Below are 72,089 nucleotides of genomic sequence, written 5' to 3' on the forward strand. Positions count from 1 at the left end.
ATAGTGCTCCATATGAAGTATGCATGGTAAAGATTTTCTCACACTCTATAGGTTCTCTCTTTACACTGCTGATAGTTTCCCTTGCTGAGAGAAAGCTATTCAGTTTGAATCTATCCCAGTTATTGATTCTTGCATTTATTTCTTATGCTATGGGAGTCCTGTTAAGGAAGCCTGATCCTAAACCAACATGCTGAAGAATTGAACCTACATTTTCTTCTATAGGATGCAGGGTCTCTGGTCTGATGTTAATGTCCTTGATCCATTTTGAGTTGATTTTTGTGCAGGGTGAGAGATAGGGGTTTAGTTTCATTCTGTTGCATATGGATTTCCAGTTTTCCCAGCACCATTTGTTGAAGAGGCTCTTTTCTCCATTGCATATTTTTGTCACCTTTGTCTAGAATGAGAAAATTGTATTTATTTGGGTTTGTGTCCATGTCCTCTATTCTGTACCATTGATCCACCTGTCTATTTTGGTATCAATACCATGCCATTTTTGTTATTATTGCTTTGTAGTATAGTTGAAGTTCTGGTATTGCAATACCCCCTGCTTCACTCTTCCTGCTAAGGATTGCTTTAGCTATTCTAGTTTTCTTATTCTTCCAAATGAAATTCATGATTCCTTGCTCTATTTCTTTGAGATACATCATTGGGATTTTAATTGGAATTGCTTTGAATCTGTATAGCACTATTGGTATTATGGTCATTTTGACAATATAAATTCTGCCTATCCAAGAACATGGAGATCTTTCCATCTTCTAAGATTTGCTTTATTTTCTTTCTTTAGTGTTCTGTAATTCTCATTGTAGAGGTCTTTCACCTCTTTTGTTAGATTGATTCCCATGCATTTTATTTTTTTCAAAGCTATTGTGAATGGGGTAGTTTTTCTAACTTTTCTTTCTGAAGATTCATCACTTATGTATGAAAATGCATTCTATTTGTGAGCATTGATCTTATATCCTGCTACTTTACTGAATTCACTTTTGAGTTCTAAAAGTTTTCTTGTGGAATTTCCTGATTCCTCTAAATATATAATCATGTCATCAGCCAATAGGGATAGTTTGAGTTCTTCTTTTCCTATACATATCCCTTTAATTTCTTTGGTCTATTTGCTCTGGCTAGAGTTTCGAGGACAATATTGAATACAATCGGTTAAAGAGGGCATCCCTGCCTTGTTCCAGGTTTTAGGGGGAATGCTTTCAGTTTTTCACCATTTAGAATGATATTGGCTATGGGCTTAGCATAGATGGCCTTTACAATGTTAAGGAATGTTCCCACTATCCCTATTTTTTCTAGTGGTTTGAGCATGAAGGGATGCTGTATTTTATCAAATACTTTTTCTGCATCTATTGAAGTAATCATGTGATTCTTGACTTTAAGTATGTTGATATGGTGAATTACATTTATTGATTTCAGAGTGTTGAACCAACCTTGCATCTCTGGGATAAAACCCACTTGATCATGGTACACTATCATTTTGATATATTTTTGTATGCAGTTTGCTAAGATTTTGTTGAGAATTTTTGCATCAATGTTCATTAAGGAAATTGGTCTTAAATTTTCTTTCTTTCAAGTGTCTCTGTCTGGTTTAGGTATCAGGGTGATATTATTTGGCTTCATACAATGAGTTTGGGAGGGTTCTCTCCTCTTCTATTTTATGAAGTACTTTGAGAAGTATTGGAATGAGCTCTTCTTTAAAGGTTTTGTAGAACTCGGCTGAGAACCCAACTGGTCCCAGACTTTTTTTTTTGTTGTTGTTGGTAGACTTTTGATGACTTCTTCTATTTCATTTCTTGAAATTATTCTTTTTAAATTGTGAATGTCCTCCTGATTCAGTATAGGTAATTCATATGTCTCTAAAAACCTGTTGATACCTTCGAGATTTTCTATTTTGTTGGAGTATAGATTTTCAAAATAGCTTCTAATTATGCTTTGTATTTCAATTGTGTCTGTTGTGATATTTCCTTGTTTATTCTGAATTTTAGTAATTTGGGTTCTCTCTCCTTCTCATTGTTAGTGTGATAAACCCTTAGGTTTATCAATTTTGTTCATTTTTTCAAAGAACCAACTATTTATTTTGTCATTTTTTTTATAGTTTCTTTTGTTTCAGTTTCATTGATTTCAGCTCTGATTTTAACTATTTCCTGTCTTTTACTACATTTAGTGTTGCTCTGTTCTTCTTTGTCTAGGCCTTTGTGCTGTAGTGTTTTAGGTCATTTATTTGTTCATTTTTTCTTTCTTTATTGAATGTACTCCATGAAATAAATTTTACTCTAAGTACTGCTTTCATACTGTCCCAGAGATTTTCATATGATGTTTCTTTGTTCTCCTTTACCTCTAAGAATTTTTAAATTTCCTTCCTGATGTCTTCTGTTATCCATTCATCATATAATAGCATATTATTTAATCTCCAGGTGTTGGAGTAGTTTCTGTTTTTTACTCTTTCATTTATTTCTAATTTCAATCCATTATGATCTGATAGAATACAAGGTAATATCTCTATCTTCTTGTACTTGCTAACATTAGTTTTGTGGAATAGAATATGGTCTATTTTATAGAAGGATCCATGTGCTGCTGAGAAGAAGGTGTATTCGCTCTTTGTTGGATGGTATATTCTATAAATGTCTGTTAAGTCTAAATTATTGATTGTGTTATTGAGATCTATGGTTTTTTTGTTCAAATTTGTTTGGAGGATCTGTCCAGTGGTGAGTTAGGTGTGTTAAAATCATGTAGTATTATTTTGTTGTGGTCTATTTCATTTCTGGCATTGGGAAGGATTTGTTTGATGTATATGGATGACCAACTATTTGGTGCATAGATATTTATGATTGTTATGTCTTGCTGATTTATGCTTCCCTTAAGCAGTATGAAATGTCCTTCTTTATCCCTTCTGACTAATTTTGATTTGAAGTCCACATTATCTGATATGAGTATGGATACCCTGGCTTTTTTGCTGTGTCCATGTGCATGGTATGTTTTTCCCCATCCTTTCACCTTTAGTCTGTGCGTATCTCTTTCTATGAGATGAGTCTCTTGCAGGCAGCAAATTGTTGGATCTTTCTTTTTAATCCAATCTTTCAGTCTATGTCTTTTTATTGATGAGTTCAGGTCATTAATATTCAGGGTAATTATTGAGATATGATATGTATTCCCAGTTATTTGGTTCATTTTTTTTTTACACGACTTGGTTTCTCCTTTATTTGGCTGTTCCCTTAGGGTAGTTCCTCCATTTGCTGATTTACATCATTGTTTTTCATCTGTTCCTCATGGAATATTTTGCTGAGAATGGTCTGTAATGCCAACTTTTTTTTTGTAAATTCTTTTAGTTTTTGTTTATCATGGAAGGATTTTATTTTGTCGTCAAATCTGAAGGTAAGTTTTGCTGGGTATAAGATTCTTGGTTGGCATCTGTTTTCTTTCAGGGCTTGAAAAATGTCATTCCAGGCCCTTCTAGCTTTTAGGGTCTGAATTGAAAAATCTGCTGATCTCCATATTTGTTTCCCCCGAATGTAATTTGATTCTTTTCTCTCGCAGCCCTTAAAATTCTGTCTTTATTTTGTATGTTAGGTATTTTCATTATAATGTGCCTTGTTGTGGGTCTGTTGTAATTTTGAGTATTTGGAGTCCTATAAACCTCTTGAACTTGATTTTCCATTTCATTCTTCAGATTTGGGAAATTTTCTGTTATTATTTCATTGAATAGATTGCTCATTCCTTTGGTTTGTTTCTCTAAGCCTTCCTCAATCCCAATAATTCTTAAATTTGGCCTTTTCAAGATATCCCATAATTCTTGTAGTTTCTGTTCATGATTTCTTACCATCTTCTCTGTTTGTTCAACTTTGTTTTCAAGAGCAAATATTTTATCTTCAGTATCTGAGGTTCTGTCTTCCAGGTGTTCCATCCTATGTGTTATGCTTTCTATGGAGTTTTTAATTTGGTTTATTGTTTCCTTTATTTCAAGGATTTCTGTCTGGTTTGTTTCAATATCTCTAACTCTTTATTGAAATGATCAAGTTCCTGTATTTCATATTTTAACTGTCAATTGGTGTGATCATTCAATGCCTGCATTTGCTCTTTCATCTCATCATTCAAAGCCTGCATTTGCTCTTTCAGCTCCTCTGTTGCTTCCCTGATCATTTTGATTATGTACATTCTGAATTCCCTTGACATTTCTTCTGCCATGCTGTCATTGGATTTTATTGCTATACTCTCTAGGTTTATTTGGGACATTTTCTTCCCTTGTTTTCTCACATTGCTCAGGTATCTACCCCTCTAGTAAAGAAACTCTTGGATATTGCAGGTTTCCTCTATTGACTAATATTGTCTCTGTAGATTTTCAATAACTCACCTCTTATCCTTCAGTAGCCTGAAGTCTTAGAGGAACTTAATAATGTGGTGCTCCACTAGGAAGTTGCCCCTCTAGGGCTGGTGGCCTTCACGTGGGGTATATTCCCTGTCAGTGGGCAGAGGCGCCTCCACTTGTTGACTGATGGTCAGTCAAAGGGGGACTAGACTGCAGACAGGGCATATCTGATCTGGGTCTGTGTCTCTGGTTCTACTTACCTGGTCAGAAATCCTCATTCAGTGGGGAAGACTCACCTGGTGGGGAAGTTTCACTGGGCAGCTCTCCTCTGAGAAGTTCCCTTTGGTCCAGAACTACCACCTGGACTGGGAAGCCCTCCTCTGCAATGTTCCCAGGGGTTCTGACCTACTGCCTGGGCTGGGGAGACTGGCCCTGCGAGAGATTCCCTCACTGAGCAGCCCTCCTCTGTTATGTTCCCTGGTGACTGGAGCTACCATCTGGGTCTTGGACCCTCACTTTGTGTCAAAGCCACTTGCTGTGTGGTCCTCCTCTGCAATGCTCTCGGTTGACTGGGATCTTGGCTGCAGCAGGAGAGTCTCACTGGGACACTCTACTCCATGAAGTTTCCTGTGTTTCAGGCCTACTGCCCCATCAGGGGAGCCTGACCAGTGGGAGAGATTCACCCAGTGGCTCTGAGTTGGTCCCAAGTCTCTTTTTTTTTTTTTTTTTTTTTTTTTTATTTTTTTTACGTTTACATAGGGTAATGATGTTTATTATATTTTTCCCCTCCCCCCCACCCCTCCCACCCCTCCCACCCCTCCCACCCCTCTTTTCCCTCTACACAGTCCTTCTTTCCTTCATTCTTACTGCTCTCCTTAGCCTAACTCTAAACCTAACCCTAAACCTAATGCTAGCCCCTCCCACCCCCCATTATATGTCCTCATCCGCTTATCAGCGAGATCATTTGTCCTTTAGTTTTTTGAGATTGGCTTATCTCACTTAGCATGATATTCTCCAATTTCGACCATTTGCCTACAAATGCCATAATTTTATCATTCTTCATTGCGGAGTAATATTCCATTGTATAAATATGCCACAGTTTCTTTATCCATTCATCAACTGAAGGGCATCTAGGTTGGTTCCACAATCTGGCTATGGTGAATTGAGCAGCAATGAACATTGATGTGGCTGTATCTCTGTAGTATGCTGATTTTAAGTCCTTTGGGTATAGGCCAAGGAGTGGGATAGCTGGGTCAAATGTGAAGAGAGAGCCTACAGAGTGGGAGAATATCTTTGCCAACCATACCTCAGATAGAGCGCTAATTTCCAGAATCTATAAAGAACTCAAAAAACTCTACACGAAGAATACAAATAATCCAATCAACAAATGGGCTAAGGAAATGAACAGACACTTCACAGAAGAAGATGTACAAGTAATCACCAGATATATGAAAAAATGTTCAACATCCCTAGTAATAAGGGAAATGCAAATCAAAACTACCCTAAGATTTCATCTCACCCCAATTAGAATGGCGATTATCAAGAATACAAACAACAATAGGTGTTGGCGAGGATGTGGTGAAAAAGGAACACTCATACATTGCTGGTGGGGTTGCAAATTAGTGCAACCACTCTGGAAAGCAGTGTGGTCCCAAGTCTCTTAATACCTCTTCTTCTTGACTCCTCTGTTGTCAAAGGTCCTCTAGTCTCCTGTAGGTGTCTCAGGAAGGGTGCTGCCCTTCCAATGATGATGGCTACACCCTCAGAAATAATTCAAAATGCCTGCACCAGCCTATAATAAAGCTTCTGGCTAGCTCTGCGATGCAGGCGGTCTGGCTGATCTGCCGGCTTGCTCTGCAATGGCAACAGACCTCAGCATGGTGGTCGGGTGGGGTTGCTCAGTGATGGTGTCTGTCTTTGGCCTGGTGGTTGGGCAGGTTGGCTACTCACTGCATAGCTCTGCAAGGCAGATGGGTTGGGTGCCCTCCTACCTCCATGATGCAGGTGGCCTGACTCACCCACCAGGTTACTCCACGACTCGACAGACCTGTGATGGCGCCATCCTCCGTGCAGGGGTCAGGCGGGGTCTGGCATTTATTCTTAAGAGAACTTCACAAAGAGGAAATCCATGGCTTGTCCAGCCCTCTTAGAGTACTGTGCTCTTCTCCTGCTTCCAGACCCTTTCTTCATGCTGAGGTTGCAACAGAGGTTATTCACACCAAATTGTGGTCATATTGTGCCAGTGCAATTCATAGACTTGGTCTCCTATTAATGGTTAATGATTTTTTAATAATAGATAAACATGACCCTATCCTTATAGAATCCATTTACTTCCTGGCATAAATTTTAGAGGGAGATATTTTTATTAAAGAAAATCATGGGTATGGTGATTTGGAGATTTTTCTTAAATGAATAACATCCTTACTCTTTTAAATTTGAAATATTAATTATAATGATGATACAACATTAAAGTTTTATGTTTGAGGCAAGTATTCATTATGAAGTATTTGGTGAAAGGCACCAAATGATTACAAAGATCTGAATATAGTTTTTATAAATTTCTAGTGATTGCAAGAAGAACTTAATAATGAGAACAATAACATCAAATAATTTTAAAATACCTTTTATCTTGGATATATTTACTGAAAAGAATTCATATAAAACAGGTGTCACTTTAGCTCTTATTTTTATTTACTATAATGAAACTGTGACATTATAATTTTTTTATAAACTGTTAAAGTTGTATCTGAATAACTTCAATACACCCATTTAAAATGTTCACTTAGTTTTGATCAATATAACCATAAAAGCATAAAATCACTGAACATTTTCACTACCCTGAAGTTACTTCCTACCTTTATGAAGCCATTCTCCTAATTCTGGCACTAGGAGACCACAGATCTTATTTCTGTTACTAGATTGCTTTTGCCTCTTCCAGGGATTTAACTTGAATGGGGCATTAGTATGCATATGTTGTGTCTGACTTATTTCGCTTGGAATAATCATTTTGAATTTCCTACCTTTGGCTTCTTTTTACTGTTCAGTAGGATTCTGTTATATGGAAATACTAAAATTTGATTTTCTTTTTACTTATTCATACATTTGAGTTGTTTCCAGTTTGGGACTGTTATGAAGAAATATGACAAACATTTTTGTTACAAGTATTTATGTAGACATATATATCCATTTCTCTTGGTAATTACTTATGAATAGAATATCAGGTCACTCACTAAATACACGTTTGTTTAATTACATGGGAAACTTCCACATGACTACCAATTTACATTCCCCACCAGAAATGTGTGATGGTTCCATTTAAATACTCATGCTTGCCAATATTTGGCATTTCCAGAGAATTTTTTCATGTGTGATTACAGGTATTTTAATAGGTGCATAGTGAGATCTCAGCAAGGTTTTAATTCACCTTTTCAGAGAAGTGTGTAATGATGTTGAAGTCTTTTCATGTGCTCTTTGGTCTTCTTTATGTTCTTTTGTGAAATATTTCTTCCAGTCTTCTGTCCTGTTTACTAAAATTGAAATTCTCTTGATAACTATAGATTGACATCCATTTGTGAGAGACACAGAGACATCCATTGAACATCGTGCCCAGTTTCCCTTCATGCTCCCATGGCATCATATTGCAAAACTGTAATGAAATATCACAACCAGGATATTGACACTGATACGATCAACAACAATCAGACTTCCTGTCTCAGTTGTACTGGTGTGTGTGTGTGTGTGTGTGTGTGTGTGTACTAAGCTTCATACAACTTTTATCACCTGTGTACCTTCCTGTAGCCACTATCATAGTAGAGATACTAAACAGTTCCATGAGCACAAGAATCCCTGGGTTGCCATTTTATAATTACATCCACATCTTATACTTCCCTGGACCCACATTTAATCTCTAATTGGAAACTAATAATCTATCCTCCTTTGCATTAAACTAATAGATCAATTTGTGGAGAAATGACATTTAATATATTGATCCTTCCCCATGCATAAACATGGTATATCTCTTATTTATTTAGATCACCTCTAATTTATTTTATAGTATTTTATAATTTTCAACATACTATTCCTGCACATATTTTTTAAAGTTTTTAAGTATTTCATTTTCTTTGGTGCAGTTGTAAATGGTAATGTTTTAAATTATGGTTTCTGCGTGGTCATTATAGTTAGTATATAGAAAAGTGATTGTTACTCTTGTTTGATTTATATTTTCATTATCTTTAAGGATAAAATATAACTTTGCATCTAATCAGAGGCCAGTTGCATATTTTTGTACCAGAGACTGAAACTATGCCCTTGTATATGCTAGACAATTGCCCTAACTATCCTTAGCTACATTCTCAAACATTTTAAAATTTTATTTTCAGACAGGGTCTCACCAAGTTGCCCAGGCTGCCTTTGAACTTGCGATTCTCCTGCCTATGGCTTTCTGGCAAAAAAGAAAGAAAGAAAAAAGTAAAAACTTTGTTGAAAGAGATAACATAAACCTTATACTATCAGTTGCTTTTAAGTGCACATTTCAGTAGTGTTAAATGTACTAATCTTGCAACGTAGTGATTTATATTTGTTTGCTGGCCTTGTATTCTGCATCCATGTTAAATTACTTGAGAGTTTAAGGAGGTTTTCTTTTTTTTTTTTTTTTTGTAGATTCTCTGGGGTTTTCTAGGTAGACAATTATGTGATGGGCAAAAGTTTTCATTTCCAATTTGTATAACTTTGTTTCTTTTTTCTTGCTTTTTGCAGTGGCTAGTCCTCCCAGCACTATGTTGCATGAAAGTGGTGAGAGTGTGCAGCTATTTCTATCTGTCTGGGGGAGGAGAAAACCTGATTGAGCTCTTTTTGATTGTCCAGATCTGGGGTCAGGAAACACAGGGTTTGGGTGATCTTTCTCTGCTGAGTGGAGAATGCAGGATGCTCTGCCTCATTTTTGTGCTGTTCTTGTAGACCAGGGATTTCAAACTAGCCTACCTCTTTCTTCCCACTCATTTCAGTTCTCTATTGCTGCCTTTTATGCCATCCATGTACAGAGTTTATAGTTCAGTTTAGTGAAATGGAGCAGGGAAAACTGCATCTATGATTCCTTGTTCAGGCCAGAGGTCTTTTAACTCAAGTTTTCAATTGGGTTACCCATGGAGTTTTTAGTTTGCCCTTTTACATACTATGGCAGCTTTGGGAGAAAAATTTTACATTTTAATGAAATTCAATTTATCATTTTAAAAATGGTTCTTCCTTTAGGCGCTTTATCTAAGAAATCATTGCTTACCATAAAGGATTACTTCCAGATATTTTACAACTTTAACACTTACATTTAGGTCTATGCTAAATTTTGATTTAAATTTTGTGTATGGTGAGAGGTGAGAGATGATATTCATTTTTTCTCAAAGATCTAGTGACTGAATTGTTTCCCTTCTGAATTATTTGAATCTATTACTTGATTCATTTATGGTTCCGCTTATTAATGTCTGTCCTCTGTATTAAGTCTTTAAGTAGCCTGTGTAACTCACCCTTTTTTTTTTCTTTTTTATTGTAAACAAATGGGATACATGTTGTTTCTCTGTTTGTACATTGAGTAAAGGCATACCATTTGTGTCATCATAAATTTACATAGGGTAATATTGTTTGCTACATTGTTATTTTCCCCTACTCCACCCCCCACCCCTCTTTTCCCTCTATACATTCCTTCCTTCCTCCATTTTAGCCACCCTCCCTAACCCTAACCTTAACACTAACCCTAACATTAACCCATCCCACCCCCCATTATGTGTCATCATCCGCTTATCAGCAAGATCATTCATTCTTTTGATTTTTGAGATTGGCTTATCTCACTTAGCATGATATTCTTCAATTTCAGCCATTTGCCTGCAAATGCCACTATTTTATCATTCTTTATGGCTGAGTAATATTCCATTGTATATATATACCACAGTTTCTTTATCCATTCATCAATTGAGTGGCATCTAGGTTGATTCCACATTCTGGCTATTGTGAATTGAGCAGCTAGGAACTTTGATGTGGCTGTATCTCTGTAGTTTACTGATTTTAAGTCCTTTAGGTATAGGCCAAGGTGTGGGATAGGTGGATCAAATGGTGGCTCCATTCCAAGCTTTCTGAGGAATCTCCATAATGCTTTCTAGAGTGGCTGCACTAATTTGCAACCCCACCAGCAAAGTATGAGTGAACTTTTTCCCCCAAATCTTCGCCAACACCTATTGTTGCTTGTGTTCTTGATAATTGCCATTCTAATTGGGGTGAGATGGAATCTTAGGGTAGTTTTGATTTGCATTTCTCTTATTGCTAGAGATGTTGAACATTTTTTCATATTTTTGTTGATTGCTTGTAGATATTCTTCTGTGAAGTGTCTGTTCATTCCAAGCTTTCTAAGGAATCTCCATACTGTTTTCCAGAGTGGTTGCACTAATTTGCAACCCCACCAGCAATGTATGAGTGTAACTTTTTCCCCAGATCCTCACCAACACCAATTATTGCTAATATTCTTGATAATCACCATTCTAATTGGGGTGAGATGGAATCTTAGGGTAGTTTTGATTTGCATTTCTCTTATTACTAGAGATGTTGAACATTTTTTCATATATCTGTTGATTGCTTGTAGATCTTCTTCTGGGAAGTGTCTGTTCATGTCCTTAGCCTATTTGTTGATTGGATTATTTGTATTCTTGGTGTAGAGCATTTTGAGTTCTTTATATATTCTGGACATTAGTGCTCTATCTGAATTATGAGTGGCAAAGATTTTTTCCCACTCTGTAGGCTCTCTCTTCACATTACTGATAGTTTCCATTGATGACAGAAAGCTTTTTAGTTTGAATGTATCCCAGTTGTTGATTCTTGCTTTTATTTCTTGTGCTATGGGAGTCCTATTAAGGAAGTGTGATCCTAAGCTGACGTGTTGAAGATTTGGACCTCCTTTTTCTTCTATAAGATGAAGGGTCTCTTGTATGATTCTGAGATCCTTGATCCATTGTGTATTGGTAACTCATCCTTTTTCAAAGTTGTTTGGCTCTTCAAGATCCTTTACGTTTCTCTATTAAATTTAGTAATTTTTACTCAATTTAAACATATAATTTTAGAAGTACTGACTGTTGTTGCCTTTAAATTATATATAGTAATCTATAAATTATTTTTAAATAATAGAAATAATATTAAATTTTATAATTTGAACATGGTGTATCTTACAGTTTATCTAGATCTTTTATTACTTCCATCAATATTTTATTGTTTTCTCTGTAAATATATTGCATGTATTTGGTTATTCCTAAATATTTCATATTTTTATGTTATTGTCCAGTGGTATTGTGGCTTTTACATTTTTATTTTTATATTATTTTGTTGCCAGTAAATAGAAATAAAAATTTATTTTTGTATATATAATGATGCATCTTGGTCTTTGTTAACTCTAACTTACCTGGTCTAGTATTTTTTTCTAGATTCCTAAGACTTTTCTATTTCTATAAGTATATTGTTTCAAATAAATACATATTTACTTCTTCCTTTCTAATCTGTATATTATTCAGTTTTTTCATCTTGCTTTATTGAACTGGCTTGAATATTCAGTAAAATATTGAATGGGAGAAGTGAGAACCTTGTCCTGGATTATAGAAGAAGGAATTAAGGCACAAGATTTAGTAGTACATTTCCAGTAGATTTTCATTGCCACCCATTTTCACATTGGGGACATTTCTTTCTACTTAAATTTACTGGGATGTTTTATCACTCATAGTTACTGTAGTTTTAAAATGTTTATTCTACATCTGCTATGATTTGAATAAGTGTCCCCTAAAGATTCACGTATTATTAAAGGTTTGGTCTCCAGGGTGACACTATTGGGAGATAGTGAAACCCTCAAGAAGTAGGAACTAGAAGGAGGTCTTTATATCAGTGGAGATGTGCCTTTAAAGGAGATAGTTGGTTGAACCAAACCCTCATCTTTCTCTTTTGCTCCCTGACCTTGCGGTGAGTGGTTTTACTCCACCAGGCACCCCCATCATGGTGGGGCCTCACACCAAGCAGGCCCACATCAATGAGGCCAACAGATCATGGACTGGAATTTTGAAGACTGTGATAAAAAAACAGACATTTTTTAATTGATGAATTGATAGTGATGGAGAGTTAAAACAGCATATTTTGAGATAATAATTTTTTGATCTTTATTCTAATATGGTGAATTACAATAATTCATCTTTCAACTAGCATTTCTGGGACCAAGTATTCTGCATCCTAATGTATTATCAATTTTATATATTGCTTGTTTTGAACTGCTACTATTATTCATAGCTTTTATTTCTATTTCCATGACACTTCAGTCATACTTTTTTAAAATATCTTTGTGAACTCATGATACATCCAGTCTCATAAAATAATTTGCAAAATCTTCCCTCCTGTTTAATTTTCTGAAAGCATTTATGTATGATTGGTAATTTTTTTAAAAAAATATTTGACAGAATTTATAAGTGAAGTCTTCTGGGTCTGGAGTTTTGTTCATGGGAAATTTTTTATTAAAAAGTCAATTTTTAAAATGCATATGTGATGGCCCAAGTAGTTTAATTCTTCTTGTGTTATTTACATATAATATCTTTAAGGAGATTTTCATTTGACCTAAGTTATTTAATTCATTAGCAAAATTTTTTATAATATTTAATTATTACCCTTTCAATATGTATTCAGTTACACTCAATATTTTTAGGATATATATTGATGTCTCTTCTCTCATTTTTGTTATTCCCTTGTTCCCTTTATGAGTACAAATAAAGGTTCATAGGTTTTATAAATATTTTTGAAGATTTAGGTTTTGATTGCACTGATCTTCTATAGTTCTCCTTTTTCCCCCATCAGATTGGCTTAACTCTTATAAGAACCTGCTATTTACTTTGAATTAATTTGCTTTTTTTCTAATTATTTTTCTTTTTTATTGTATTTACATCTGTAGATATCCTTTTGACTTGCTTTAGCTGCACCTCACAAATTTCTGTATGCTGTGTTTTCATAGTCATTTTCAAAAAAGTTTTAAGATTTACATTTTTATTTTTCTTTGACCAATTGTCATTTAGAGGAGCATTGTTTATTTTCCCCATATTCTGGAATTTCCCTAATATGTTTCTGTTTTAAATGTTTTCCTCTGTATAATTTTCTTGGGTTCAAAGAACATATTCTGCATCATTTCAGTTCTTTAAAGTTCATTGAGATTGGCTTTCTGACCCATAATATAGTTTATGTTGTCAAATGTTTCAGGAGCTTTTGAAAAGAATATGCATTTTAATTACATTGGCTGGAGTGTTCTGTGTCGGGTAATTAAACTAAGACATGTTGGTTGTCAACACTTTCAAATCATCCTGAAAGAGAAAGGTTAAAATCTTTTGCTATATTTGAGAATTCTCCTATTTTTTTTTCCTTTTATATCAAGCAATTTTTGATTCCTGTTTTTGGAAACTTTCTTATTGTACCAACAGACAGTATAGTTTTATTTTCTCAGTCAATTGATGTTGTCATTATGAAAATTACCCCTTTCTCCCTAGTAATACTTGGGTCTAGGAGTCTCATTGATCTGCTATTGGTATAGTATCCCAGCTCTTCTTCCTTAATATTTGCATCATATACCATTTTCATCCTTTTATTCTATACCCTTATTAGATTTGAAGTGCAATTCTTATATGTATGCTATAAGATTAGGTCTTGCTGTTAATTGGACCTAAAAATATCTGCCTTCTTATTGAATTATTTTGAGCATTTACATTTGATGTAAATATTGACATGTCTAGGTTCCAAGATATCATATATTTTGTTTGTCACATCCTGTTTTACTTTTTATCTCTCCTTTAAAAATTATTTGTGTAAATTTTTTGCATTTTTTCTATTATTAGATTTTGATATCTCTTTGCAAGTTTTTTTTTTGTGGTTACTCTCCAATTTATATCATTTGCCTTCAACTTAACACCATTCATCTTCAAATGTGATATCAATTAATGTATATTGTAAGAATCACATAAATAGGGGCTGGGGATGTAGCTCAGTGATAGAATGCTTGCCTATCTCATGTATGAGGTGCTGGATTGGACTCTCAGCACTGTATAATATAAATTAATTGAATAAAGTTTCATCAACAACTAAAATTTTTCAAAAAATCACATGGCAATATATTTGTTTCCTCCTTTCATTGTTTGTGTATTTTCATGCATTTAGACATCTCATTTATGTATATATTAGAAACACATCCAGCAGACTCTGCCGAGGTCTGATCGGTTGTTGGGTGAGAAGTGGGCAGGGCCTGGTGAAGGGGTTTCTTCTCCTGAAGGGGTGTGAAAACAGAAGGACTAGATATGTCATCCCTGGTCAGAAAAGTGATCAGCACCACAAAATCCCCAGGGGTCATTGGTCAAACAGTGTTTGTGGACAGGACCATTTACATCTCTGTACAGGTAGTCATGGACCCTTCTAGTGAACAGCTTGTGACAAGAGGGGTAGCAGCAGAAACTAAACAAGCTCTTACAAACATGGGTGAAATTCTGAAAGCTGCAGGCTGTGACTTCACTAATGTGGGCAAAGCAACTGTTTTGCAGGCTGACATGAATGACTTCAACACTGTCAATAAAATCTAAAAAGAGTGTTTCAAGAGTAAGTTTCTTGTTGGAGCTGCTTACCAGTTTGCTGCTTTATCCAAAGGAGCAGATATTGAGATTAAGCAGTAGCTATCTAAGCTTCTCTCACAACAGCAGGTCTATAACTGGGCTGCGTTATTCCTATCACATCTATAAACTAACATATTCATTTTTATAATTGATGTTGAATGTACGTGTGACTAAAATATCTGCAATTATCCTGGAAATACCATATCATAGATGGATTTGACATCAATTGAATATTAGATAATGAATCCAGTTACTGATGCAATAAATTACATGTATGTACACTCATTCATGAATTTGGGAGATGGGATGCTCATTACATAGTCATGCATGTAAACTGAAGTACAGGAAAAACAACAGGATAGATGAGTTATTGTTCCTGAAAAATAATAAAGAACAAGCCTAATCCAATTAAATCATATTAATTTAATTATGTGAAATATTTAGTTCTCGTGTTAGATATATGATTCTGCTTTTACTTGAGTAAAATATTCAATCTCAAATGGTACATGTCAAGAAAAAGAAAGTCGGCCAAAATTTTATGTAGACAATATTTACATGCAGATTTCCCTAAAAAAAAAAAAAAAAAAAAAGGAAAGAAATTCTTTGGCACTCTTGTTATTTTTAATTAAATAGTAAATTATTTTGTCAAGAATTTGTAAAACATAAGACAAGGTTATTTTATATTAACATATGTATTTACTATTCTTCTTGATGCTCTTTTATGTTTGTGTCCTTTTTTATATTTGGGTATGTGTTTTTATTCCTCTGTAGGGGAATTTACATTGATTTTTGAAGAGATAAGATTAGTTGTGTTGTGAAATATTCCTCTTCTAAATTTGTTTTAAAATTTTTATTTTTTCTCATTTCTCCATTGAATATTTTGGAACTGGGATGATCTAGCAGACATGGGGCCATAACCAAGTAGTGAATTGTGTAAAAATGCCATTTTTGCCCAAGTTACTCGTAATCTGTGTAAGTTCATTATAGGTCTTATTTTTTATTTATTTTAATTCTTAAAATTTAGTTTAATTTTTATGTTTTTATTAGTGAATTTTAGCTATCCATAAAAGTTAAGTTCATTTTGACATAATCATACTTGCATGGATATAACTTGCTCCATTCAGCCCCATTACGTTCTCCCCTCTTTCCTGTCTCCCTCTTCCCCATTTCCCCTCCCCTACTTCACTTGGTATTTCCCCCATCTATTTCTTTTATAAATTTGTGCTTTATAGGTGTATATAAAGGTGGGATTCACTGTGGTAGACTCACACATGCACAGAGCATAATCTGGTCAACCTAACTTTTCAGTTCCTCCCCTTTACCATCCCTCCCTGCTCCCCCTCAAACCACCTCTTCCACTGTACTGACCTCCCTTCCATTTTCATGGTGTATGTTTTTTTCTTTATTTTTCTCTAGCTTCTGCATATGAGAGAAAGCATTTAACACTTGACTTTCTGAGTCTGAATTATTTCACTTAGCATGATATTCTTTGGTTCCATGAATGTACCAGTAAATCCATCATTTCATTCTTCTTTATGGCTAAGTATATATAACACACTAATCGTTCATCTGTTGATAAGCACCTGGGTTGGTTTTATAACTTACCTATTGTGAATTGAGCTGCTATAAACACTGAAGTGCTTGTGTCACTACAGTATGCTGATTGTAGTTCTTTTGGATAAACCCCATGGAATGGATAGCTAGGTCATGGTTCCTATTCTTAGTCATTTGGGGGATATCCATATGGCTTTCCAAATTAGTCGTATTAATTTGTAGTCCCACCAGAAATAAAATGGTACCTCTTTTCCCAAATCCTCACCAGCATTTATTATTTATAATTTTGATAATTACATTCTAACTGGAATGTAATGAAATCTCAATGTAGTTTTGATTTGCATTTCCCTGATTTCCAGGGAATGTTGAACATTTTTTCAAATATGTGTTTGCCATTTGTATTTATTCTTTGAAAAAAAAGTGTCTGTTTAGTTCTTTTGCCCATTTATTAACTGGGTAATAAATTTGGGGGGGGATAAGTTTTTTGAGTTCTTTATATATATTCTGGATATTAATCCCCTGTCACAGTAGCCAGACAAGATTTTCTCCCATTTTGTAGGCTCTGTCTTCACACTCTTAATTGTTTTGTTTGCTGTGTAGAAACTTTTAAATGTAATGCCACTGCACTTATTGATTCTTGATTTTCTTCCTTCAGCTTTAGGGAAACTTGTTAAGTCTTGTTAAGGAACTGTATGCCTGCACCAATTTGTTGAAATACCAACACTATGTTTTCTTCTAGCAGTTGAAGAGTTTCTGTTCTAATTCTATTGTGGCTTAGGTATAAGGTGTCCCCAAAAATTTCAGGTATGAGATGGTGCAAGAATTTTCAGAGGTAAAATGATCAGCTTATAAGAAGTGTAACCCAATCAGAGAATTAGTCTGTTGATGGATTACCTGGGCAGTAACTGTAGGCAGAGAGGGTGCAGCTGGAGGAAGTATATCACTGGGGGTATGCCTTTGGGGCTTATATTTTAAACTTGGGAGCAGAGCTCTATCTCTACTTCCTGGTTGCCATTTTCTGAGCTTCTTTCTTCTGACACACACTTCTGACTTGATGTTCTGCTTCAAATAAGGCCCAAAGCTTTGGAGATGACAAGTCATGAATTGCATCTCTTAAACCAGGAGCTACCAATACTTTTCCTCCTTTGAGTTATTCTTGTTAGGTTGTTTTGGTCATAACAGTGCAAAGATTGACTGAAACAAATCCACATGTCTTTGATCACTTTGAGTTAACTTTTGTGTGGGGTGAGAGATAGGAGTCAAGTTTCATTCTTCTGCAAACCGATATCCAGTTTTAGTAGCACCATTTGTTTAGGTCACCTTTTCTCCAACATATACTTTTGGCAACTTAATGAACTATCAAATGACTGTGTCTATGTGAGTTTATCTCTGGGTATTTCATTCTATGCCATTGGTCTCCATGCATGTTTGTTTTGGGGTCAATATCATGCCATTTGTGTTCCTTCAGCTCAGTAGTATAATTTGAGATTAGGTGTTGGGATGCCTCCAGCATCATTCTTCTTGCTCAGAAATTCGTTTGCTTTTCTGGGTCTTTTATTCTCCCAAAGAAATTTTAGGACTGTTTTTTTTTTCTAATTCTGTGAAGAATATCATTGGTATATTAATGGGAATTTCATTGAATCTACATAATGCTTTAGCGATCATTAATTAACTGGTGATAATTGATTTTGACAACATTAATTCTGCTTATCCAAGAACATGGGAGGTCTTTTCCTCTTCTAAGAGCTTCAGTTTCTTTCTTAAGTGTTCTATAGTTCTAATTATAGAGGTCTTTCTCTTCCTTGGTTAGATTTATTCTTAAGTATTCAATTTTATTTTGTGATATCATTGTGAATGGGATAATGTTCCCAATTTATTTCTCAGAAGAGTCATTATTGGAGTACAGGAAAGCTATCATTTTTTTATATTGATATTGTATCTTGCTACCTTACTTCAATTTATCAGCTCTAGAAATATTCTGTTGTTATCTTTTGGTCTTCTTAGATGTAGGATGATGTCATCAATAATCAGAAATAATTTGAATTTTCTTTTCCTATTTATATCCCCTTAATTTTCTTCTATTGCTTGATTGCTCTGGATAAACTTTGAAGAACTATGTTGAATGAGAGTTGCAAGAGTGGACATCTTTGTCTTGTTTCTTATTTAGAGGAAATAGTTTCAGTTTTTCTCCATTTACTATGATGTAGGCTTTGAGTTTATCATACACAGGAATCTTGGTTAGAGCCTGTTATCTTTCAGACTTTTGTGTATATTATTCTAAGACCTGACTTTCAGGGTTTGGAGTGAGAAATCAATACAAATTCTAGCTGACTTACTTCTAAATGTGACTTCTTGTTTTTCACTTGCAGCTTTTATAACCTATCTTTGTTTTGTTTATGGGGCATTTTAATTATAATGTGTCTTATAGGGAATCTTTTTTGATATCTCTTTGGAGTTCTCAGTACATCTTTTATTTGGATTTCTGTCTCATTCTTAAGATTTGGAAATTTTCTGATATTATTTTACTTAAAAGTTTGTGCATTTCTTTAGTTTGTATTTCAGTGCCTTCATGTATATCAACGATTCTTATCTTTGGTCTCTTAACATTATCCAAGCTTTCTTGAATATTCTTATCATTATCTTTTAACATATTTTCTTTATATTGGACTTTGTTTTCAAGTTTATATACTTCATTTTTGAAGTCAGCAAGTATGTCTTCCCTGTGATTTAATCTAGTGTGATGCTTTCAATTGAATTCTTAATTTGGTTTAATAAGTCATATCCAGGATTTGTGTTTTTTTTTTCAGAATATCTGTCTCTTTCTTGAAATGTTCTTTTATTTCCTGTATACTTATTCTTTTGTTCATTCCTTAGATATTTAAGTTCGTTGAACATTTTTATTATCAGCTTTTCAAATTATTTTTCTGTCATTTTCTCTATTGTCAGTCCATGGGGTCAGTTGTGTTGTGAGCTATTTGGAATATCTTGTTTCCTAGATTTTCCATATTGTTACTATTTCTACCTGTTTTCTGGGATAATTTTTTCTTCTACTTTTTTTGTGAGGAATTAGTGAATTGTTTTCACTTTACTGTGTGTTCTGGGTTGGGCAAATACTGCAATGTCAATATTTCCACTCAATTTTTGAACTTGCTCCTATGCCCAGTGTCATACCAAATTGAGAAGAGACATTAATCCCCCATAATTACAATCACTTTATAACAATTCCTTATATTAATAATCTTTAAGGAGAACTTATTGAGAGTGCTCTTCAGTTACCTACTCATCGGTTTTTCTTGGCCAGATTTTTGCAGTAGGGTGTTTTCTTTCTAGTTATTATGCAATTTGTTTTGTCTCAGGTATGACAAAAGTGGTCAAGATTGTTTGGGGAATCTGGATGCAGAGTTTCACTGCAGAGTTTTCATTCCCTTCTTGGATGGATGACTTTGATACCCCTGCTCTTTCTGAAAGTTTCAAACTATGTGCAGGGGCAGGAGAATAAAATTCATCAGTCTATCCTGCAGCCCTACCTCAGCATGGAAGAGATGACTCAGGGTTTCAGCAGTGTTTGTCTGAATATAATTGGTCTACTTCCCTGCCCCCACCTATGACAGCAAGACTCCTAATCTCAGAGCTAAGATTGACTGTTTCAAGCGAAAGAGCATTTTTGCTTTCCTCAGTTTGTAGACTCAATTTTCTGGTGATGAATTGTGTTTTGATTCCTTCTTGGAAAACTGCTATGATAGAATGGCTTCCTCTGAACCACTTATTCCATTCTCCAAAAGGATAGACCTGTTGTGAAGCTGTATTCCTGTCATTAAATATCCAAACAGTAGAGCAAGTGGGAAGTGCATCAACCCCTGTAGACCCAGTGATTTAGGGGGTTGAAGTTACAAGTTTAAGAAAAACCTGTGAAACTCAGCCAGAACCTCTAATACCAGGTACTTGGGAGACTGAGGCAGGAGAATTATAGTATTACAGGCAACCCTGGGCAATTTAGTGAGACCCTTTCTCAAAATAAAATTTAACACAGGATGGTGATGTAGTTGAGTGATAGTTTACCACATTCCCTGCTTTCATTTCAGGATGCCTGGTATTCTCCCTACAGATCTACTAGTACTTATGCATCTGAGGAACCTGAACATCCTGAACATAAGAAAAGGAGGCTAGAGATGCATCCAAATCTGTAGGTCTTATTAAAATGTTCTATTAGAAAGATTTTTGAAGTCAAATAGTAATCTCATCACAAGTATAACTCTTACACAGTATGTGTATCAGATGCTAAATAAATGTGCTAGAGTTAAGCTTCTGGGGAAGAGATTATTGTTTGCTGTGTCCCCATAATGAGAAAACTTGATTTCTTCCTTGGTCATTGACTACTTTTAGAAACAGTCTTTGCCTTCAGCACCCATTTAATTTTGCCATTTTAAATTAGAACCTCAGAAGCAGAAGCAAAAGTATACTCTAGCTTTGAGAAACCACAATCAAGGCCCTTGCCCTGATTTCTTACTCCCTCTGCACCCTGACACACCCTGGTGCTCTCTCCCATGTGTCCCTGCATAGTGTGTGGGTCCCCTTCCTTCTAGAAACTCCTTTCAATGCGGTCATCTCCTGCACTCTCGGTCTCACCAAATCTGAATTATCATAAAACAGTATTTTATTTCATTTTTAAGTTTATTTTTTTAAACCAACAAGGGCCATGAGTTTGGCCTGGTGCTGGCTCCTCTTCCTTGCCTTTCTGCAGCCATATGGTCCTAGTGAGTAAGCAGGCCTTATGTATGACTGCCCATAGTGCATTTTTTGTTTTATACTTGCAGAGAATGTGGACCCTATTTAGAGTTTAATGTTATTTAGCAATCCATTCAGATGTCTAAGATGATTCTATTTTGGGGGGCCCCAGAAATACCATTGTCTCTCACTTCCCTGGTGACCACCTACTCTGTGCTGCCCCTGAAGTCCCATTATCCTTCACCCCAAGTGCAGGCAGCAGGCCTACGCCTCAGCTGTGGTAAAAGGCACCACATCAAATCAGAGACCATCTCAAGGTTGAAACAAGGAGAAGATCCCTGGTTATCACAGGAATAACCAAGTAGGGCCAGTGGGTGAGTTGTCAGCAATTACAGGATACTCCAGGGGAAAGGACAAGTTCCTTAGGAGCCCAAGGTTTACCAAAAAGCACTTGAATGGAGGGGGAAAACAGCACAGAATGATGATTTTCTTTTTAAAAAATCAACAAATACGATCTGGGCTTGTGACTCAGTGGAACAGTGCTTGCCTAGCATGTGTGACGCACTAGGTTCGATTCTCAGCATCACATAAAAATAAATAAATAAATGAAATAACGGTCCATTGATAACTAAAAACTTTTAAAACACCTACAAATACATAAATAGAAGCATATATATTTGCTTCTATTATATATATTATATATATATATATATATATATATATACACACACACACACATATACTACCAAAGACCATAAAATCTACTCAAATTGATAGTTTAAGTAGGGTAAAAAAAGGGAATCATAAAACTTCTATTGTTTGTAGTATGAAATTACTAGAAACATAGTTAAGGGAATGTCACAAATTATAAAGATAATTGGCAGAAAGGCAATCTACTTACTAGAAGGAGAATATGCTTATTGAATGCTTGTGTTTCCAATAGAGTCAAAAAATGGGTAATACAGTAGGATGAAGTTCAGACAAAATGTAATCTTCCCATCAGGAAGTATAAACTATTAAGTTGTAAATACACTGGATTAAAAAAAAAACAGCATTTCTATATATATTATTCCAAGCACACCAAATAACTAATGTTGAAATTTGCAACCAATGATGCAGTCAACAAAAACAATTCCAAAATCAATTAGAGTTCAATTTAAGGAATAAAACTGGTAAGAAAAAAAAATCACTTTAATAAGCTGAACAGCAAGGTTTAAAATAAAGGCATGAACATTTAAAAGTCTATGGTCTAATAAAATATCAGGATCCATAAAACAAAAACATAGGGCAGAAGAAGGGATTGCATACCAAAAGGGGAGGACTGCAATGTTCTTCTGTGATTTAATAATGAATCTAGAGGACAGAAAAGGTGAGGCAAAATGAGAAACAAATACAACACGAATAAAAACAAGGAAAAGTAAACCTCCTTTCATGTTCCATGTTCCTTTCATGTTTCACTTTTTTCAGTGAAAAAAGTGAAAGCATGTTAGGTCAGAAGAAAACCTCAATAAATTTTACAAGTCAGTGGTATTGCCTACAATAATCTGTAACTACAGTTTGATAAAACTAAAAATTAGTGAAAAAATGGGGAAACAGAAAATCCCTTTTCATCAAGATACTGAAAAAAATAACATCTCTTGAGCAATTTGTAAGAAAAAGGAAATAAGATTAAAATGCAGAAATCCAATAAATACAAAAGATGTATCATATGAATGTTAGAACTGTAGGATATATAAAATGATGATTAGAGGAAATTATAGATTGTCTTTATAAAAAGGATAAAAGTAAAATGACAATGACCTGAAGAGTAGAAGAAGTAATAAAGATAAAAATAGAAATTAATCAACTATATTATTGAGAAATGGGATAACTCCAAACGACCAAACGAACATACAAAACAAAATGAGAAATCACATGAAATGTTTCTTAAGATAGGAAAAAATGAAATGGACACATTTTTTAAATTTTTTTTTAACTGATCTATCCAAGTCAAAAGAAAGGTGCACTCAGATAAGAACTCACACTGGGTGCATTCTCCCCACAATACACTGAAACTCACAGTTACTCATAAATACAAGGGAAATGGGTAATAAGTATTCATAAAATTCTAAATGCATGCAGGTAACCTATAAAAACTTCATTGAGAGAGCTTAACTACAACAAAAGAAATGAAAAACTAAAAACTCAAGTGAAATACAATGCATGCATGCATATGAATCAGAAGTCTCATTATGATTTTTTTATCTCAATTTTACCCAAGTAATATAGATTTAATGGTTTTTCCAAACACAATGTCCCTCTTGGAGAACAAGGAGTTGGGAGGACTTGCTGTACCACAGAGGTTCTCCATCGTCATTCCTTGGGGCAACATGGGAACTGCTAGGTTCATCTAGTAGAGAAGTCAGGATGCTTCTCAACAACCTACCTGACACAGGACAACTCCCAACAGGGAACTACACAGTTCAGAATGTCAGCATTTCTGGTGCTGAGAAATGCTGTGCTAGCAGCTCTCAGGACATTTTATAAAAGTCTGGTAATAAGACATGGTATTCAACTGGGAAAATTAATGGTTAGGTCAATGAAACAGAATAAAGTCCAAGAACAAAGACGTGCTTTTCAGATGTTGAATTATAGGTGGTGCTTCAGAGTAGGACGGGTTCCAGGTCTCATGCCATATCCCAAATCACATTCTGTTTGGTTAAAGACCGGCTTGCCAAGGAGAAAAAAAAGAGAGAGAGAGAGAGAGAGAGAGAGAGAGAGAGAGAAAAGAAACTCACGTGGAAGATGACATTGATGTTAGGTGGGGGGAGGGGAAACTTTCTACTATAAAGAAAGAGATCATGAATTTGAAAGTGAAAAGACCAGCCAGAGACTGCCAGCACCACCACCACCACCACCACCACTACCACCATGGTCGGGTGTAGAATTCGGAATCCCAGTGTCTGGTTAACAAGGAAGCCAAGTTTGAATGTGCCACCTTTCCTCAGAAAACTGTGGATGCTTGTGGAGAAAACCCACACCAAGTTCATCACTTGGAGCCAGAATGACCAAAACATTCTGGTATTGGATGAACGAAGATTTGCAAAAGAAATTCTTCCCCAATACTTCAAGCACAGTAACATGGCAAGCTTTGTGAGGCAAATGAATATGTATGGTGTCTGTAAAGTAGTACATATTGACTCTGGAATAGTAAGGCAGGAAAGAGTTGGTCCTGTTGAATTTCAGCATCCTTACTTCAAATAAGGCCAGGATGAATTGTTGGACAAGATTAAAAGGAATGTTTCGTCTTCAAAACCAGAAGATAATAAAATTCGGCAGGAAGATTTAACAAAAAATATGAGTGCTCAGAAGGTTCAAATAAAACAGGAAATGTTTGAGTTCAGTCTTTCAGAATAAAAAGTGAGAATGAGTCCCTATGGATGGAGGTGTCTGAATTAAGAGCAAAGCAAGCACAGCAACAAATTATTCAATAGATTGTCCAATTTGTTGTTACGTTCATTCAGAATTACCAACTTGTGAGTTTAAAATGTAAAAGACCTCTACTTCTAAACAATAATGGAGCTCAAAAGAAGAATTTATTTAAGCACATAGTCAAAGAACCAACTGAAAATCATCATCACAAAGTTACACACATAGGACTGAAGTTTTAAAGCCAAGATAGTAGATTTCAGATGATATCATCATTTATGCCGTTACTGATGTTAATGCAGAAGAAGAAAATTTCCCAGTTATTCCAGAAGCTAATGAGGATGTTATGTCTGGTCCCTCCTACTGTAGCCAGTACCCCAATATTGTCATTGTTGAAGATGAGTATGCACCTGTCATTCAGAATGGAGTTCACAGTTAACCAGCCAGAGAATCCCTAAGTTCAGGCATTGATGGCATCAACCCTATCATGTCTAGTGCCGTCCACCTAAACAGTTCATCCAGTCTGCCCACAGAAGATCCTGTGACCATGATGGGTTCAATTTTGAATGATAATATTAATCTTTAGGGAAAGATTGAACTGTTGGATTATGTTGAGAGTATTGACTGCAGTTTAGAGGACTTCCAAGCTATGCTGTCAGGTAGAGAGTTTACCACTGACCTAGATCTCCTGGTTGATCTTTTCACTAATTAGTTCTGGGCAGATAAATCCCACAGATGACATCAATAATACAAAATCTGAGAATAAAGGATTAGAAACTACCAAGAACAATGTAGTTCAACCAGTTTCAGGAGAAGGAAGAAAATCTAAGTCTAAACCACATAAGCAACTTATCCAGTACACTGCCTTCCCACTTCTTGCATTCCTTGATGGAAATCCTGCTTCTGCTGTTGAAAGTGGGAGTACAACAGCATCATCAGAACTTATGTCCTCTGTAGATAAACCCATGAAGTTGATGAACTTCTGGATAGCAGCCTGGAGCAAGAACCAACCCAAAGTAAGCTTGTTCACCTGGAGTCATTGACTGAAGCTGAAGTTAGTGAAGTTACACTGTTTTATTTTTATGAACTTTCTCCTGCACCTCTTGATAGTGACGTGCCACTTTTAGATAGTTAAACTCCTAACAAGTGAACTCAACATGTATATATTCATCAAAATAATGAGCTAATTATTTTAAAGTATCATTTAGTACTTTTCTTTTGTAAACTGCTTTATTTTGTTTAATCAGATACTGTGGCATAACAGCACCTTTTGCTTTTCTCACTAACCATACATTCTTGTAAAGTTTTCGAATGTTACTCAGCTGCCTAGAGATACACAAAATTCTGTGCACATTATTGGCATATCTTTAAGTTGGACTCAAATGACCATTTTTCTCCAATTGTAGCAATTTGGATTCCATTTTTACAAATGACCATTTACTCCAGTTACTTTTGTTTTACTTGTTTGATGGTGTCTGTCTGCATTTGAGTGTAAGTCTCTAGAACTTATGATAGAACTTCTAAAGCTTTCTCTGTTCCAATTATTACTATTAAATGTTTTTCATTTGGCTTATTTTTAAAACAGGAAGCATAAAGTGACTGTATCTTGTAAAACTTCACTTGTCTCTCTTGGTTCAAAGAAGTTCATTTATGTTTGGAGCTCACATTCAACAGGAAGGGAAAAGTGTACACAAATGCTCACTGTCTGGTATGGTTCCAACTCCATATATGTAGCAAGAATCATATGATTATTTCAATAGTTGAAGAAAAAGCATTTGAAAAATACAGCACCCCTTCATGCTCAAAACACTAGAAAAAATAGGACTAGTAGGAACGTACCTCAACCCTCTAAAGGCTATCTATGCTAAGCCCATGGCCAACATCATTCTAAATGGAAAAAATCTGAAAGCATTCCCTCTAAAAACTGGAACAAGGCAGGGATGCCCTCTTTCACCATTTCTATTCAAGATCATACTGGAAACTCTAGCCAGAGCAATTAGACACACCAAAGAAATTAAAGGGATATGAATAGGAAAAGAAGAACTGAAACTATCAGTATTTGCCAATGACATAATTCTATATTTAGAAGATCCAAAAACATCACCAGGGAACTTCTAGAACTCATACATAAATTTATCAAAGTAGCAGGATAAAAATTCAACACACATAAATCTAATGCATTTCTATTCATAAGTGATGAATCCTCTGAAAGAGAAATTAGGAAAACTACTCCATTCATAACAGACTCAAAAAAAGATACTTGGGAATTGATCTAACAAAAGAGGTGAAAGAACTCTACAATGAAAACTATAGAAAACCAAAGAGAGAAATTAAAGAAAACCTTAGAAAAGTGAAAGATCTCCCAAGTTCTTGTATAGGCAAGATTAATATTATCAAAATGACCATAATACCAAAGGCACTATAATGATTCAATGCAATTCCAATTAAAACCCCAATGATGTAGCTCACAGAAATGGAGAAAACAATCATAAAATTCATCTGGAAGAATAAGAGGCCCAGAATAGTCAAAGCAATACTTAGCAGTAAAAGCAAAGCAAGAGAAACTTTAACTATACTACAGAGCAATATTTACAAAAACAGCATGGAATTGGCACCAAAATAGAGAGATAGACCAATGGTACAGAATAGAGGACACAGAGATAAACCCACATTAATACAGTTATCTCATACCAGACAAAGGTGCCAAAAACATACAATGAAGAAAAGATAGCCTCTTCAACAAATGGTGCTGGGAAAACTGGAAATTAATATACACCAAGATGAAATTAAACCCCTATCACTCACCCTGTACAAAACTCAACTCAAAAGGGATCAAGGACGTAGGAATTAGACCAGAGACCCTGCACCAAATAGAAGAAAAAGTAAACCCAACTCTTCATCATGTCAGCTTGGGACCAGACTTCCTTAACAAGACTTCCAAAGCACCAGAAATAAAAATAAGACTCAATAATTGGGACAGATTCAAACTAAAAAGCTTTCTCTCAGCAAAGGAAACAATTAACCATGTGAAGAGAGAGTCAACCAGAGTGGGAGAAAATCTTTGCCATACGCACTTCAGATAGAGCACTAATATCCAAAATTTATAAAGAACTCAAAAACCTTTAAACCAAGAATACAAATAACCTAATCAATAAATGGACTAAAGAAATGAGCAGACACTTCACAAGAGAAGATCTATAAGCAATCAACAGATATATGAAAAATTGTTCAACATCTCTAGTAATAAGAGAAATGAAAATCAAAACTACCCTAAGATTCCATCTCACCCCAATTAGAATGTCTCATCAGGAATACTAGCAACAATACATGTTGGCGAGGATGTGGGGAAACGTACACTCATACATTGCAAATTGTGGGGTTGCAAATTGGTGCAGCTACTCTGGAAAGCAGTATGGAGATTCCTTAGAAAACTTGGAATGGAACCTCCTTTTGACCCAGCTATCTCACTCCTTGGTCTTTACCCAGAGGACTTAAAATCAGCATAGTACAATCATGCAGCCACATCAATGTTTATAGCAGCTCAATTCAAAATAGCTAGATTGTGGAACCAACCTAGATGCCTATTAATAGACGAATAGTTAAAGAAACTGTTGTATATATGCACAATGAAATATTATTCAGTCATGAAGAAGATTAAAATTATGACAAATGCAGGTAAATAAATGGAGCTGGAGAATAACATGCTAAGTGAGATAAGCCAATCACAAAAAACCAAAGGCTGAATGCTTTCTCTGATAAGTGGACGATGATACATAACAGGGAAGGAGTGGGTAAGGGAAGAATGGAGGAGGGTTGAATTTTGTCGTGGGAAATGAGAGTTGTGGAGGGGGCAGGGGGAAGGAAAGATAATGGAATGAGACAAACATCATTACCCTTTGTACATGTATGATTACACAAATGGTGTGACTCTACTTTGTGTACAACAAGAGAAATGAAAATAGTACCCTACTTGTGTTTATAATGAATCTAAAAAACAACAACAACAACAAAAGCCAGAAACGGGTGAAAATATTTTCAGGTGGGAAAGAGTTGAAATGTGAAATATAATACTTTCAACATGTACAGCCCACAAATGGCCATCATTGCTAACAGAATGAACTGAGTTATTAGGTCTCACTTTAGTGTGACTGTCCATGATCACTCCCCTTAAAATGCATGTGTATGAAAATATACACTCAGGGGCTGTCTGTGAAAGACTGACTGCAGAGTTAGCTGGCACTGTGACTTGGGAAGCAGTTTATTATTATTCTGGCTGTCAGATGTGCATGCTCCCAGTGACTCAACAACTCCACTCCCAAGCTCTAGAAACACTCTCATCTATGTTCATATTGAAGATTATATATGGTGGTATCATTTGTAAGGCCAAAATTATGTAAATAAAAAAATAAATTGTAGTACAGTCAAAGAGTGGTCTGTCTAACAAAGTGCTTAATGCAAATTTCTCAACTTTGACATTGGCATTTGAACTGGATAATCCTTTCTTATAGGGGGGATGTCTTGTGTATTGGAGGATGTATCAGCATCTCCAACTTCTCAGGTAAAGAGCAGCAGCATCTCCACATTGAGACAATTGAAAACATCTCTAGATTTTTCCAAATGTCTCTGGGGAGGCAAAGTCACCTCTGGTTGAGAACCTCAGACACTGAGTGAAAAAGCAACCATAGAAATCTATAAATTGGAATGAAACCAAACTAATAATGCATAGAAGCAATAAAGATTTTAAAATAAAAATTTCCTTTGGCCAACATGTCACAGTTGTTGTACACATGCACACATGTTTGCATATGTTTGATGTGTATATGTGTATACATATACCCTCCCAGGACAGGCACATTTAAAATCAAGGGAATTATGAGCTCCACATCTGGATGGAGGCTCATCTGGGTTGGGAGGGAATGCAGGAGGAGAAATAGGTGGAGTGTATCCAAACAGAATTAGTGTTCTCTTCATGACTTTGGTGGATGGTGGTTTTCAAACTTTGCTTTGCTTGGTGGTTCTTATGGTGGTCTTGTCTCAAATAATGTGATCACTCTCGAGACTCAACTTGAAACGTATTTATCTATGCTGGCCTCACACCTGGCCAGGCTGGGATAGAGGGTCTTGGCCTATGTCAAACTTTTCATTCCTGATCTCATCATAGCTTGGTGTTCGTGTTTGCAAAAGGTAAGTACTAATGTGCAAATATTTATGAAACTTCTGCTTCTGCCACATTTGCCAGTATCCCCTTCACCAAAGGATGCTATTTTAGTTGGCCCTTTTTTTGCCACTGTAAACAAAATACTTGACAAGAACAATTAGAGGAGGAAAAGTTTATTTTGAGACTCATGGTTTCAGAGATCTCAGACTATAAATGGCTGACTTTGTTGCTGTAAACCCAAGGTGAGGCAGAACATCATGACAGAAAGATGTGGTGGAGGAAAGCAGCTCAGGACATGAAAATCAGGAAGAAGTGAGAGAGAGCCCTTCTCAGCAGGAACAAAATATATACCCCAAAGATTACCCACTGCGACCTTCCTTCTCCAGCCAACTCTACCTGCCTACAGTCACCACCCAGTTAATCCATTCAGGTGGATTAATGCACTGATTAGGCTAAGGCTCTCCTAACCCAATCATTTCACCTCTAAACTTTTTTTCATTTTCTCACATGTGAGATTTTGGGGAACACATCTTATATAAACCATAACAGAAGCCTCTTGACTAGATCAGAATCAGATTATGAGGGACCAACAAGGTTGTGGATCTTGGGAGATGTGGACAACTGAGGACCATTGATGTGAAAATCTACCAAAAGAATCTCATGGAATTTTGGCTCAGTTGTACTGTAATCCTCTATTGTAACAGTTTCTTCATTTTTGATATGACAGGAAACCAAAAGTAAAATTGCATCTCACACATCACCTTTCTTCATAATTAGTTATAATAAACAGTAGGTAGCATTAGATATTTAAATATTTGTTGCATCTTTTCTTTTTGATCTCTCCATAGTTCATACAAAAGCTTTTAAAGGTCATGTGGAGTCAGAGTGAGAATATGTCAGAAATCAAGGGGTGTCCATTGTACAATTTGTCTTCTACAAGGGGATATTTGACCCAATGAATGGGTGCTATGTTCAGAGTATGTAGGAGGTTCACGAGCCTGGCTTTGAGCCTCAAAGTCTGAGCAAATGTTCCTAAAATCTTGCACTGCTTAGGATCCAAGGAACCACTTGGATCACTGCTTCAACCACAACACCAGGCTTCCCCTTTATAATTTTGCCTCATATTGAAACTGTGTACAATAGGAGAATGGAAAAACTTTGGGAATCCTAAATACAGAATTGGTCTTAGGTAGTAAGGGCATGAGGGCTTAGGGCTGAGGGCATGACTGTGATGCAGAAGACAGGGCGCCCACATCTGAGTGTAAGTAGACAAAGGTGCACTGACTCCAACTAAAATTTCAGCTCAGCCTTATACTATTGTTTTCTCAATGGAACTAAAGAAAAGAGGAGCTATCTCTTATGAAATATGATGCTCTCTGGAACATTTGAAGGTTTTTAATACACAATATCTAATAATAACCATACATGGATGAGGCAAGAAATGATGACAGGCAAGAAAAAAAGAAATACAGGCAAACCTCAGGAGGCCCTGTTATTGGAATTGGTCTTTAACATGACCGTTGTTAATGTGTTGAAGATGGTAGAGGAAAACATGGTAGAAGGACACAGAATATCATTAGGGAATTTGAGTCTATGTTAAAAACCAAGTAAATATTATAGAACTGACATATAATATTTATGAAATTAAGATTTCAGAAAATGTATTTAATAGCTTATTTGATATAGCAGAGCTTACAATTACTGAATTAGAAGACAGATCAATGGCAAACAATCAAATTGAAGAAAAGACAGAAAATCATAAGTACATTAGAGAAGATTTTTATACACACTCAAAAATTAACATTCCAAATTTGAGACCTAATAAAAGTGAAATAGAAATGGCAAAAATAACTTTAAGAGAATGATCAAAATTTTGCTAAATTGTTGACAGGCATTAACCCAGAAATTCAACAAATTCTGCAAAAATCCACATCTAAGCACATACCAGTAAAATTGCTCACAACCAAAGCCTCAAGGGAAATATTGAGAAAAGCTACATTTTTCTAAAAGAGCACAGGTACAGCTGACTACTGCAGAGAAATCAGGAGTTAATGGAATGATGTTTTTTAAGTTTTAGAGTTTTATATCCACTAAAATTCCTCCAAAAGCAAAGGTGAAATTATTGCTGACAAACAGAAACCAAGGATATTTGTTGCTAGCATTCTTAGACTGAAAGGAATACTGAAGAGAGTACTTATGGCAAGGAGCCATGAATGTCTGAAGTTGTACCCTACTCTCAAGATCATTAATTTCTTTTTCACAGTTTTACACTACTGTCAAAACCAAGGACTGTGGGTAGAAGACCCTTTCTGTGAGTTCATGACCCCAGCAAGAGCAGTAGCCAGAAGAATATGTAGTACCTCCAAGAGACTTGGTTCCCCCATAAATATTGAAGACAATGCAGTGCTGGTAGGATAATTGCCGGTGTAGATCAATGGAATGGGATTGAGAGTTCAGAGGAAAACTTTATATTTATGATCTGTTGATATTTAACAAGGTTGCTAAGACAATTAATTTGGGAGAAAAGAATCTTTTCCACAGATGGTGCTGAGACAACTGGTTATCCACATGCACAAATATGGAGTTGGACCCCTTCTCACAGCACGTACAAATATCAACTCTAAATGGATCACAGATTTAAGTTTAGATATAAGAAAATCTTTGTTATATTGAGTTAGGCAAGGCCTTGATGTTGGCACAGCTATTCCCTCTGCAACAGAAGTCACCTTTGTCCCTCAGTTGTGAAAAACCAAGTGCAGGCCTCAGGGGAGGTTGCTATTGGGATTAAGGGTTCAAAGCTTCCAGTTCCTGTTGCTCTGCCACACCTTGTGACCCAGGTGGACAAGATAAGGGAGTGTCCTGATATCCTCCGGCAACCCATCCATGCAGAAAACACTCTGAATGAATTCAGGAGTCAAAAGAAAAAAATCAAGTTCTGTAATTTCAAAGTCTTCTACAGTGAATATGTTTAGCTTTAATAAATGGAAGTACAATATTAAAACACAAATGCACTCAACATTCCCTGAGCCTTGGGAAAGCCACCATTGGGAGATTAACAGGAATTTCACTCTGTTCTTTATGACCTGGTTAACACATTTTTCAAGACCTGAGTTTAACTTCAGGAAATGAAACTTTTTAGATGGTACATAAATATGAAAATTTGCACATCATGAAATATTAAAATTCATTTACTGTGTGATAATCATATAAATATTACAGAACTTTGTTGTGTATTTTGAATCACTTTAATGGTGATTATGATTTGTAAAAAGATCTTGTCCTTAATACAGTGAAATGATCGTTTTCGGTTACTATGTAATGAGGAGATCTGACCACCAGATGGCAGAGGCACACAGCATGGAGCAAGACTGGATTCTGGAGTCGGCTTTCTTTTTCATTTTGGATAGTATATTTATTACAGGTTTGATGAATGACATTTGAGAGCAATGAGATTAATGCTGAATACACCTATGAACTTTCAAATGTCTCATAAAATATACAAAAATAAGAAATTGAGTAAGCCCTTTCCCAAATGGTTCAGGTGATCACCTTGTCTCTAAAATAGTTCCCACTAAACTGTCTGAGAAAGTAGACTGGGTTATAGGTCTAGGAGGAAGGCTACATATGCTAATTTTCTCTGCTGAGTGTGGTTCCTTAAATGGTAAATTAAATTGGAATTCTGTGAAATTAGACACATATATATATCCCTATTGTGTAGTTCTCTCCTTTCTGCCTTTTTTCTTTTAAATGTGCTAGAGAAAGGAGAGTTTATGTCACACAGTTTTTCATTAAAAAGGTGAGCTCAGATCACATGGAGTCTACCATTCCTAGGGTTCCAACCCAAATTGCTCTTCAGGAAAAATGAGCCCCAAATACCATATTATTGTAGATTAGTCTGTCTTTATTTACAATAAAGATAGAAATCAGTGAAGAATTCGTGCTAAACAACCAGCAAAGATTGTATAACCAGCAATGTTCAAAAAAATAAACCAGGCAGAATTTATTTACAAAAAGATTAGATTCCATTACAAGACAACTTGTATAAATTACTAGAAGCTTTATATCATTATAAAAATAAATATCAAATTTGTTTCCACTTCTGAAGTACTCAAGTTCTTCAATTACATTTTATTTCTACTGTGTACATCTTTTACAAACAAATTTTACAGTGAATCTTTATCACATCTATAGAATATTTACCATGGCAAAGAAGTGATCAATTTGAGATATCCTGAGAAAATAACAGATGGTTTTAAAAAGTCACACATACATCAGGGAAACTATACTATACCAACAAATTCAAATACATCCAAGTGTGCTCCAATCATTGGAGTGTGTGGGTTGAAGTGCTGTGTGGATCCTTTTCTTTACAGTGGCACAAGATGTGGTGTAGATTTACAGATCTGTATTTTTATCTGTATATTTATGGACTTGGAAAGACCTGCTGACTTTTTTTTTTTTTTTCCAAAGCAATTGTGACACCTATTTGCACTGCCGAATTGGCCCTTCTATAGGTAGGACTGGATGTCTGCGCCAACTACCATGCAGCCCTCGCTGGCATTTTCTTGGGCTCCTAAAGGCCGCCTGGGGGCAGGTAGCGGGACTCCAGCCGGTATGTACCCTCCTTGCCCATGGCTGTCTTAGGCTCTGTGTGCAGAACCTCTCCGGGGGGCCTTGGCCACTGCATGGTAGCGCGGGAGCCCCTGACTCTGCAGTGCCACATTCAAGTTCCTGTAGTTTGTGTAGGTGCCATACAAGGGCGTCGTGTAGTAGAGGTGACTGCTGACCAGCAGCGAGGCCGGGTAAGGTGAACAGTCTGGAGGTGCCTGGAAAGAAGCGGGTGCCGCTGCCGCTGGCAGCCCCGGTGGCCCGCAGACCGGGTTCAAGCTCGGTTGCTTGAAGTCCGACGTGGCGATCTCGGCCAGCGACCACAGCTTGGGCTTGCTGGTGGGCAGCTGGGTGCAAGGTGACGTCTCGCTGCCTGGGGGCGTCTGGCTGGGGCTGCCACCGCGAGGCGCGGCTTGGTGCGGGAAGCTCAGCAGTGGCACCTCCATGCTGGTAAGCGGGGACAAGGTCACAGACTTGGGCGGCGCCAGGTCCTACTCACACGCCTTCCTTGTCTTCGTCATCCTCTAGATCGTAGTACTTGTCCTTGCACTCTGAGCCAGACTGGCACAGGGGTTCCCGGGCGCAGCAGGACTGTTTCTCTCCATATGACTCGAGTGAGCACGAGTGATTCCCTAAGCGAGTAGACGTGCAGGCTGATCCATCCCTTCCTCCACCGAGGTCACCGTGCCCTCCTGCACCTTTTCGGGACTCTCCTTGTTCCTTGCAGCGTCGCCCTCATCTTCGTCCTTGTATTTGCTTTTTTTTTCTAGGGAGCCAAGTCATCTTGTTTTCCTTTTTGAGTCGCTGACGCGCGTTGGCAAACCAGGTGGAGACCAGCATAAGTGTCGACTTGGTAATGATGGCCAGCATGATCTTCTCCTTGGTGGGGTAGTTTCTTGCGGTCCGCTTTCAACCAGACCTTGAGCGTAACTGTGGCGTCCTGCGTGCTGTTCTTGCGGTAGGCTGGGTCTTTGAGCTGGTACGTGTAGGTGGCGCTGCCATAGGGGATGGTAGCCGATGGCGCCCGTCCTCCCAGTGGCACACGCGTGGTAGGGTGCGACAGTGTAGGACCGGAAGCCCGCGGTGGCGGCGTTGGTCTAGCATGCAGCAGGCTGCTGAAGCCGGTGACTGCCTGCGTCTTGAAGGTGGCAGAGCAGGGTACCGGCCGGAGGCGGAGTGTGCCAGCTCCTCACACCGAGGCGCGGCCAGCGGGGGACGCGCTGCACTCAACGGAGCGAGAGTAGAGATAAGTCATTGCTCCAGATCTTCACCAATAATTATTGCTTTAATGGTCTGTGTGTCTTCCCTTGCAGTCTCAAGAATATAAATGATATCTCACTGTAGGCCTAGTTGGCATTTCTCAATTGAGATTGTATATATTTTCATATATTTATTGGCCACTTGCATTTTTGGGTGTGCCATTTGCTACTCCTGGCATGTTATATTGGTCTCCTTAGAAATTCTTTCCCTACCAAGCAGCATAGCATATTTTCTTCTGAATGTTTTCAGTGTAATTTGTACAGTTAGGATTTTAACTCAACTAGATTTGAATTCTGTAGATATGACCTGAAGTAGAGATGCAAAGTTTTAAGTACTGAGATCACCACTAAAATATTTACATGAGAATATTATAAAAAAATTAATGCAACAACCTAATGAATTCACATTATGCAAATAAAGGGAGAAAAGAGACATAGAGAAACCAGAAACAGATGGCACAAATGGGAAACAAATACTAATGTAGCTAAATCCAAATATATCAGTGATTTGATTAAATGTAAGTGGTCTAAGCACATTAATTAAAATACAGACTGACAGATTTCTTTTAAAGACTATAGAAGGGGGACCAGGACAGTAGAGGAAAGGGAGCAGGAGGGAGGGATGGAAAGGGGAGACACTGTTATGTGCATGCATAGATACACAGCAATTCACTATTCTGTATAATTATAATACACCAATAAAAATAAATTAAAAACAATTAACCCTGCCCAAAGGTCAAAACACAAAAACTCCACAAAACTATATATTGTTGCTTTACAATAGTAACAGTAAAATTTATTTCTACATATACACAGAGTATCTATGTACAAAGAGTGTCAGAATTACCTTTAAAAAGAACAATTTTATACACTGTAGAAGAAGTCCCTTCAAATGTAATGATATACATAGGTTAAAAATAAAAGAATGGGAGGAGACGCCGAGGCCAGGGGGAGGGCGGCGGAGCTGGCCCTAAGTGCTGACGCTAATTGTATATGAGTGCGACCAGCGGGCTCTTGGGTCTTTTTTAGCGCCATCTGCTCTCGGCGCCGCCTCCTGCTCCTCCAGTCTCCGCTGCCTCCCGAGTCTCTGCCTGTGCAGCTCCGGCCGCCTGGCTCCCCGTACTAGCTGCCGATATTTGAAGTTCTTACAACATGGCAGACATTGACAACAAAAAACAGTCTGAACTTGATCAAGATTTGGATGATGTTGAAGAAGTAGAAGAAGAAGAAACTGGTGAAGAAACAAAAATTAAAGCACGTCAGCTGACTGTTCAGATGATGCAAAATCCTCAGATTCTTGCAGCTCTTCAAGAAAGACTTGATGGTCTGGTAGAAACACCAACAGGATACATTGAAAGCTTGCCTAGGGTAGTTAAAAGACGAGTGAATCCTCTCAAAAACCTTCAAGTTAAATGTGCACAGATAGAAGCCAAATTCTACGAGGAAGTTCATGATCTTGAAAGGAAGTATGCTGTTCTCTATCAGCCTCTATTTGATAAGAGATTTGAGATCATTAATGCAATTTATGAACCTACAGAAGAAGAATGTGAATGGAAACCAGATGAAGAAGAGGAAATTTCGGAGGAGCTGAAAGAAAAGGCCAAGATAGAAGATGAGAAAAAAGATGAAGGAAAAGAAGACCCTAAAGGAATTCCTGAATTTTGATTGACTGTTTTTAAGAATGCTGACTTGCTCAGTGACATGGTTCAGGAACATGATGAACCTATTCTGAATCACTTGAAAGATATTAAAGTGAAATTCTCAGATGCTGGCCAACCTATGAGTTTTATCTTAGAATTTCACTTTGAACCCAATGAATATTTCACAAATGAAGTGTTGACAAAGACATATAGGATGAGGTCAGAACCAGATGATTCTGATCCCTTTTCTTTTGATGGACCAGAAATTATGGGCTGTACAGGATGCCAGATAGATTGGAAAAAAGGAAAGAATATCACTTTGAAAACTATTAAGAAGAAGCAGAAACACAAGGGACATGGGACAGTTCATACTGTAACCAAAACAATGATTCTTTCTTTAATTTTTTTGCCCCTCCTGAAGTTCCTAACAGTGGAGATCTGGATGATGATGCTGAAGCTATTCTTGCTGAAGACTTTGAAATTGGTCACTTTTTATGGGAGCATATAATCCCAAGATAAGTGTTATACTTCACTGGAGAAGCTATTGAAGATGATGATGATGATGATGATGATGATGATGATGATGAAGGTGAAGAAGCAGATGAGGAAGGGGAAGAAGAAGGAGATGAGGAAAATGACCCAGACTATGACTCAAAGAAGGATCAAAACCCAGCAGAGTGCAAGCAGCAGTGAAGCAGGATGGTCTATCTTCTGCTTTCCTGGAAAGGATGAATTTGCATCATTTGCTGAGCCTATTTCAAGTTTTTGTTGTTTGTTTGCTTGTTTTTGTTTTTGCAGCCTAAAATAAAAATGTCAAATATAATTTTAGTTCTCACAAGATAATGTCTTAATTTTGTACTAATTCAGGTTAGATCCAGAGGCTTAACTTGAATTAAGGGTTTACCTACCGTATTATTGAAGGAAAGGATGCCAACGTTGGAAAAGGTAGTAAGCAAGCATGTGTATTGGGGGTGGGGGGTCAAATTCTTAAATGATGTGATATAGTTTTAAAAAGCAAAAAAGTTAAATTTCATTTCTTTGGGTTAGAACCAAAGCCCTAAGCCAATATGGTTTATTCTAATTCTTACTGCTTAAGTCTGTCATTTACCCATGCTTCTGTTTACTGTGTATTAAGATGGGTAGTACTGTTTACTAAACTACCTCACAGATGTGTTAAGTCATATTAAGTTAAATTTCATGATCTGTTTCTTGGCCTCGTTAAAAGTTAAAAATTTGGGCCTATTTTGTACCACAAGTGTGATATTCAGCATTTTTTTTCACAGCAGGATTCATTAAGTAAACTGGAAAACAAAGCGGGAATACTTCTATTTTGGATCTGGCCAGAAAACACTTTCAGATGTATGCATGGCCCCTATTTTAGTGAAAATTGATGGGATGTGGAAACTATTTCAGTAGGTTGAAGGATTGTTTTTTCCAGGTCTATGAGTTGACCACACTGTAATAAATATGATAGAGATCATGGGACTAAAGTGGTAATAAAACCATTTGGGGAAGGGGAATGCGAATAAATTTGAGACTCTAGAGCCACATTTAAAATACCTCAGGCTTATTACTGTTAATTTGGGGGGGGTGAACTTTTGTCTGACAGTGAGGGTGATCTAAATGAATTGTAATTAGAGGAAGATCTCAAGTTCCTGCTGTTAATAAAGTTACATTGATTTCACTTTTAGAAGTGATAGTTTTCTTTTTGAAAATTTAGTATTAAGGTGTTAAATGTGAAGACATTTTACAGTTGTACAGAACTATCCATGCCTTTTCCTGAGAATTTTAACTAACTACTGGAAATCCTTAATCAATTATAATAGTTTTACCTCTTTATTTTCCAAATGATTTTGATTGCTTTGATTAGATATTCTGATTTTTTTATGTAACCATAATCTAATCACAAGCTTTTTCTGAACTTAAGATAGAATCCCATTTTTAATGATTTGAAAGAAGCAACAAAAATCACTATCTTTGTTTTATTCCTTTAGGAAACAGCTATGCCAAAGTGAAAAGATAGTAATATTTCATCTTGCTAAATAATGGATGTGGTTTGCACAGGAACCATTTTCTCTATTGGAGTTTCAGGGAATGTCAGTGTTCATTTATGCCATTTCTTCGGTTCCAAAGTGGTTCTATTCCATTCTAGAAATTTGAAATATGTAATTTGAAATCCTTAATAAAACTTGGAATTAATTTAAAAAAAGTAAAAGAATGGAAAAATACAGCATGCAAACACTAATGAAAAGAAAATGAATGTTACAGAAAGTGGACTTCAGAGCAAAGAACACCACCAACAAGAAAGAAGTAATGTAAGTGTCATTTTATGAGAAGATGCAATAATCTTAAAAGTGCAGTGTCAGAGCTTGAAATTGGGAAGAAAAAATTGACAGAACTTAAAGGCGAACTTGGTGACCCACGGGAGGAAATGGAGATTTGAACGCTGTTCTCTACATCATCAATCAAACTGATAGAGAATCATCAAGGGCAGAGAACAGAAGACAGAAGTCAAGTGCACAGAATGGACATTCATAGAACCTCTACCCAATGCCAAGGGTACACTTTCTTGCCATATGAACCAGGACAGATCACATCTTAGGTCTTAGATCAAATTTTAGCAGATATAAAAGAATGGAAATCACATAAAACATTTTATATGGCCTGACATTAGTGTAGAAATCACCAAGAGAAAGATAATATTGAATTCCTTGAACACATTAACCAGTTCAGTTCTAATAGTCCATGGGTCTTAGAGAAATGTTATGAAAATTTCGAAAATATTTTGAACTAAACAAAATATCAAACTCTGAGTTACAGATGAAATAAGCATTTAGAAGGAAATTTATAGCACTTAAATGCCCACATTACAGAAAGGATAATTAGATAATAAAAAGATAACTCAAAAATGATAACTCAGTTAATTAAAAAAAGATAAAAAAGATAAGTAAATTAAAGGTATTCACTTTAAGACAATGGACAATGAAGACCAAAAATTTAAACCCAGTGAAAGCAGAACAAACAGATAAGAGCAGAGCAATGAAATTGAAAAGAGCAGAGAAAGATCAATGACACTAAAAGGTAGTTCTTTTAAAATATCAATATATTAATAATATAATAATATTAATAATATAATAATAATCGCTAGAAAGACAGAAAAAATATACCAGAAAGAAGGTATAATTTACTAATAATGTGAAATGTAAGTTGTCATGGTGGAGATATGAGGAGTCCTACAAAATTCATGTGTGAGACAGTGAAGGTTTAGAGGTGAAGTTTGGGTTATGAGAGTTTTAATGTAATCCCCTGATAGTAGATTAATCCCCTGATAGGGATTAACTTGGTGTTTACTGTAGCCAGGTAGGGTGTAGATGAAGGAGGTGGGTCACTGGAAGGTGCGACTTTGAGGTTTATATTTTGTCCCTCTCAGAAAATTGTTCTTTTCAGGTCTTTTTTTATAGCAGTGAAAAAGCTGACTGAAACAGCAGCTCTCCCCCTAAGCCAGGGAGACCTGAAAAGGATAAGGATGAAATGCTAAAACAACTCTACCCACACAAATAACAACATGGTGAAATGGACCATTCCCCAAAAGCCTCATATTTATAAATCTCTTTTTGAAGATGAACAAAGAGAACTGAAAATGTTCTACAACCATCAAAGAAATTGACTTGGCAATTACAACTCATGAGGGAAAAAAATCACCAATCCCCAATAGTTTCAATGTCAATTCTACCAAATATTTCAAGAAGAAATAACATCAGTTTCACTCTGTCTCTTCCAGAAAAATTGGATAAGAGGAATCACATTCCATCTCACCTCCTCATGGACAGCATTACCCTGATCCCCAAACCCAAGACAGTACAAGAAACAAAAAGCCACAGAGCAGTCACCCTCACCAACTGTGTGCATTTGTGGCTTCTACAGAACAAAGAGAAAACACAGTGATGGAGCTTTACATTTTGGGATGAAGCGTAACAGCATGATTGTACTATAAAAACACATTTAAGGTGTTTTTAAAGCATTCTCTCATTGGGACAGGATTGGAAAACTCTCTGAACCATCATGGAGACAAAGGTGCAAGCTGAAGAAGTGACAGGCACTCTGCCACCAGGAGCTTGCAGCCCTGTGGGAAAAAGGCAGTTACTTCCCAGGAAGATCCCCAGAACAGGGAGGGATCACAGAGATTCACAAGTGTCAGGACCCACTGGTTTAGGAAGGGTCCAGAGGGCAAGAGTCCTATGGAATCCACAAGCCAGTGCCAATCTCTGGTACCCGTGCCTTCCTTGGGCACCCAGTGTGGCTGTATCTGCCCTTTGGTGAAGCTTTCTGGGAATCAATTCCTCAGAGACCTGTGATCCCATCTCTTCTTAATTTAAGGACTCTTGTAATAACATTGGACCCATCAGATGAATTGATAAATTATGAATGACTTTTATTTTTGATGAGTATAAAAGAAACATGCTTTGAAACAATGGCTGTTAGTGTCTCTAAACTGTGATTTTGTCCTTGAATGATTATAACAATATCTAAAGGTTTGCCACAGCTGGCCCACCTGCTCTGTGTCTCCTCAAATCCACATGTTGTAATCTTATCCTCCAGTGCCCCAGAATGTAATGGTATTTGGAGACAGGCCCTTTGAAGAGGTAAGCTGAAGCTCTGCAGGTGGGGTCTAATCCAATCTGGCTGGTGTCTTTTTAAGAAGAGGAGATTAGGACATGGACACTCATAGAGAGACCACCACGTGAGCACACAGGGAGAAGACAGCACCTACAAGTCATGGAGAGAGACCTCAGGAGAAGCCAAAGCGGCTGGGCATCAGATTTCCAGCTTCTGGATCTGTAAGACAATGAACTGCTATTTAAGCCATTCAGTCTCTGTTGCTTTGTTACAAATTACAGTAGCACCTATTTCTGGAAATGTGGTCCCTGTTCAAATAGCTGGCTTTGTATTTTTGGGTCTGTCCTCAACAGGGGATGGCAGGGAGCTGGATGAGAAGAAAATCTCCAGTGACCATGTCCAGCCTCACTTGTTCTCACCATGCTGTTTTCTCCATAGGTATGAAGGGGGAAAAGAGGGTGGACTCAGGTGGCACCTCCTCTGGGGGACAGACTTGGGCCTGCCCGTCTTTCCTCAGGAGTCTCCTACTCCAGCTAGAGAATGAAGGAGCCATCTCTTTACTCCTGAGATGGGGATGTTTGAGGCAAGAGAGGGTGCCCTTCCTTCTTCAGACTGGAGTGTGAAGAGGTTGCTTCTAAGGTGCTTCCAGTCATAGAGAAATGCAAGCTGCTGCTCAGTTTTTGACAGATGCTCAGGCTGCGTCATAGGTCATATGTCAGTACTCAGATTTCAGGGTGTCTGAGATAACTGAGAAGCATCCAGTGGATGGGATGCAGCAGTGCTTGTGGTCATGGCACCTCGATGACCATGGCCACCTGTCCCAATATGCCAATCAGAGAGACAAGCAATGGTGAAGGACTGGAAAGGAGTTTTAATCAGTGTTTCCACACCAGCAAGAACAGGTGTAAGGATACAGTGACCAAAGATCTGCTTCAAGGCATTGACAGAAACCTCAAGGTTTTAAAGAAAAGGCAGAAAAGTTAAGTGTTGGGGATTTTAATGGGGTTTTTCATAGCTGGTGAAGTATTTCATCTCGTCAGGCTATGTTCTGGTTGCTCATTATCTCTGAACTGGTTCTATGAGGTGGCTCTGGAGAAGTCCTTATCAGATAAGGGGAGCAATCAGTACACATGGGATATTTGCTCCAGTTTAGGGTGGCAGCCTCAGTTCCCATGGAGGGTAATTTTTCCCATTTAGTGGAATGATCTGTCTCTGAGGCTCTGCTGTTCCTAGGACCCAAATTGACTGCAGTTTTAGGGCAGTGACAGAAGACATGTAGGAGTCACTCAAGGCATCTGGAACAGGAGGTTATAAAAGCTGGCAGTTGAATGTCCCTGAAAATCTCAGAAATACCTTACTCTTATCTGGGTGTCCTCAGTCTTGAAGTGGGACAACATAGGTTAGCTAAATTTAGGGCTAATAAGCCTTGCATTCTACTCCTGGATGACTAATTAGCTTTTATACAAAAGGAACAGGGACCTGGCCCAAAGTTTAAGATGATAAAATGCGAATTGGAAGCAGAGATGGCAAGCTTTAGCCTACTTGCAGTTACTCTTTAGACATTGAAAGGCCTGAGTTGAGTCAGTGCTTTTAACAAAAGTGGCTTCTAATTCTCTGTTATAATTACCCAGATACCCGTCTTTGTATGAATGCATGCTTTCATTTCTCCTGGGGAAATATCTAGGAGTAGGATAGTGAATAATATGGTAGTTCCATGCTTATTTTTTAGAGAAATTGCTGACCTGTTTTCCAAAGTAGTTGTACCATTTTATTCTGGCAGCAGAGTATGAGAGTCCTAGTCCCTCCATTTTATTCCCATGAGGTTTTACTATCAAGTATTTTAAATTTGATCTATTTTAATAAGTATCATATGTGGACATATCATACTAGGCTATTCATTTGCATTTCCTTATTGATTTAGGTGTGTTTTTATGAACTTAATTATTATTCATATATCAACTTTTAAAATGTTTATGTCTATTTAGTTGGGCATGGTGGCATATGCCTATAATCCCAGCAGCTCAGGAGGCTGAGGCAGGAGTATCATGAGTTCAAAGCCAACCTCAGCAAAATCCAGGCACTAAGAAACTCAGTGAGACCCTATCTCCAAATAAAATACAAAATAGGCCTGGGCATGTGGTTCCTTGTTCTAGTGCCCCTGAGTTCAATCCCCAGTACCCTACCCCACAATTTATGTCTATTTAAATAATTTACCTGATTTTTAATTAGATTTTTTTTTGTTACCACAAAATGGTAAGTTTGCTGTGTACACGTAGATATTAGTTTGTTGTTAGGTATCTGTATTGTGAGATGTTTCTCCCAGTTACTGGCTTGCTTTTACATTTGTTGTAGTTTTTTTTTTTTTTTTTTCATTCTCATCCTAGGTTCATTCAATACATTTTCATCACTACACAACAAATACAAACCCAACCTTATCTAAAATGCTACAAAGTTATAAAACTCAAAAACAATGTTATAGTACTGACTGTACAATAATAGAGAGGAAAAGCAATGTACACGTCTCCAAGGTATCCTGAAGGACCACCATGATGGCAGTCATGACCTTGCAGAGTTGACTTACAAATTTCTCACCAATTTCAGAGAGTAAGGGACATGTCGGGCAGGGGTGTGTGGGAGGGCATAGAAAGACAGAAACATTTGTAGCAACTAACAGGTGGAAGGACAACCCTAGAGGTTGGAAGAGAATTCAAGCACTGGGGAAAAGGTTAGACCTAACAGGAATGGGGCTTGGTCTCCCTTCCTTTGTACATAGCACAGCAACAGAAAGGGTGTGACCAGGTTTGCCAGACTGGCTCAGGTCATCTGTGAATAGTATTGATCACACTGCCACCTGGAAGCTTGCTGGTCCTGGCTGACTCTGCCACTGAACAGACTTAGGAATGGGAATGAGTGAGCTTTCTCACCAGAAAACTGCAGGGCACCTCAATGGGCATAGCTCTGAACCATCAGCACTTCTGCAGCCAGAATCTGCCTGCAGAAGAAAGGCCTCAACTGCTGCCTTTGAAGTCTACCCAAGTAAGGGGTCCTTTCCTGCCCACCCTCCTTCAGCTAGGAAAGTGTCACCACTGAGCTGGGTGGAACATAAGGTACAAATGAGTTTTGGTGGCTTTATTTATCTGGAGGAGTTAGAACTGGAGAGGCTTCTGTGATGGTAGTGGTCTGGACAGCAGGACTGCCTGCTCATGGGGGGCCTGCAACTTAGAAAGCATCACCTCATCCTCATCTGCAGGGGTTACCTATGCCAAGTGGGAGGTGGCAGCATCATCCTCCTGGTAGGGCTGAATTGCAGGGATGGGGGGTGGTCTAGACCAGGGGGCCAACACAGCAGTAGCAGTGATCTCCTGGCCACCAATTTGTCATCCAGGTGCTTCAGTTCCTTCTCAGCTTCATCTGGATTCTCAAACTTGACAACTGCATAGTCTTTGGATAGATGAGGATGCATTCGTTCTATAGACATGTCAATCATTTTAATTTTTCCATAGGTGGAAAATATCTCCATGATAAGATCCTTGGTCACATTCCTGGTGAGCCTTCCAACAAGCACTATGGTGGATTTAGGGGAAGGGCTCTGCCCTTTCCTCTCATTTTCATCTCCTTTAGGTGCTTTAGATTTGGAGCAGAAGCACCACCTGTGCCATGTCTGTGCCAAGAAGGGCTGGGAGATCTGGAGGAGCTGCTGGAACAGGAGCTGCAGGATGTGCTGGAGTTCACCAGTCCCTGGATGCAGAGGAGGAGTTGTAGACACAACTTGAACCTGTGCTGCTGCTGGATCCTGAGCTGGAGGTGGAACTGCATGGAGACCTGGTACTGCTGCTGCTTTCGCTGGAAGCACTAAACCTCTTCCAAGGCTTATCCCTGCCACGGTCCTTCTGCTTGACTCCTTGATGTTCCCTTTGTCTTTAGAGCAATCCTTGGACTTCTCATCAGAGCAGTCCTTGCATTTGGTAGGAGAGTGAGCCCTGGTGCTGGACTTTTTACATTTCTTTGACTTCTAGCAAGCTCTTCTTTTTCACTGCTGATAAATCCATTCTCCCCTTGAGGTGCTCAGTGCAGCATTATGGCTAACTTAACTCTCAGTTCTAACTTGAGTCTGAGAAAGGATCCCTAATGGATTGCAATTTATGCTAAAGAGCAGCATCTTCCTGATGCCACCACCTCCTCCTGCTCTCCTCAGCTGTGCCCTAGTAGTGTATTTTTATGAAAAATTGTTATATTTTGGTTTTCACTAATGGTTAACATTATTTTTTTTCTGTTTCAAAAAAAATCACTCTTTACCTCAATCAAGGTTATGAGGACTTTTTTCCTGTTTCATTTTCTGAACTTTATAGTTCTAGATTATAGTCGTAGATTAAATTTAGCCCTGTCAGACATTTGAACTAATTTTTGTGTGTTCTGTTAGTTTTCTGGGGATGCTATAACACAGGATCACACACAAGGTGGCTCCTAACAACAGACATTTACATCCTCACAATTCCAGAGGCCCAAAGCCTAAATCAAGGTGTAGTCTGGTCTCTGCTCCCTCAGGTGGCTCTGAGGGAGAATCCTTCTGACCTCTTCCAGCTCCTGGGCTGCAGGTGTTCTTGACTTGTGGAAACATAACATAGGCTTCCCTCACTTCTTTCCAAGCCTTTCTCCAGTGTTTTTACTCTCATCTGTATCTCCTCATCTTGTACAGACACTTGTAATTTGATATAGAGCCTCCCAACTAGTCCAGGACAATCTCATTTGAAAGACCTGATTTTATTACCTTTGTGAAAGTCCTTTATCCAAGCACAAGGTCTTTTTGCAGATACGGGAGCCTACGACCTACATGTCCATCTTGGGGGATCACAATCCTGTGACGGACTGACAGATTTGACTCCATGGGAAAGTTATAGGCCAGGGAATATGGGCAATGACTAAACAGACTCCATTTTGTTCTGAGACTCCATGTTATGTAGGAAATGCTTCTCCTATGGGAACACCCTGTCTCTGTACCCATCGTCAGTTACTTAGCATGACATGTTTAGCAATACAAAATGAAAAAATGACAATTTTTATATGATGGAAAATTGTTCTCTTTTTGATTCCTATTTCTCCTAAACAATGCACCATGTGAACGGTGATGACAACAATACTTGTTTAGATGTTAGTAACCATTCTTTAGTTTGTACCTAGATATAGGGTCGTTTGACTCATTTTCCCCTTCTTCTAATGATTTTAGGTCTCATGATGTTAGTTTGAAATTTTGAATCATAGAAACAGACACTTATGATTGATGTACTGATTTATGGTATAAGAACCACTGCAATCCTATGGTTGGCGCTGTTCTCCCAATAGCCATTTTTGGGGCATTGTGTGAGACAGTGAGTCAGTCAGCTTAATAAAGACTCTCAAAGTTGGACTTCTTAGTGGTCTGTTCTTAAGCTGTGCCCCACAACAATCCAAACCTCTTATATACATGATGTTTTGTGTGTAGGCACACAGGTGATCAGGTGTATGTTCATGGATTTGTGGGTGTGTATTTAGAATCTGTGTATACAGAAGATGCTCAGGAATTGTGTTTGTGTTTATTGTTGCACATAATTCTTGAAGATTTCGGTGATGTTAGTAGAATGTGTGGTCCTGGTGTTAGTCTCATGCATTTGAGAAGTCTAGGTTGTTGGTGGCTGAGTGTGTCTTGGACTCATGGGGCTCTTGGCATGTGTACTCTGGTAGATGTGAGAGGTACATTGTGTGCTTGGAAGTCAATTGTGTCTTTGTGTATTGTGGAATGAATGTATTTTAAGAACTGTGGAATTTCACGTGGTACTGTTTTTTATAGTGCAAGAGGTGATGGTGACTGGTTGTATACTTTTTGGTTTTGCAGTCTGGGCCTTAAGGGTATTCATTGGGTATTCATAGGTAGTGTGTTTGTTGTACATGTGTGGGCCCAGTCCATGTTGTACATGTATGCATAATCATAGGACTGTGCATGAACATTTAGGAAGAATAGGGTATTTTTTTTTGCAAAAATTCATGTAGTAACTGGTGGTGTTTCTGTGTGTTTATTGTGGAGATATCAGTTGTGGTTATGTTCAGAAGCTCTGATGTGTATTTTTGTCTGGAGATGTGAATGTGGTTTTGTTTTTGTATTTGAGATTGCAATTTGATTTAGTACCCTTGGAGGCAGGTGAATTTTGTGCACATTTTCTTTGTTGTCTGGAGCTGCCAGGAACCTGGTATGGTAGCTGATGCTGCTCATCCCTTTAAATTTGGTTTTCAGTAGTATCCCATCATAAGGTTGAAATTAGTCTTGAGATAGCTATACCTCATACACTAAAAGTCAAGACTTCCTTACCTTCCTGTGGATTATATCTTATTAAGTGTTTATTAGGACACCACCTGTGTGTGTGTGTGTGTGTGTGTGTGTGTGTGTGTGTGTGTGTGAGAGAGAGAGAGAGAGAGAGAGAGAGAGAGAGAGAGAGAGAGAGAAACCATTTTTATGACCAGACATCTGTGTGAAGAAAACCTATTCAGGTAACAGTGCATTGATATCTTGGAGATTCTACATGTATTGTGAGTGGGGCATCAGAGACCCTTTGGGGAAGTCATTGACCCTGGTCATTCTGATCCACTGCTTTGCTCCTAAGTGAGTTAGTTCATTCTTCAGGACCAAATAACCTGCATGTCTGTTGATTTCTGATTCTTCCTCATGCAGGTGGATTCAGGTCAGCAGTGTATGCTCTTTAGGGAGGCAGTTTCCTCTTCAGCATGTGTGTGGTCCAGGCAGAAAATTTTAAATGGTGTCATGTGTGTGATGGGCAGCAGGCATAAAATTGTGGGGTTTCCTAGACAGTAGCTGAGATGGGAAATGTCCTCTTCCATGTCAACAGTTGAGAATCAGCTGGGCAGCTACAGATGCTGTTGACTTCTCTGAGGGTAAGCTGGTGGATAAAAATACTGTGCTTTACATTGTGAGGCTGCTGAAATACTACAGAACCTCTCCCCCACTTCCATCTGTGTCATGGATGGTGTGTGCTGGTGGAGATCAGGCAACCCTTCCCTGAGGAAACCTGAGGCTTCAGATCTAGAAGGGACCTGCAGGGACCGCAAAACTTAGAGAAGATTTTGGTTTCTGTCTTGGCATCTCTGTTCCATTGTGTCATGTTTTGAAGTAACATTTTCCATATTCTGAAGGGTAAGGATTCTCTTCCTGAGGGAAGTGAATTTCTGCTTGATGATTGTCTTATAGGGTGGTGCCACCTTCTTCATTTTCTCCATTCCCCTGGAGTGGCTGAACTATCAGTGAGCTACAAGCTGAAGGTGGCTGCCAGAGGACCCCACAACCTGCCCTTCCTTTCTGGACTCACCTGAGGTTTTCTGTGCCTGGTTCCTTAGGCTGATTCTCCTTCTGGCTGTTACCTAGGGATGGTTGCAGAGCAGGGTTACCCTTTGTGTGTGAAATGGCAGAAGGAGTAATGGGGGGATCTCAGTCCCCTCTAAGGGTTGGATAATCACATTCTAGGAAAGGCTCATGAGTTAAAAGCATGGTCTCTAGTGGATGGTGTCATTAGGAGGTCAGGGGATCTTTTAGGAGGTGGGATGTAGTGGAAGTCAATCATGTCATTGGGGTTGTTCTCTTGAATGGGATATTAGGACCTGTGCCTTTTTCTCTTTGATTTCTGGCCATGTTGAAGTGTGCAGTTATCCTCCAGCATACTCTACTAATCAGTCACAGGTCCACAGGGAACAGGGTCAAGCAGCCTTGGATTATAACCTCCAAACAATGAGCCCAAAGTAATCTTTCCTCCTTTCATGGTGTTGATCTCAGATATTTCAATACTGTGACAGATGACTGATTAATACAGAAATTGGTGCTGAGAGTATGTATGTTTTTGTGACCCTACTTTGTCGTGTGATTCAAAGGGCTTTGGAATTAGTATTTTAGCAGATGGTTGGAAAATCTTGGAGACCCAGGCTAGAGAAAACCTAGAGTGTTAGAAGAGAGTTTTGTTGGCAATGCTGATGTTATGTCAGTACCGAGTGTGTGTAGAAATGTAGTCAGTAAAGGTTGTGTGTGAGGTTTTGAGATTGAAGTAAGTATGTTATTTGCAACTGGATTATAGCCCACTCATGTTACTTGTGGGAAGAATGGTCTTAGGTTTGTTTATATTCTCCATATCCTTAGACTTCTTGGGAGGGTTATTTAAAGGTGGCAGGAAGTTATACTTTAGATATGAGGTACTCCCACAAACCTCAGGTGTAACACAGTGCCAGAAAGTTTAGTGATGTAATGATTGAGTTGAGAGCTTTATGCTAATGAGTGCATTATTCCACTGGCATGCATTAACTGGATGTCAACGGCAGGCAAGAAGTGTATGTGTGGAAGTAGTCAGTGAAAGGGGGTATGCCTTTGGGGTTTATACTTTGTGGTGAGAAGAATTCTCTCTCTTTGTCTCTGGTTCCTCATTGCCATATCCTGAGGTATTTCCCCCTCCCTATACTTCCACAATGATAAGGTACTTTATCGCGGTCTCTGAGTTATAGTGGTCAAAGAACTTGAGACCTCTGAAACCATGAGCTAAATAAACTTTTCCTGCTCTAATTATTCTTTTTTTATTTGAAAGTTTTTAGAGAATTATATATTTAAATTTTACTTTTTACTTGATCATAGCCACAATTAAAAATTTTATCACAAATTACTTTTGCCATTATTCTCATAACTAAATATTTTCATGCTTACTACTTCATCTGAAATGGTGACCAGTAAAGTTGTTTAAACAATAATAATAAGGTACATTTCCATTTTTTTCAGGATAATGAAATGAAATTATGTAATACGCTAAAGATATTACTAAAGAGAATTAAATCTCTGATTTTGGCCTCTGAAATGAAGATTTGTAGGAATTTTTCTAATTAACTTTCAAGTCTTCCCAAACCTTTCTGTTTATGGAACTATCATATGTGAAATATCTGGACAAATACTCTACAAATCAAAAACTGATTCATAAGACCCAAATACCATAAACACAAGTCTCTTCAGTATGTCCTGTGTCAGTTTTCTTGATCATGTCAAGAACATGGAGACATTTTTAAAATAATAGAACATTTAATTACATCAGTTTCCCATCAACCTGTAGAAGACATTTACTGATTATATTGGCCATTTCCACTGGTTGGCAGGTGGCTCTTCCGCTAATGGCTTCCATGGTTTTCACTGCAGCATTTTTCTTGCCAGACACAGTTCATTTTCAGCCTGAAGAATCACACTTCTCTTTGACCAAGTTGAAGTTGGTCTTCTGATTTTTTAACATCTAATTCTGCTTTATCCATACCCAGTTTCTCATTTGTAATCTGCTCTGTATATTTTCTACATGCTGCATTTTTAGGAATTAGCTCAAGAACATCAAGAATCTTTGCATACAATATTCTTAGCCTCTCATGTGGATTCTCACATACAGCCAACCCCACAAGGCCAGTGATCTTTGTCAGCACACCCACCATGACAGCACACAGCCCTCTAATTGTTCTTGTTAGATCTCTGGGTCACAGTGATGTAAAAGGCAACTAAAACATAGACTGACTAATCTGGTGAAGAATCTCAAGGCAGTACAGCATTTGAGATGTGCCTGAGGATTTCTATCTGCCTTTAGCCCAATGTACATGGGACTTAGGAGCAAAAGAGAGTAGAAAGATTGAAAATACTTGCAGGTTTTCCAGGAAAGAGAGTTTTGTAATGACAATGGGGGTGTAGTTGGTAAAGAGATTAGTGCCATTACCAAGGTGTGTACTTTGCACTAGTTGAGTAGGGAAGATACATTGAGGCATCTAAGAAAATTGGAAGGATTCCACATGTAGCAGGTCTCAAGACTTGTTGGACAGGAGAACGTCATGGGAGTCCATGCCTCAAATTTCATTTCATTGTATAACTAACACCATATAGGCACATGAAGGCCATGTTTTCTCAGGTTTTCAGAATGCAAGTATTGTGTGGTCATGAGGGTTTGCACTGATACTTCTGAGGAAGGACTCATGGCCAGAAAGGTTATGGAGTTGGAGTCCAATTCTTTAGCTCCAGAAAGAGTTATTTGTCAAACTGTGAGAGTGGAGCCAGTGTTATAGTGGAGACTTAAGTTAGTGATGCTGGCTAATGAAATGACTGCCAAGGGAAGTCACAAGCAGTGAGCACACCCAGCTCCAGGGAGTGGCCCTGAAGCAGACAAGGAGGGGCAAACTTGTTAAACCTTCAGGGATCCATATTACACGATCATGTGCCCTAGTTCCCCACTTGGAGCACTAGACTGAATGTTTGCCCTGCTTGCTGTTTTTTCCTTGCTAGTTTCCTGTTCTTCCCTTTTGGGATAGTTGTGCTTCCCCTTGTTCCATTGTATCTTCAAAATATGTTTATTTTCTTTTGATTATTAGAGAATATTATAGCTAATGTAACTACAAAAGGTTTGAGTGTGGTGCTTTGCTTTCACCTGAGTCAGACAGTACCTGAAGAGGCAAAGAGGTGGGAGAAGAAAAGACTTAATTTTGCAATAATTCAACATGTCAGACATGAATGGGAAGCCGCTGGTTTCATCGTGCTCAGTGTTGCTGAGTGAAAGTGTATATACTGTGTTATGAGGGATTGTTCTCTCCTTGTTGGGCAGGTGGGCGCAAGGGAATAGTTCACTATTCTTGACAAATGTACTTTTTCAGGAGCTGGGGTTGTGTGGGTCTTATCTGGGTCCAATGGACACTGAGCCATCTCAGACCTTTGAATCTAAGATTGTGTGATTGTTTAGATGATTGCATTTTGAAGGTGTGTGCATCTGGTTTCCATCCTAGTCTGTCTCTTTTCTATACTTCTGCTAATGCCTTTTAATTTAGACATTTCCTGTGACCTAGAAATGGGGAGTGCCCAGTGCAAGGGATAGCATTTTAATTAACTCTGTGGTTAGTCCTTAAGAGAGGGATGAGGGTGTGGGGAAGAAAGAAAGTTGTACTCATGAATCAAAAAGAAGAGTGGAGGAAAAATCCTTTTAATTCAGGGTTCAGCATAACTGTGTTCCCTTGAGTCTCAGAGGAGACTTTGGAGGACTATTGAGAAAGGCAGGTGCTGTTGAGATTTGTGGACTCTTGGAGATGGACTGAATGCATTTTTTTTTCTGAGACAGACATGAGATGGGAACAAGGGGTAGATGTCCTGGTATTGATCTCTAGTGTCCACCAAAGGCTTACCTGATGAACCTCTTGTTCCCAGCTGATGGCACTGTTGGGAGGTGGTGGAACATTTTGGAAAGTGGGGCCCAATTGATCAAAATTAATTCATTAGGGATGTGTCCCTGAAGGGGTACTGGGACCCCTGTACATTTATGGCTTTGTTTCTCTTTGTTTTCCAGTTGCCATGAGGTGAGAAGTTTCCTTTGCCACACACTCTCTGCCAGAAGTTCTGCCTTACCACAGGTCCAGAGGCAAGAGTGGCAAGTGACCATAGAGAGTAACTTCAGAAATGATGATCCAAAATAGATCTCTACTTCATTGAAGGTGTTGATCTCAGGTACTTGTCACAGGATTGGAACATGATCAGGACAGCTCCTGTCCAAAATACAAGAAGTCCTCAACCCCTACCTTTAACAAAGTCACCTCCTCTGTAAATAGCAGGAAACAACTGATACTTCATGCATTCATCTTTTGAGTCACAAACATGTCAGTAATGTCTCCAGTTTAGAATTGGGACATGTAAGGATGCCCAAGGCCTCTTGCATGAGAACACTTCAGACCCTATTCAGGAATTGAAGCCAACGTGGCTGAAGGGAGATCAGGTGGACGAGCCTGGGCCTTTTGAGGGGACAGACATGTCACATGGGTGTTGCTTGGCAGTTAGGAGTCTTCTGTCTGTGCTGACAGTGGATACTCAAAAGGGTCTATTATGAGTGATCCTCTCCTTTGAGTTCCCCTTCATTGTCCCAGAGTATCTATATCCCAGATGAGTTATCTGAGAGGGCTTTCTTTCTATTTGAAATGTTTTCTCTGTGTTGAGCACTTATTGAGTGACTGGTAAGTACCTTTAAGTTTTATAAGAGAATGTGCTCTCTGCTTTGCACTTTTACATTCACTTTCATTTTCAACACCAAGGTGTGTGATTGAAATCTTCATTTTCACCCCTGCACTTCTCTCCCAGAAAATCAATAGTCTTGAACACCTTGCTAACTGGATGTGTCAGTGTTCAGACTGTGTATATGACATCCTGCATGTTTGTGAATTTGCACCAGAACTTTGTGTTCTTGTGTGTTTCATATGTAGAGGTATGGAAAGGGCATGAAAAAGAACACTATGAATTATCTCATGTGTGAGTGTTTGATTGTCATGTGCAAAGATTTTGTCTGTGTGATTTCTTTGGTCAGTGTTGGGTGAGTGCCTTTGTGGCAGGGTTTATTTTTATGGTTTAGTGCTGGATCTACAGGTGTTGTTAGCATTGTGAACTATTGTGAATGTTTACGTGCGTTTGAGGAGAGCTACAACTTTGTCTTATGCTCTGTGTTGGATCTGTACACTTTCCAATCTTAGAGTTTATGTGTATGTTCATGGTGTCCATGTGAGAATTTAGGGATGTAGTTTTTGGTGTATAGTGATTTGGAGAGAGTACGATCATTGGGTATGTTGGGGTGTTAGTAGTTATGGATATGTGGTCCATGGATATGGACAGATTCAGCTGATAGTTTCTCAAGGTGGACTGGTATGTCTTATTTGGGGCTTTGAGGTGATCGAGTTGTTCTTGGGAATGGAGGGGTATCCTTTGTGAGCATGTAGGAGGAGTTATTGAGGTTTATGTATGTCTGAGATTTGTTGGTGAATTTTGAATTCTGAGGCATTTTGTGCATGTTCATGTTTGCAACATAGAGGTGATTGTATATGTTCACATTTGAGAATAGAAATTGTTGTCATATGTTGATAAGTATATTCATTTTGTCTGAATCTGTTCAGTTATTGATGGAGGGTTTATGTAATTGCATTTTGGGTGATACTACCTGGTGTTGGTTTTTCTGGGGTGTGAGGATGTGTGTATCTGAAGCACACCAAATATGCCCACCCAGAAGACCCTTGTCATAATCATTCTTCTCCTCCTGGTAGATCAGCAGCACATTTGTGGTTGGTGACTTCCTCCTTCTTGTAAATGCCAGGTTCGCACACAAAGGTGTGATAAAATCTGTAAGCTTGTACAAAAGATGTAATCTCTGTTTTCTTGGTCAAAACTTGTGAAACTGTGTCTCGTCTAGAGGATGAAATGAAAAGCACTTGTCCTGTGATCCTTCAAGGTCCACCCTCCTCCCACATGATATAAAGTTAAAAAAATTTTCCAAACATCTGTGCAGAGAATGTTTCAGGCAAGAGCCACACTCTGGACCAATTGGCTGTAGTCAATAAACCTGCTTCCTGAAAACTTCCTCTGGTGTCCACCTCTTCTGTCCTACTTCATTTGTATTTTAAGTGTTTCTTTGGAGGTGACTGGAATTTTGAGGCTTTATTAGAAAGGTTATTGATTGTGATATAATTGGGTTGTGGTGCGTATTTGTTGTAGATTCGGATGTGAGGAATTCTGGGTGTACAGTCAGGCATGTGGCAGATAGGAAGTATATGTAATTGAGAATTTTCAGTTCTTCAGTGTTGTGTGCTTGTGATTGTGTACATCAGGAGGTATGAGCAGTCCTGTATATACCTGTTAATAGTGACAGAGTGGCTGTGTGTGCTTTTGGGTCTGTGAGTGTACTATGGATGTGTAGATTCAGACAGACACCTGTGTTCTCAAGCTCATGTAATCTCAGGCAGTGAATGCATTTTTGAAAAGTGGTGGCTGTGTATTCATTCTCGAGTTGTAAGTGGATGCGTTGTTTTTCCACTGAGGTAATGTCCGAGTTATGTTTATGTGGGAATCCAAGTTAGGAGGCTTGGGTATTAACAGTGTATATGGGTAATTCATGGCTTGGTGGGACTTGTGGATAGTTATTAAGAGGAAGGTTTGAATGGAGTGTTTCTGTGAATGTGTGTATTTTTGTGGTTTGGAAAGGTTGAGATCAGAGAGTGCAGTAGTAAAACATGTGTATTTGTGTCATACATACGTTATGTGTATTTGGGAAAAGATGACACATAGATTGTAGTTGACATCATTTTTGTGTGCATTTGGACAGGGTTAGGAGTCTTTACATTGTATTTGGGAGTTGGTGTTTGCACATCAAATGATTCTGGGGATATTGGGTCATGTATATGTGTGTTCATTGGTGGTTATTCCTGTGTCCTTTAGGGTTATGGATGTTACCATTTTATAATCAGGGTCTTTCAGCTTGCATTCAATCTTTGGGAGGTTCCTAGAGCTTTTTATGTGTGTTGGGGATGAATTAATATTATTTATGTTTATTGAGTATATATTTATGTTGAGAGAATCAAGTCTTTATGATTTTTCAGAGGATTTAGAATTTTTCTTATGTACTTCTTGTAACAAGTGGGTGTTTTTTGTGTGTATACATGGTGGCAATATCATGTGCACAGTCTTCAGGGAGTATAGAGTGTATAGCGATGTATAAGTCTGCATTTGGAAAAGTATAGATTATAGCTACATGTCTTTGAGTACCTGGGTGATAATGGGTATGTGTATTTGGGGGTATGGATCAAGTGTATTTTTTAGAAGGGAAGGTTATGTGCATGTATTCAGGGAATACATGAATGGGGGTGCTTTATGCATCCATGTGTTTGGTGGGGTAGCAATGAGTTATGCATTCTGTATCTGTTTTCAAATGTGAGAGGTTTTGATATCTTCAGTGGTAGGAATTGTAATATTTGTGAATCCTCACATGTGTGTGTGTGCTTGAGCAAGTGTTATGTGCACTGGTGTCTGTGGCTGGTTGCAATGTGCATGGTTGGCAGGGGTGGCAGAACATTGGTGATGACAAGCCTTTCCCATGTGAACTAATGCTTGTTCATTTGATTGGATGTTCCAAAAGTGATTTCTGCTTTCTCGTCCTTATCAGATATCTGGTTATGTTAATTGTGCTGGTGGGGGGATGTGCATCATGTAGGCTGGCCTCCAGGATCCTGGGCTGGTGGATGGAAGCCAATCAAGGATGACTTTTCTGGATCAGTTGGGGAAGCTTTTCCTCCAAGATGCAAGGTATGGCCATTCCTCTTCAGAATGGTTCAAAGGGACTGACTCAGGAAGGAAACCGTTGGGAGATTTACAGATCCAGGGACAGTTGCTGAGAGAATTGTTTATGTTTTTCCACCTATTGCTTCCTCCCTTGGAGTTTTTCCTCTGCCAAGACAAAGGCCAAGACTCTAGAGTATAAGTCCCCACAGGACCCTCCCAACTGGCTGTTTTGGAGGCCCGTGTGTGTGTGTGTGAGTGTGTGTGTGTGTGTGTGTGTGTGTGTTTGTGTGTGTGTGTATGTGTATGTAATGCCTCTTTATATCATAGATCTTCACTTCTTATCAGAACTATTATTTTCAAATGCATTCTTGCATTCAGTGGGTTGCCTTTTCACTAATGATTGTGTCCCTTGATAAATCAGGATTTCAGTCTTGATATAGTTCAGTTTCTCTCCTTCTTTTGGTGCTTGTGCTATTGGTGTTCTGTATAAGAAGTCAAATCCATTGTCATGGATTTTGTCTCTCTTGTGTAAAGAGTTCTATAGTTTCAGGTCTTACATTTAGATTTTCTATCCATGTTGAGTTAATTTTTGTCTATGATGTCAGATAAGGGTACAACTTACTTGTTTGGTGTGTGGCTATCTGTCCAGTGTTCTCATCAGCATTTGTTGTAAAGACTGTCCATTTCCCACTGAATGGTGTTGTCAGAAGTCATTGACAACTTATGGTAGGGTTTTTTTTTAAATATTTGTAGTTGTAGATGGACAGCATGCCTTTATTTGTTTATTTTTATGTGGTGCTAAGGATTGAAAATGGTAGGCAAGTACTTTGCCACTGAGCTACAGCCCCAGCCTTGAGGGTGTTTTTTTTTTTTCTGGTTTTCTACTCTGTTTGATTAATCTATATTTCTGTTTCATTTTCACACTGTTTTCATGACTGTAGGTTTTAGGCAGGAAGTATTGAAATTATGATATTTCAGACTTCCAATGTTGTTCTTGTTCAGACTTGTTTTGGTAGCTTGTAAATTTCATATTCCCCATTAATTTTAGTATGGATTTTAAAAAGTTTGCAGCCAAGAACCTCTACATTTTGTACAACCACAAGACTGGGATCTTAATTAGAATAAGATGTAGCCCATGGTTGTATAAATATGTCAAAATATACTCTACTGTCATATAAAACTAAAAAGAAAAATAAATAAAATATGAAATAAAAATGGTATTCATAAAAAAAGAAGTTAGGATTTTGCTAAGGATGGCACCAAAAGTGTCAATCACTTTGGACAGTGTTGGCATGTTAACAAATTTAAGTGTTGCTGCCCACGTTATTTGATGTCTTTTACTTTTTGGTGTCATTCTAAGTTTCCTTCATTGTTTTGTAGTTTTCAGCTTACAAGTTTTTGATCTCCTTGGTTACACAGGATTCTCATATTATATTTTATTTGATATGGTGCATTAAATTGTTTGACATTCTATCCATATTTTTTTTTTTAGTATATACAAACAACTTATACGTGGATGGTTTGTGTATTGGCACCTTTAGTGCATTTATTAATTCTGGTGATTATTTTTCCTGGAATCTTAATATTCTTGAGATATAAAGTTATAAAGTCTTTGGACAAAGGTAATTATATTTCTTCCTTTCCCCTTAATATGCCCTTTGTCCCTACTTCTTGACATTTGATCTGGTTAGGACTTCCCATATGTTAAAAAGAACTTGTGAAAATATGTTGTCTTCTTTCTGTTTTTTGGGAAAAGATTTTAGTCTCTGAATCATTTAATATAGTACCTGTGTTTTCCAATATGTGGTCTTTATTTTGTTGTTGTTTGCATTCTACGTTTTTTTCAGATTCAAGGATTGTACCCTTGGCCTCATGAATGCTAGGCACACATTCTACCAACCACAGAACTATAACCTGGCCTTTAAAAAAATTTTAAGACAGGGTTTGGTTGTGTCTACACAGGGTCCAGTGTGTCCTACAGCTTGTGATTTTTCTACCTCGGACTTTGAATAGCTGAGATTTCAGGTATACATCAAAACATGCAACTGCTATTCTTCCTTCTGTGTATTGTTGTTTTGGATTTCTAATCATGAGATAGCATTCTTGCCAGATTGATACAATGACTGGTTTGTAGTTCCATGTTCTTTTTATTAATTGGAGGAGACACACACTGGACAGAGCACAAGGAGTTAGTAAATTGAGAATACACTGCCTTAGAAAGAAGCAGTGGGCTCACCCACAAGAATGGGAGGCCCTGAGGTAAAGAAGGAACTGGGAAGCTGGCTTTGAGAAATCAAAAAGACCAGACTCCTTATGAGTTAATGAGGGGATATGGATATCACTCCATAAGAGCAGAGAATGTTCACAGCAATTTGTTTTCTGTAGTTTCATTTGGAAACTTGACTAAGTTAAGACAAGAGGAAGTGGAAGATTTGTTTCCCAACTCTTTGTTTCCAGAGACATAGTAAAAACTACTTTTGGTCAAGTTTCAGAAGGGCACAGTCAGTTGGAAGGGAGATTAAAGGCTTCAGCCACTGCATGTAGTTGGAGAACTTGTCCTAAGGCAGAAGTGAAGTAGCAAAGAGAACAAGTGAACTTCACTGCATAATTATGAACTGCTTATCTGATTTTGAGGATTCATTACATCAGAAGAGTAAGCAGAGGTGTTAGAGAAGTTCAAGAAGTGTAGGATGAATTCTGTGAGGCTGTGAGTCTGGAGTATCTTCAGGATCCAGAGGGAGGGGTTTTACCCAGGAGAGAGTGATCCAAGTTGGTATGCCCAGTACATTTATGGCCAGAGGGGGAGCTAAAATGACCATTTAAGGTACATTGCATCCAGTTTGTAGCTGTTTTGATAGATCCATCTCCTTCCAGGTCTTAACTAGAACTTGGTGTCCTGGAGAAATCCTTTCTTTTGGATTTCTGTGGGATTTACTAGCCCTGGCCAATGGACATTTCCTCATTCTTGGAGTGTGGCCTGAACTCATCCCAGATCAATCAGGTACTGCAGAATCTGATTCACTTCCGGGTTTTGGATAATATTTGCAGATAGAAAAGATATGCCATGTAACATCTCATATGGAAGTAGCAGCAGATTAAATTTCAGAGCATTTATGAGTCTCATAAGGGCAATGGGTTATAAATTCATTTGGTTTTGGATATTGCCTGCCATATCTTAGCTGAAGTCCTCTTAAGGGAATGGTTGGCCCTTTTTACTTTGCTGGAAGAAGATGATGCCTAGTGGAACACAGATAATACTGTATTCCAGTGCTTTTGCTACTTGTTGGGTAATTTGTGCCATAAAAGTTGGACCATTGTCACTTTTTAAGGATCTTGGTAAGCCAAACTAGGGATGATTTCCCTTAGGAATACCTTTGCCCGCCCACCCTGTGCTTTTTCTCCATATAAGGAAAGCTCTGTAGCCAACCTGTAAAGGTATGTATGAGAATTAGTAAGAGCTTGTATCCTGTGTACTAGGGCAATTCTTGGTTCCAGTCCCCCCTGGGGATGATCTGCAGTATTGTTCTGGTTCTAAGATTGGTGGTAGTAGCTTTATAGAGTTATTGCAGGTGTTGAGATAGTGGTTTCAGGAGAGTTGGTGGGTGGTATTTGATATTCCAATGTCCATAAACAGTGACCATTCCTGTTGTAGCATCTCTCCTAACCTGGAAGGAATCATATACTTCCTCTGTGCCTTTCACTGTAGTACCTGGGGCAAAATCAATTTGTTATTTTCACATAAACAAGGGCCAGACCAGTCTCCTTGTTTCTTCACCCACTTAAGTTCCTAGTAGTACATTATTTGTATTTTTTGGAAGGTGGGGGAATGGGGGATTGAACTCAGAGTCATTCAGCCACTGAGCCTCATCCCAGTCCTAATTTGTATTTTATTTAAATACACAGTCTCTCTGAGTTGCTTATTAGTGCCTTGTTTTTTCTGAGACTGTCTTTGAACTCCAAATCCTCCTGCCTCAGCCTTCCAAGACACTGGGAGTGTACACCATGCCTGGCTACGTTATTTGTGTTCTTGATTTCCATTTTGAATGGAGTGAGAATGAAATCTCATTTTCCTGTTTGTTATGCATGTTGAACTTTTTTTTCATACATTTATTTCCTATTTGTATCTCTTCTATTCACAAGAATCTCTCTTGATTCTTGGTCCATTTATTTTTAAAATGTTTGTGGTGTTAAGTTTTTTGGAGTTCTTGATATATTCTAAATATTAATCTCCTGTTGGTACTTAATTTTATCAAAGGAGCAGCTGGTAAAAATCTTCACCCATTCTTTACCCCTCTTCATGTTCTTGTTTCCTTTTCTATGTGCAGAAGCTTTCTAATTAATGCTGTCAAACTTACTGTTTCTTGGTTTCATCTCCTGTTCTTAGGGTACTTGTTATGGATGTTGGTGCCTGCACCTATATGTTAGAGTGTTGAGCCTGTGCTTTCTTCTAGTAGTTGCAAAGTTTCTGGTGGAATTAGTAGGTATTTAATTCTCTTTGAGTTGACTTTTGTGCAGGGTGAAAGATGGGGATCAAGTTTTATTCTTCTATATATGGTTGTCCAGTTTTTCCAGTACTTTTTGTGGAAACAATTATCACTATTTTTTCCAAAATGTGTTTTTGGCACTTTTGTTGAGTATCAGATGACTGTATCTATGGGGAGTTTTCTCTGCCTTCTGTACCAGTGGACTTCATGTCTTTTGATGAGTGTATCATGATTTTTAAAATTATCACTATCCAGTATCATTTGGGATGAGGTATTGTGATGCCTCCTGCATCACGTACTTTGCTCCTTATTGTTTTGGGTATTCTGGGTCTTTTTTTTATTGCACATGGATTTTAGGATTCTTTTTTCTAGTTCTCTGAGGAATGCAATTGTTCATTGAATGGGGATTATACTGAATCTACATAACACTTTTGGTACTATGGCTATCTTGACAATATCAGTTCTTCTTCACCAAGAATATGGGAGTTCTTTCTATTTTCAAAGGTCTTCTTCAATTTGCTTCTTCAGTGTTCTATAGTTTTCACTGTGGAGGTCTTTCCTTGGGTATTTTTCTCTAGATATTTCATTTTTCCCTAGGTGTTTCAATTTTGGGGAGGCCATTTCTGATTTTGTTTTTACTGGGTTCATTATTGGTGTATAGGAAATGTATTGATTTCCTTAGGTTGATTTTGTAACCTGGTGCTTTCATGAATTTATTAGCTTTAGCAGTCGTTTCATGGAGTGTTTTGGATCTTCTGAGTATAGCTTTATAATATCTGAGAATAGCAGTAATTTGAATTCTTCCTCTATTTTTATCATTTTTATTTCATTTTCTTTTCTCCTTGGTCTTCTTAAATTTCAAGTTCTATTTTGAACAGGATAGGTGTTAGTGTGACATCCTCATCTTGTTCCAAATTTTTAACGAAATGCTTTCAGTTTTCCCCCATTTTGTATGATGGATTTGGGTTGGATTTGTCACATATGGTCTTAATCATGTTGAGTGAGGTTAAGTCCCTTCTGCCTGTAGTTTCTTCACCATTTTCATCATAAATGTGTGCTGGGATTTGCCAAAGGCTTTCTCTACATGCATTGAGATGACTATATGACTTTTCTCTTGAATTCTACTCATATGGTGAATTACATTTATTGATTTGCGGTTGTTAAGCCATACTTAAATCCCTAGAATAAAACCAACTTAGTCATGATATACAATCCTCTTAATGTGTTGTTGACTATAATTTGATAATATCTTATTAAGTGTATTTGCATCTAAGCTCATCAGGTATACTGGTCTATAGTTTTCTTTTCTTGATGCGTCCTTATCTAGTTTTGGTATTAGGTTGGAATCTGCTTTATACAATGGATTTGAAAAGGCTCCATGTTTTTCTACTACACTAATTCCTGTTTAAATGTCTGCTAGAATTTCCCTGAAAATCTATTTGACTGTGGTCTGTTTTTTGGAAAGCATTTTAATTACGGCTTCTATTTCATTGCTTTTTTTTGTTCTCCTTAGGTTTTTAAATATATTCTTCAGTAGGAATATATAATCTTGCATATTACATTTGTACAGAAATGTGCCCATTCTTCTAGGTTTTAAAATTTACATTTCAAAACAGTTCCTAATGGTCCTTTGGATATGGTGAAATCTGTGGTGATTTCTACTTTTTAATATCTAATATTGTTAATGTGTGTTTTCTGTAAGTTTTGCTAAGGGTTTATGTATTCAGAGAACTAACCCTTCATTTCAGTCATCCTTTATATTGAATTTCATTGTTTATTACTTTTATTTCAGCTCTAATATTTATTATTTTCCTCCTTCTGTTTTGGGAATTCAATTTTGTTTTTGTTTTTTCTATGAACTTGAGTTGCACCATGAAGTTGTTTGGGATCTTTCACATATTCCTACATGGGCACTCAAGGTTATTAACTTTCCTCTTGGAACAGCCTTTACAGTGTCCCAGGGGTTCTGAGTATGTTGTATCACTATTATTTATTGATGTGAATTTTATACTTATCTAATTTCTTCTGTCTCCCATTCATCATTCAGAAGGGTATTGTTCAATTTTCATTTTTATATATTTTGTATCTTGTTTTGGTAGGTGTTGATTTTTTTTTGGTTTGCTATTGGTGAATTATAGTTGTACATAATGGTGGGAATTGTTCTTACATATTCATGCATGCACAATATATAACAATATATTTTAAATAATATCCTTCCCTTTCTTTTCCTTCCCTTTCCCTCCCCATAGTCCCTTTCATCAACCCTACTTATGAACCACCTCCTCTCTTTTCCTTTTCCTTCTGTAGCTTTTACATGAAAGAGAACATTCAACCCTTGTTCTTCTGATTTTGCAATATGTTACTTAATGGTTTCCAGTTTCATGCATCTTTTCCTTCAAATGACAATTTCATTTTACTTTCTGGTGAGTAAATCTTCATTTTGCATATATTCCACATTTTCTTATTCCATTCCTCTTTTGTGGGACACTGAGGCTGGTTCCATTGCTAAAGTAAATGGTGCTACTATAAAGGGGGTGTGCATGTATCACAATAATATGATTATGCTTCTTTAGGATAAATACTGAGGAGTGGTATTGCTGGGTTATATGGTGGTTTCATTTGTGTTCTTTTGATGATCATCCATACTGATTTTTATAGGGTTTGTACTAATTTCCAGTTCCATCAATAGTAAGTTCTGCAGATTGTACTAATTTCCAGTTCCATCAATAGTAAGTTCTGCAGATTGTCACATCTTCTCCAGCATTTATTTAGTTTGTTTTCTTGACAGCTGCTATTTTGAATGGAGTGAGATGAAATCTCAGGGTAGTTTTGATTTGTAGTTCCCTAATTGCTCATGATGTTAAACACTTATTCATGTATTTGTTGGCCATTTTTATTTCTTCTTTTGAGAAGTGTCTGTTTATTTCTTTAGCCTATTTATTATTGCATTGTTTCCTTTGTAATGATAAGATTTTGAGTTCTTTTTGTATTCTGGGTGTTAATGCTATCAGGAGAGTTCTTAGCAAAATTTTTACACCCATTCTGTTTGTCTCCATGCCCTTGTTTCCTTTGCTGTGAATAAGCTTATTAATTCATTGCTCGCCCATTTATTAAATCTTGGCATTATTTCCTGAACTTTATGGCTACTATTGAAAAAGTCCTTGTTGGAGTGTCGACCCTCCATTTTCTTCATAATGATGCCTAGTTTGTGGTCTGATCCCTGGATCTTTTATTCATTTTGAGTTGATTTTTTTGGAGGGCAAGAAGTAAGGGTCTAGTCTTATTCTTCTACATATGAATAACCAGTTTTACCAGCACCATTTGTTTCAAAGACTGTCTCTTCTCCTGTGTATGTATCTGGCACCTTTAAGGATCAGATGACTGTATCTTAGTGGATTTGTCATTTTATCTTTTATTCTGCAACCTTGGTCCATGTTATTATGTCAGTCCCATGCAGTTTCTTCCAAATTAATTCTAGACTTTTTTTTCTAGTTTTGTAAAAATGTCATTGGTATTTTGATTGGAATTGCATTGAATCTGTACATTCCCTTTGGTTATACAGTGAATTTAACAATATGAATTCCACTTATCCATGAATTTTGCATTTTTTTACATCTTCTTGTGTCTTCATCAATTTCTTCCTTCAGTGTTCTATTGTTTTCATTATACAAGTCTTTCACCTACTTGGTTAGATTATTCCAAGGTATTTTATAAGGTGTTGTGTATGGTATTGTTTTCCAGGTTTCTTTCTCAGTAGATTCAGTATTGGTAAATAGGAAAGCAATTAATTTCTGTTAATTGTTAATTTTTGTTAATTAATTTCTGTATGTTGATTTTTGTAACCTACTCCTTTGCCAAATTCTTGTCTTTTGGGGTAGCTTTTGGTATATTGTTAGTATGGCCTTGTATTACCTGAAATCAGTGATAATTTGACTTCTTCCTCTCCTCTTTTTATCCCTTTTATTTCTTTTTCTCACCTAATTACTCTGGCTAGAATTTCTAGTAGTATAATTCAGTTTGAGTGGTGAGAGTGGACATCCTTGTCTTGTAGTTTTAAAAGGAAATTCTCAGTTTTTTCTTATGCAGTATAATGTTGGGTTTGTGCTTTTCATATATACTTGCTATAATGTTGAGGTAGGTTCCTTCTATCCCTAGTTTCTTCAGTGTTTTGATCATGAAAGGATGCTGCATTTTTTTCAGGCTTTCTGTGCAACTATTGAGAAGGTTAAGTAAATTTTGACCTTAATTTTGTTAATGTGATGGATTACACTTATTGATTTGCACGTGTTAAGCCATTCTCTCATCCTGGAATAAAGTAACTCTGGTCATGTTGTTTACCCTTAATATGTTGTTGAAGGTGATTTGTTAATACTTTATTAAAATTTTTTTCATTTAAGTTCATCTGCGATATTGGTGTACAGTTTTCTTTCTTGATGTGTCCTTATCTGGTTTGGCTTGAGAGCGACACTGCACAGCGTGAATTTGGACATGTTCCACACTTTCTCTTTCATGGAATAATGTGAGGAGCACTGGCATAAGTTCTTCAAGTCTCACAGAATTCAGCTGAAAAACCATCTGGAACCAGGCTTCTATTTTTTGAGAAGCTTTTTATTACTGCTTCTATCTCATTGCTTGTTATTCTTCTGTTTAGGTATTTTGTCCTCTCCTCTTGAGTCAGTTTTTGCAAGTTGTAACTGTCTACAAATTTGCCCATTTTTTTCTATATTTTTTGGTATATATTTTCTCAAAATAGCCCTTAAAGATTATTTGGGTCTCTGTGAAGTTTTCTTTTTCATCTCTAATTTTATTAATTTGAGTTCTCTTTTCTTGGCTTAGTGCTTATTCATCTTTTTGTCTTTTCAAAACTAACTCTTCATTTAAGAGATCTTCTGTGTTTTATTCATTCTCAATTTCATTAGTTTTGGCCTTGATCTTATTTATCTCCTTCCTTCTACTGGTTTGGCAATTAGTTTGTTCTTTTTCAAAGGTTTGAGATGAATAATTTGTTTATTTGGGATGTTGCTAATTTTCTTATGTCTGCTTTCATTATCTATAAACCTTCCACTTAGAACTACCTTCATAGTGCCCTAGAGGTCCTGGTATATTCCTCTGCTGTTTGATTGAAATGTACAATTTGATTGGTGTACAATTGTATGGTTATTTTTTCTGTCCCCATCATTTTTATTTCAGAGTCTAGATGTTCTTGAGTGCAATATGAGTCTCTTGCCAACAAGATATTTTTGGGTATTATATTCCAATATATTGCGCAGCCTATATCTTTCATTGGAAGTTGAGACCATTTACATTCAGTGTTCCTTCAAAGAGATATTTGGTAATTCCTTCTGTGTTTTTTGATGTGGAATTTGTTCCTTTTTCTTACTTGCTTAGCTACCTTTCAGATGATATCTGTCCATTTGTTGAGGCCTGTAGTTTGATTTTGATTTCTTCCCACTGATGTAATAGCTCTTGTATTTTCTTTAGTGCCAGTTTAGTAGCCATGATTTATTTTTGTTTCTGATTTTCTTGGAAAGTTTTATTCCTGATTTGCTTCTGAAGGATAGTTTTGCAGGATATATCAATCTTGGTTGACAGGTATATTCTTTCAGTGCTTGGAAACTCTTGTAATTTTGATTTTGTGCTGAGAATCAAAAGTAATTATGAATGCCTTGCCTCTAAATGTGACCTGCTGTTTTTCTCTTAAAACTTTAAAAATTCTATTCTTGTTCTCTGTGTTAAGCATTTTTATTATTATGTGTCATGAAGAGATTCTTTTTTCATCCTGTCCTTTGGGTGTTTCTGAATGTCTCTTGTTTGTGGATGTCCACCTCCTTGCCAGTGTTTGAATAATTTTATTATTTCCTTGAGGAGAATACCCATGCCATTAGCCTACATTCCACATCCCCCCCCTTTTTTTTCCTTCTACCAGTAATTCTTAAGTTTGGTGTCTTAATGTTTTGTCCCAGGATTCTTGTATATTCTTATCATGGGATCTTAATTTCCTTAAAGTGTTTGAAGGTTCAATGCTGTACACTTGATCTTCCAATTCTGAGATTCTGTTCTCACCATGGTCTACTATATTAGATAGACTTTCAAGAAAACCTCTTATTTGATTTATTTTTACTTTCATTTCTAAGATTTCCTTTGGTTCCTTTGCCCATTTATTGATTGGTTAGATTATTTATTTTCCTGGTGTTGAGTATTTAGAGTTCTTTGTATATCCTGGAATAATGACTTATCTGAGGTCTGGTGGTAAAGATATTTTTCCTGTTCTGGAGGCTCTCTCTTCATGTTCTTGATTGTTTCCATTGATGTGAAGAAGCTTTTCAGTTTGACCTGATCCCATTTATTGTTTCTTGAGTTTACTTTTATGCTTCAGGAGTCTTATTGAGGAAGTCGGTTCCTAAGCAAACATGTTGGAGAGTTGAGCTTTCTTTTTTGCCGCTTGCCGCCGCTTCCGCTTGCCACCGACCAGTGGGACAAATGACACGTACTCTTCAGAAGTTCACGAAGCAGCTTCTTCTTTATTCAGATAACACCCTCAATATATAAGCAGTCTCATGCATATGCAATTGTAACGAGATATGTCCATCCAGTCCTATTAAAGGTCAAGCGATCACGAGCTCAAGCATACATGTAAGATATATCTGTCCACGCGCTAGGCAGCTGAACTAATTATCATACAGCCAATGGTAAACACTTCCTGTTTTTCTCAAGATGCATTCAACACACACTTTGGCTCTCTGCCAGTCGCCATCTTGGATGCATGTGGCATAACCCTGGGCCCCGGGTCTCGCCCGCCACATTTCCTCCTGTCTATTTATAAAGGAGACCGTACCTGTCTTAGGTTGTCCACGGCATAGCAACATCCTTACCTGTCATTGGACAATAAGGCTCTAGCCCTCATTTCCTGTCTTAGGTTGGTATGAGCTCCCCATGAATCTTACTCGTCTTTGACTACCGGTCTAGCACATTTAATCAGACTTGGGGGGATGAGCCAGCATTAATTGTGACAAGAGCTTGGTGAATAATGGCTGTTTCTCTGTGCCGATGTATATGCATTTTGTATAGATACTATATGCACAGAACAGATACAACACACAATAGACCTCCCCCAGACAAAAACCCAAACCATTCTTTTCCCCATTGAACAGCAGACTGGAGAAATGTGGCCGATTGTTGTAAAAATAGGAGGATATAGAATAGAAGAGTTGGTAAGGAGTACAGGAGAGGACCACGTCTTCCTCATCTTCTTCCTGTTTTTGGGTCTCTGTTGAGGCCTTGACAAATCTCTCCAGCACCCAAATTGGCGATTGTGTGTCCTGTGGGAAAACACAAACAGACCCTTGGGTCCAGATTAACACCCGATCCAGGCCTTTCCATTGTCCTGATAGAATGTCCTTCCACAGCACTTGAGGTAGATGTTTTTTATTAGGCTCTGAATGACGATCAGCAGCCGATTGGCCCTCAGAATCGAGATTTAAAAAATTTAAGATGAACAAGACAACAAATAATTTGTCTTTTGGGGATCTGTATGATGCCCCTATTCCCCCTTTTTGTTTATAAAGCATGTTTTTAAGCATTAAATGGGCATGCTCAACAATGCTTTGTCCAGTAGGATTATAGGGAATTCCTGTGACATGTTGAATACCAAAGGTGGAAAGGGATACTTTTAATGCCTTAAGGATTAATTCTGTCACAGATTCAGTAAACAAGGATAAGACCTTGTTAGGGGAATAATTCATGTGAACCCATAGAATAGGACCCTTTTGCCAAAACACTCCTGTGGGTACCTTATTTGTGACCAAGACAATGAATGATAAAGGCTTAGCTAGGTCAATACGATCAAGATGAACCTTTTCCATAGCTGTTTCAACAAGCTTGAGAGCTGTTCGAGCCTTAGAAGTAAGCAGCCACTTAGAAAGGGGGTCAGAATCACCTTTAAGAATATCAAACAGGGGGCCCAAACTTGAGGTGGGTAAATGAAGGTAAGGTCTAATCCAATTAATATCACCCAAAAGTTTTTGAAAGTCATTTAAAGTTCTAAGTTTGTTTACCCGAATGGCAATTTTTATGGGTTTAACCATAGTTGCATTTATGATAGATCCCAGGAAGTTTTTGGTGTCTGTCATTTGTACTTTATTAATGGCAATATGTAAGACCCATCTTTCCAGTGATGTTAGTAAGGAATTATAACATTGCTCTAAGACAGGTTTTTCCTTATGAGCTAGCAAAATATCATCCATATAATGATAGATTAAAAGTTGAGGGTTAATTTGTTGATACACACCGGGGTTGAAATTAATCTGATTACCTTGTCCTTCATATGGTCCTTGGCCTTTCAGCATGTTTAGATTCCATTGAGGATTGCCCTCAACTGCATTACATTGGGCAGTATCAGAACATAACTCCTGGTTAGCCACCTTCCATTTTAATATGGCTGTGCTTTTGTTAGGATTGGAAGCCATACCCAATCCCCTTAAAGTCTGATCTGCCTGTTGAAGTGGCCAGGCTTTGGGCCATTCTGTAATTTTGATAATACTTTTGTCAGCCCCAGTATCTAATAAGCCCTCAAAACTTTTGCCTTCTATCACTAACTTTGTCATAGGTCTATCTTTTAAATCCAATGATAACATGTCCATATTTTGGCCAGTAGAACCTAATCCTTTATTTCCCCTAATAATATTTTTTGATGGATATTGATCATGGCAGCTGGATAAGACCAACAATTGTGCTATGCGATCACCCTGAGCTATTATTGCTACACCTGTTGATGAAGAAGCAAGGATTTTTATTTCTCCTGTAAAATCAGGGTCTATAACTCCAGGGACAATATTTAATCCTTTTAAAGCAGAAGAACTCCTCCCCAGAACTAGTCCCACTGTTCCTTTAGGTAATGGGCCAACAACCAAAGTTGGTATTGGTTGTACTCCCATCTCTGGAGTTAATACTGCTCTGGCGGAGGCACAGAGGTCTGAACATCTACTTTCTCTTTCAGAAGCTCGACTTGATTATTCTTCTTTTACAGTTTCTAATATCTTTTCCCCTTCTCTTAACTGTTCTTGAAATTTTGGTTTTTTGGAAGTCAGACAGAAACAAACTAATGTCCATATCGCCACAACAACAACAAACAGAAACGAAACAAGAAAAGGTAACATAAATAACACCTTACACGCCACAACAACAACAAACAGAAATGAACAAGAAAAGGGAACATCTTACACATATTCATTCACCACAGGACGTCCTTCGCTGTCTCTTGGGACAGGCTTTCATAACATTCCCTCTCTAGGGGAATCTTCCGTTAACATTCCCTCTCTAGGGGAATCTTCCATTAAAATCTTAAGGCCACCGTTTCCTCAAATAGGGAAACCTTCTCGTTAATTACGCTAGTGAAACTGTCTTTTACTTATCTGAGCACTCACCATTCCCCGTACGGGCCACCACTTGCTGCTTGCCACCGCTTCCGCTTGCCACCGACCAGCGGGACAAATGACATGTACTCTTCAGAAGTTCACAAAGCAGCTTCTTCTTTATTCAGATAACACCCTCAATATATAAGCAGTCTCATGCATATGCAATTGTAACCAGATATGTCTATCCAATCCTATTAAAGGTCAAGCAATCACGAGCTCAAGCATACATTTAAGAGATATCTGTCCACGTGCTAGGCGGCTGAACTAATTATCATACAGCCAATGGTAAACGCTTCCTGTTTTTCTCAAGGCACATTCAACATGCCCTTTGGCTCTCTGCCAGTCGCCATCTTGGATGCATGTGGCATAACCCTGGGCCCCGGGTCTTGCCTGCCACACTTTTTCTTCTAGTAAGTTCAGTGTCACTGGTCTTTTGCCTAAATACACTGAGAGTTGAGTTTCATGCAGGGTGAGAGATATGGGTTCAACTTCGTTCTATTACATATGAATTTCCAGTTTTCCCAACACCATTTGTTCAAGTGACTACCTTTTCTCCCCTGTATATTTATGGTGACTGTTTAAGATGAGATGTCTTTATTTATGTGGATTTTTCTCTGTGTCTTCTATTGTGTTTCACTGGTCTTCATATCTGTTTTGGTGACAATACCATGCTGTTTTTGTTACTATGATTTCATAGTATAACTTAAGGTCTGTTATTGTGTTGCCTCCTGCATCATTTTTCTCACTAAGGGTTGCTTTGGCTATTCTCAGTTTCTTATTTTTCCAAATGAATTTCATGATTGAATTGTCTGTTTCTATGAAAAACATCATTGGGATCTTAATAGGAATTGTATTAAATCAGCATAGTGCTTTTGATAGTATGGCCTTTTTCATAGTAACTGCCTATCCAGAAACATGGGAGTCTTTCCATTTTCTGAGGTCTTCTTTAGTTTCTTTCTTTAGTATTCTGTACTTTTCAGTGTAGAGGTCTTTCATCTGTTTTGTTAGGTTGATTCCCAAATATTTTTTTCTTGAGTCTATTTTAAAGGGGATAGTTTTTCTGATTTCTCTTTCAGCTGATATATCCTTGGTGTATAGAAATGCCATTGATATATTGTTGTTGATTTTATACCTTGCTACTTTGCTGAATCCGTTTATTAGTTCT

At 37.6% G+C, this 72,089-nt stretch overlaps 6 pseudogenes; 3 read left to right on the forward strand and 3 right to left on the reverse strand.

Annotated features, from left to right (window-relative positions):
- The first annotated feature begins 14,640 nt into the window (after positions 1–14,640).
- Positions 14,641–15,044, forward strand: LOC124974257 (2-iminobutanoate/2-iminopropanoate deaminase-like; annotated as a pseudogene).
- A 9,094-nt stretch (positions 15,045–24,138) lies between these two features.
- On the forward strand, positions 24,139–25,771 carry LOC124974293 (heat shock factor protein 2-like; annotated as a pseudogene).
- Positions 25,772–34,302: 8,531 nt separating this feature from the next.
- On the reverse strand, positions 34,303–35,657 carry LOC124974294 (iroquois-class homeodomain protein IRX-2-like; annotated as a pseudogene).
- A 1,045-nt stretch (positions 35,658–36,702) lies between these two features.
- LOC124974297 (nucleosome assembly protein 1-like 1) lies at positions 36,703–37,997 on the forward strand (annotated as a pseudogene).
- Positions 37,998–45,147: 7,150 nt separating this feature from the next.
- On the reverse strand, positions 45,148–45,967 carry LOC124974295 (RNA-binding protein with serine-rich domain 1-like; annotated as a pseudogene).
- A 5,087-nt stretch (positions 45,968–51,054) lies between these two features.
- LOC124974303 (NADH dehydrogenase [ubiquinone] 1 alpha subcomplex subunit 5-like) lies at positions 51,055–51,404 on the reverse strand (annotated as a pseudogene).
- Between the last annotated feature and the right edge of the window lie 20,685 nt (positions 51,405–72,089).

The sequence above is a fragment of the Sciurus carolinensis genome, unplaced genomic scaffold (genome assembly GCF_902686445.1).
Source record: "Sciurus carolinensis unplaced genomic scaffold, mSciCar1.2, whole genome shotgun sequence".
NCBI lineage: Eukaryota > Metazoa > Chordata > Mammalia > Rodentia > Sciuridae > Sciurus > Sciurus carolinensis.